The 72089-nt window shown below is 42.3% G+C and overlaps 1 long non-coding RNA gene across 1 annotated transcript; it reads right to left on the minus strand.

The window, feature by feature from the left end:
* Window positions 1–12184: 12184 nt before the first annotated feature.
* On the minus strand, window positions 12185–34669 carry Gm34628. Its single transcript, XR_390589.2, has 4 exons — window positions 34513–34669; window positions 13996–14088; window positions 12941–13040; window positions 12185–12446 (listed from the first exon to the last, which is right to left on the minus strand). It is a non-coding gene; the product is annotated as a predicted gene, 34628 (long non-coding RNA).
* Between the last annotated feature and the right edge of the window lie 37420 nt (window positions 34670–72089).

Consider the following 72089-nt stretch of genomic DNA (forward strand, 5'->3'; position numbering starts at 1 on the left):
AAATACACACTTGATGACAAGTATAGAAGCAGTTGATTACACAACCCAAAAGTAAGCACTGTTCTGATATTTTTTTTTAACAATACCAGTTTGCTTCTAGTGAATGAAATGACATAGTCTGTGGGTTTCGGTGCAAGTATGTGTTTTTCCAGTTAGCATGAAGACTGAGATACATCCATATTGTTGCCCTTGTTCCCAGTACACATTGCTTCTGTTTTGCTTCTTCATAGCAGTCCATGGTATCAACATGTCAGTTTGGACACCTGGGCTGCTCTCATTTTTTCCTATTAACAATAAAACTACTATGAATGTTCACGTGCTAGAATTTTTATGGACTGCTGATTTCATTTCTAGTGAGTCAATACCAAAATGCACGATGGTTGGGTCTCTCTGAATCTGTGTATGATGAGCACACCTCCTCTGGTGGTTGGGGGATTTATAAGATGATGCTTAGAACACGGTTGGCACAGTGGATGTGTGGGGAAATAATCTTGATGGTATTCTATCAGCAGCAGTGTTATCAAATGTTTCTCTTGCTAACATCATAATATATAATAATATATAATAATATTATTATAATATTATAATTATAATATGTCCCTACCTTGTCTTTCTTACTTCTATACTTAGTGTTTGTAGAAAATGTTTACCTGTTAGTGACCCAATCACAAAGGAACTCGCACAATATGTACTCACTGATAAGTGGATATTAGCCCAGAAACTTAGGATACCCAAGATATAAGATACAACTTGCCAAACGCATGAAATTCAAGAAGAACGAAGACCAAAGTGTGGACACTTTACCCTTTCTTAGAAATGGGAACAAAACACCCATGGAAGGAGTTACAGAGACAAAATTTGGAGCTGTGACGAAAGGATGGACCATCTAGTGATTGCCATATGCAGGGATCCATCCCATAATCAGCTTCCAAATGGTGACACCATTGCATACACTAACAAGATTTTGCTGAAAGGACCCAGATATAGCTCTCTCTTGTGAGACTATGCTGGGGCCTAGCAAACACATAAGTGGATGCTCACAGTCAGCTATTGGATGGATCACAGGGCCCACAATGGAGGAGCTAGAGAAAGTACTCAAGGAGCTAAAGGGATCTGCAACCCTATAGGTGGAATAACATTATGAACTAACCAGTACCCTGGAGCTCTTAACTCTAGCTGCATATGTATCAAAAGATGGCCTAGTCGGCCATCACTGCAAAGAGAGGCCCATTGGACTTGCAAACTTTATATGCCCCAGTACAGGGGAACACCAGGGCCAAAAAGGGGGAGTGGGTGGGTAGGGGATTCAGGGGGTGGGTATGGGGGACTTTTGGGATAGCATTGAAAATTTAAATGAGGAAAATACCTAGTAATAATAATAATAATAATAATAATAATAATAATAATAATAAAGATACAAGATAACAAATTACAAGATAAAAAATTTAATTTTTACATACTATGTGTGCAGTCCAATGCATGGGAGCCCTTGTACAATGCAATAAATAAATAAATAAATAAATAAGGATTAAAAAAGAAAGAAAGAAAGACAAGGTAGAAGGAATGTTCTACACTTCACTACAGAAGTAAGGGATACTAGGTAGAAGGCAAGTTCTCAGTTCAGACTGCCTTGAATTTCGGCCTGGTCTATTGTTCCCTTAGTCTATCACCTTGGGCAAGTTAGAGCAACCTCCTAAGTCTTCATTGTTCCATCAATCAAATAGATGTGCCCACATCTAACTCGTAGAATTCTTCAGAGGACTGGAAGTGACCAGTACAGAGCTGGGTACATGGTTGGGACTCAATCGATGGCTTCTTCCAGTGTGTAGAAAGAGAGGTGGCACAGCAGAGTCACGGTATTTACACTTGCTTCAAACTGTCCATCACACCTCTGAACTGTGAGTGACACCAGCCGAGTGGGGAAAGTGAACATGAAAGAACCAGCCATGATCTGTGAAGGATGCCACCACTTATAGCTCATTTGATGTTCCTCTTACAAAGAACCTTTCACTTTACCATTACATCTTTCCTTAGATGAAAACCAGAATGCAAAGGACAACAGGCATTTACTCAGAAACTGTTGACTGAAACCCTCCTTCTCGATACGGTTAGTTCTAGGCACAATGACAATCTAGACAACTGCAGATATCTCAGCTTTAAACCACTTTCAGGACATGAACAGACTGATACACAAACAGATGGCCTGTCACTTGAGACACAAGGTTTCTGAGACATTCTGCTCTTGAGAAAGGCCATTTAAGCTGCCGAGTGAAGCAGGAAGGCCCGTACCACCATATCAATGTGTCTGTTTTCCTAAGTCATGCCAGCAGAGCATGTGAGGGTAATGCTACAGTGTAATACATATTCTATAGACAACATTCCAAAAGAGATTGGGGATACAAAATCACCATGCGCATCAGAAGGAGCACAAACAAATCTGAATATGTAAGGAAAAACTGATGTACTAAAGAGAAGGAGGAGAGAGACAAGGAAGTGAGGAGGATGAACGGACAGACAGAGATCAGTTATAGTGGGGGATTGAGGGCAGAAACAAAGAGGCATAGCAAAAAATAGGGGAAAGAAAAAATAAACTGTTTTCTGTTTAATTTGTATTATGGGGATGGGATTTGCAATGTAAATTTTGTTTGTTTGTTTGTTTACTGAATCCTACTGAACCCATTATTGAAGTGTTATTTAGTATGTAAGCTGCACTGCTGTGCTTTAAGATAAAGATAAGAAAAGAAAATGAAAAAAATGTGTAGAGAACAGGGGAGGGGAAGGGGAAATGGGCCAAGAGGCCTGAGAAAGGTGATACCTGAGAGGTAGTGGACAGTGACAAGCAACGCTTGAGTTTGAGTGTGACAGCTGAGTGACCTTGAGGGAGGAAGACGTTTCCAAATACGGCAAACAAGTAGATAAAGCTGCGTGTCCGGGTGGAGGCATGTTTGGGGCAGTGGGAGTGTGATGTGTGATCTTAAGGATGCACGGGCAGGATGAGAAATAGATTTATGAAGAAGGACTGAAAAGCAGTACAAAATGAAAGAGTGGAAACTGTTCTTGGCCCTTTCCCTACAGGCAACAGAAAGTCACAGAAAGATATTTTAATGAAAAATGACATCGGGTAATACTGTGATTGCAGCACGCATTTGCAATGGATCTTGCCACTTGCCATCCAGATCCCAAGAACAAAGTCCTTGGGAGAGGGTGACATGGCTCAGTAACAGAGTGCTTGGGTAGCATGCGTGCGGCCCTAGGTTTAATCCCTAGTACTACAAAGAGGGCTTAGAGGGAGTTGATGTGAATGTTGTTGAACCCTTCGAGGTTTGCTTCTGCTGAAAAGATTCTCCATTAATGATGGTCGTGCCACACCCTTAGTTGGCCAACGTCTATTGCTTGATGAACGCAGGTGGGTGTGAAGTCCAAGTCCCTCCCATTGCCTTAAGTCTGAGCAACTATGCTCTTCACTTCTTCGGCAGGGTTAGCGGAGGCTTCCACCAAAAGGATATCTCATCCTAACTTCTCTAGCTCTGTCCCTTCCTCTTCCTATAGCAGATGCTACCCCAAGAGCACTCTCAAACTTCTCTACACTGAACTGAGTCTTAATCAGCTTCCCAGCAAAGCAGACCAGGGACAAGAGAGTAGACAGAAGAAGAAGAAGAAGAAGAAGAAGAAGAAGAAGAAGAAGAAGAAGAAGAAGAAGAAGGGAGTGCCTTGGAGGAGGAGGAGGAGGAGGAGGAGGAGGAGGAGGAGGAGGAGGAGGAGGAGAAAGAAGGAGAAGGAGAAGGAGGAGGAGGAGGAGGAGGAGGAGGAGGAGGAAGAGGAGAAGGAGAAGGAGAAGGAGAAGGAGAAGGAGAAGGAGAAGGAGAAGGAGAAGGAGAAGGAGAAGGAGAAGGAGAAGGAGAAGGAGAAGAAGAAGAAGAAGAAGAAGAAGAAGAAGAAGAAGAAGAAGAAGAAGAAGAAGAGGAGAAGAAGAAGAAGAAGAAGAAGAAGAAGAAGAAGAAGAAGAAGAAGAAGAAGAAGAAGAAGAAGAAGAAGAAGAAGAAGAAGAAGAAGAAGAGGAGAAGAAGAAGAAGAAGAAGAAGAAGAAGAAGAAGAAGAAGAAGAAGAAGAAGAAGAAGAAGAAGAGAAGAAGAAGAAGAAGAAGAAGAAGAAGAAGAAGAAGAAGAAGAAGAAGAAGAAGAAGAAGAAGAAGAAGAAGAAGAAGAAGAAAAGAAGAAGAAGGGAGTGCCCTGTAAGAGACTGTGATGTCAAGTCTGGTGATTTTCCTATGGGAAGTCCCTACTTCTGTGGAGCAGACCCTGCTCACAGGGGTCCTGTGCACAGGACATCCTCTGCCCTGATGTAGTGATGTAGGCTGTGCCCTGATGTAGGCTGTGCCTTGCCTCATGTCTCTACCAGGAATTTTCCTAGCTTCGGGAAGTCTCCTGGACTCATTGATGCTCCCTAGTGACTGAACTAAGCTCTCATCCTTTTCAAAACACAGAAAGAAGGGTGTTCTCCAGGCAGTTAAAACACACAAAAGGGAAACCACCAGCCAGCACAGGAGGGCAGAGAGGACACTTCCACCGTGACGGGAACTTGGGAAATGAAATAATTAAAGAGGTCAGCTGCTTATTGCTGCCCTCTTTGTGAAAACAGGCCAGTTCTGAAGGCCTTTCAAATATCTTCGTGGAGCTCCTCCCCCCTTCTCTTTGCCTCCATCCCTCCGCCCTCCTTTCTCTCCACTCTCCCCTCTCTATCTCCTCCTCCTCTTCTTTTCCTCCCCTTTCTTCTCCTCCACCTCCTTCTTCCCCATTGTACAGATTAATGGGATTGAGTATGATTTCCCATGTATGCATATAGCCAAGCTTTTAAAAGTCCATGCATAAGAACTGACGTTTAAATACTGTTTAAATGAAGCTGTGCTGCACCCTGCTTGACTTTTCTCCTTACATTGCAATCATCCCCTCAGGATTTGCAAGGATTTGGAACTAGAACTCCCTGAGAGGGGTGTAAATCAGTCAGTGCTCAAGACTCCAAAATGATGCCATACTTACAAATAATTTATGCACATCCCTCCATATACCAGAAAACCATGTCCAAGTACTTAGAATGCTTAATATGGCATAAAATATTGTTGTTATCATGGATTGTTTGAGGACACCTGTCAAGGAAAAATTCTGAGCATGCTTAGTGCAGTTGCAGCCATTGTAGGCCTGATTTCGCAGAATCTAGTCTGTGATGGGCTAAGTCCCAGGACACAGAACCTAATGCAATAGAGAGCTGACTGCATCCTTCCTGTTTCTGTCACAGGAAGAGAAATGACCTTTTAATTCAATGGGGGATCCAGGATTGGTTTATAAGGTTAGATTTTGGATATTTTATTCCACATATAAGTCAGTTAGTGACATAAAGAAAGCCAGTTCATACTGACTCACAAGAAACTGCCAACTGACCAAGCCCAGAAGATCTTCCTTCAAATATGTGAATATCTGTCATCCCACCTTCCTATCCTGAGCATCCCAACGTAGCCCTGCCAATCTGAAAGATTTGCTTTTGTTGCCTTTGCTACCTATGGTTGGCATAAATGTTATCCACAAAAATATATGTAACATAAGAAGAGAAGAGTCAGCACACAATGAATACCTCTGTTCTTATTGTCCATTGGGGTAGGGGGGACATTATCATTATGATGAGCTTCCACCCCATTCCACACCTTTCTCCCTTAAAATCTGCAGTCACACATTCAACCTTCGTGTTTGTTTCCTGGTGGTTAGTGCTGTTGCATTATCCTTATCTGGAATCGCCTAGGAGACAAGCCTCCAGACACATATGTACAAGGGAAGGAAAATTCTAGCTGACCACCAGCATCCATCACCCCTGTCTTCTGATGGTAGATACAATATGGATAGCGGCTTCAACCTCCTGCCATGATGAACTGTACCTCAAACTATGAACCAGCATAAACCTTTGCCTTTTTAAGCTGATTTCTCGTACCAACAGGATAAGCAACTACAATGCATTGCCCAACTTATAGTTTTACAAGTTTTTTGCATCCATAAACTGCACACATGTGTATTTACATATGCATATGTACTACGTACATATATCTATGAATGCAATCATCCTGTGAGAGTTTTCCATGGCTTTTTTTGTTTTTCATTCAACGGTGTGATCTTGAGATGAACTCACAGACACATAGTTAAGGTAAATTGATCTGGACACTCCTAATCCTAAATACCACAGTATCTGATATTAATAAAAGTCCCAACCAGTAGGAGTCAATAAGTTCTCTAACTCTTTCCAAGAGAAAAGAGACCTTTGCACACGCATGTCAGGTTTTCCATCCTGTAATGGGCCTGCTGGAAAACATTGTTCTTTTCCATTCTCCCCACCGCTTGCTTCCCACAGGGATTTTGAACTAACGTCACTGTGGAAAATGTGTCCAGCGAAACACCCTCTCAGCGAGCCAGGCACTTAGCACCCTCTGGACAGGGTGGGAAACAGGTTCAGCACCCCAGCTTCACCCCTCTCCCTTTCGCTTCACTCCTCTGTCATCAGATAATCCTACTCCAGAATCAGCTGCAGGCTGCCAAGCATCCATCACATCACATGCCCAGACCATCCCCTGCATCATGGCCAAAGGCTGGACTATAACCTGGCTATAGCATAGACTTCACCTTACATGTGGGAGAAATATCTTGGGAAAAAAAATATCTTCTGGTGCTCTGGGTTTATCCTTATACTTGGCAATTTTGGTCTCAGCCAAAATATTTAAGCCTAAAAGACAATTCCACATGGAAGAAAGGTCATATCAGGGGCTACTCCCCCTCACTCCAGCCAGCTAAACTGACAATCGTTCTGTTGGCATTCTACATTTAGTACCCCACTACAACAGCCACTGGAAAATCCCCTCTGAGTTTAGAATTAGACCCTCAGGCGGCCTGGTGGTTCATGGACTATGGAGTCCAAATATCAAAGTTTTCTATCTAAAAAGCACCAAAACATATCCTCACTTGTTTGGTCTACAATTACTTATCTAAGAAACCATGGGCTTCTCCTAACCATGATGCTAACACAGCTGGACTGCCACCTTTATGTCCCTCATTTGCTCTGCATGAGCTCTTCTCACAGCACTAGTGATACTTACTTATGCAACTATCTCTTCATATCTAAGTGAAGAGCAGGCATAGGCTAGGGAATTGTCTCATCCATCTCTATAACTCTAACTGATCCCAGGCTAGAGGTATAGAGGCATGCATAGAGGAAGCATGTCAGTAGTCTGTGAAGATTATCCTATGTCCCCTATTTCTGTCTCACCCCTTAAGGTGGACTGAATAGCTGAGTGATAGATAAAAAATTCACAGTTCAAAAAGGTTGATAAGAGTGAATTTCTTTATGAAGAACATGCAGAAAATGCTAGGCTAAGTCCTTGACTCAAAGGTAAAGGTTCATATGTAGGTTACCAAATAATGAACACTGAGTGTGAAGTGTTAGGGTGGATAATTCTGGCAGGTAAATTAAGAATACATCAGGCACTAATGATCAGATCAACAAGCAAGACTTATAACCATTAAACATTCATGCTACAGCAATTCTAAGTAGGTTACACCTAAGTGTGCGTGTGTGTGTGTGTGTGTGTGTGTGTGTGTGTGTGTGTGTGTGTGTGTGTGCAGCTAGAGAGGGAGACAGAGGTAGAGAGACAGACAGAGACAGAGACTAAGAGACTTGGGATGACATAGAGGTATAAAATGGACAGGATTCTCTCCCACCCTATACAAACTCATAACTTAAGGACAATTCTGCCTCAGGAACAATCTACTTTACTTTTTGAGACAGGATCTTTGACTGACCTGAAACTTGCCCAAAAAAAAAAACAGGATGTCTCTCCCAAGAACCCCAGCAGTCTGCCTGTCTCCACATCCTTAGTGCTGGCATTACAAGTAAATGCATCCATGCCTGACATCTGTCACATCAGCACTGAGAATTGAACACAGGTCTTGACCTTACAAGGCAAGAACTTTACCATCTAAGATCTCAACCGAGACTACAACTCCACTGGCTAGCTTTATGTTAACTTGATATAGCTTAGAGTCTTCTGAGAGGAGGAAACCTCGACTGAGAAATTGTTTCCATTAAATCAGGCCAAAGGTGAGTCTGTAGGACATTTTCCAAATTAGTAATTGGTATGGGAAGGCCCAGGACATTGTGGGTGCTGTCACTCCTGGACTAACAGTCCTGGATCCTCTGAGAAAGCAAGCTGAGCAAGCCAGTAAGCAGTACTCTCCTGTAACTACTCCATCATCTCCTACCTGCAGGTTCCTGCCCTGTTTGAGTTCCTGCCCTGACTGCCTTTGATGATAAACTGTGAGATGGAACTATAAGTGAAAGAGACCCTTTCCTCCTCAAGATGCTTTTGGTCATGTTGTTTCATACAGCAATAGTGACCCTAAGACAGGAACTAAGTTTTGAAAGACCTTAACTGCAAAGCTATGAAATTTGGATAATATTCATTGAGATGAGAAAAAAAAACCAATTCTATGGTTCTTGAGGTCAATTGCTTCCTACAAATGGAGCATGAGGTGAGGCATGACTGTATGAGAAGGCAAGGGTTTGTTCTATCATCAATAGAACCTGAGCTTTAATTCTGTCTCTCATGGTATTGGCACAAGGCTGAATTACCTCCTAGCCTAACCTGGTGAGGGTCAGAGGGAGAGTCATGGCACTGACCCAGCGTGATCCTCTTGCTTACTCTCTGAGCCTGGCCATCTTCCTCTGCAATGAAGATAGGGGCTTTCCCCTATAGACTTTATCAACTACAAAAAGCATGCACAGCTCCTTAGAAACAAGCAGACAACACGTGTGCAATTTTATCCGCTGACAGTTTGCTGAAGGTTTTGTGATGTCCTGAAAAGCATCCATCTTCTCTGCATGTCGAACATGACATTGAGCAGAGCAGGCACTCACTACATTTGACACATGTCTGCAGAGATCTGGAGCCAAGAGAGCTTTGCCTGGACAATCTCTGAGAAACCTGGACATCACATAAAGATTACCCTGAACTGAGATCATCCTGGCTGGATCTGCCTGCTTCCCATCCCCTTATATCTCAAAGATTCTTAAGCCAAAAATTCTGGCCATTGACCTTATTTTATGAAGTTGGTTTTGAAAACAGAAGAAAATCAAGTGGAACATTTCATTCCAATCTGATCCAATCTGATCCGTTGAAACCAAACCTGAGTATCAAGGCTCCCCATGGGTCACTCCCTCAACAGTGTCAGTCACAAATAGAAGAATAGTAAACAATAGCATGTCTATAAACCTAAGATATCATGTCATTAAAATGGATTCAAACATGATGGAATAGAAAAGTATTGTGAAATGGAGAAGAAATTTACTCCAAGAAATTACCAAGGAGTAATATATAAGTAACAAAGATAATAAACTGCTTAAATGTTTAGTACTAACTACAGAATGCTAAGGTCCTGGTTCATTCCATATATTTAGTGAAAATATGAAATGACAGATGAAGCTCTCATCTCCCCTGGACTACAAACGTCCCAAAAGCAGGAAGTTGAGATGACTGGGTTTGCGCAATGGAGGAGGGATGGAAGAAACCAGAGCAGTGGTGTGAGTGGACTCTATGGTCCCACACAGAGGTTCTGAAACTTGACAGAGAACCTGCACAAAGGCTTAGCATATATTTTTCTCCTGACCGAGCCTCCGTTTCCACCTGCTGAGTTGGGGATCCTGAGGACCCACAATTCAAAATCCTCTGGCAGAGAAAGGCCTGTGGAGATGAAGAGGGCTAGAGGTTCAGGGACATTGGAGAGCCTGAGTTTATAGACCTGCTTTTTGTAAAAATGACAAAAACATTCCACAGTGGAATAGCAGAAAATTCTATTCAGGAGGGAGGCAGAGTAAAAAGAATTTTTTACATTCTTTTTTATTAAATATTTTCTTCATTTACATTTCAAATGCTATCCCCTTTCCTAGTTTCCTCTCTGAAAATCCTCTATCCCCTCCCAACCTCCCCCTGCTCCCCAACCCACCCACTCCCACTTCCTGACCCTGGCATTTCTCTATACTGGGGCATATAATCTTCGAAAGACCAAGGGACTCTCCTCCCGTTGATGGCCAACTAGGCAATCCTCTGCTACATATGCAGCTAGAGACATGAGCTCTGGGGGTACTGGTTAGTTCATATTGTTGATCCTCCTATAGGGTTGCAGACCCCTTTAACTCCTTGGGTACTTTCTCTAGCTCCTTCATTGGAGGCCCTGTGTTCCATCTAATAGGTGACTGTGAGCATCCACTTCTGTATTTGCCAGGCACTGGCATAGCCTCACAAGAGAGAACTATGTCAAGGTCCTGTCAGCTAAATCTTTCGGGCATATGAAATAGTGTCTGGGTTTTGGAGGTTGTTTATGGGATGGATCCCCAGGTGGGGCAGTCTCTGGATGGTCATTCCTTCAGTCTCAGCTCCAAACTGTCTCTGTAACTCCTTCCATGGGTATTTTGTTCCCCCTTCTACGAAGGATTGAAGTATCCACACTTTGGCCTTCCTTCTTCTTGAATTTCATGTGTTTTGCAAATTGTATCTTGGGTATTCTAGGTTTCTGGGCTAATATCCGCTTATCAGTGAGTGCATATCATGTGAGTTCTTTTGTGATTGGGTTACCTCACTCAGGAGGATATTTTCTAGTTCCATCCATTTGCCTAAGAATTTCATAAATTCATTGTTTTTAATAGCTGATTAGTATTCCATTGTGTAAATGTACCACATTTTCTGACTAGTACATTTTTATTCTTTTTTTATTAGATATTTTCTTTATTTACATTTCAAATGCTATTCCGAAAGTTCCCTATAACCTCCCGCTGCCCTGCTCCCCTACCCACCCACTCCCACTTCTTGGCCCTGGTGATCCCCTGTACTGGGGCATATGAAGTTTGCAATACCAAGGGGCCTCTCTTCCCAATGATGGCTGACTAGACCATCTTCTGCTACATATGCAGCTAGAGACATGAGCTCTGGGGGTACTGGTTACTTCATAATGTTGTTCCACCTATAGGCTTTCAGACCCTTTCAGCTCCTTGGGTGCTTTCTCTAGCTTCTCCATTGGGGGTCCTGTGTTCCATTCTATAGATGACTGTGAGCATCCACTTCTGTATTTACCAGGCACTGGCTTAGCCTAAGAGACAGCTATAAAATCTTGCTGGCATATGCAATAGTGTTTGGGTTTAGTGACTGATTATGGGATGGATCCCCAGGTTGGGTAGTCTCTGGATAGTCCATCCTTTCGTCTTAGCTCCAAACTTTGTCTCTGTAACTCCTTTCATGGGTATTTCCTTCCCACTTCTAAGGAGGAATGAAGTATCCACACTTTGGTCTTCCTTCTTGAGTTTCATGTGTTTTGCAAATTGTATCTTGGGTATTCTAAGTTTCTGGGCTAATATCCACTTATCAGTGAGTGCATATCATGTGAGTTCTTTTGTGATTGGGTTACCTCACTCAGGATGATATTTTCTAGTTCCATCCATTTGCCAAAGAATTTCATAAATTCATTGTTTTTAATAGCTGAATAGTACTCCATTGTGTAAATGTACCACATTTTCTGTATCCATTCCTCTATTGAGGGACATCTGGGTTCTTTCCAGCTTCTGGCTATTATAAATAAGGCTGCTATGAACGTAGTGGAGCATGTGTTCTTATTATCAGTTGGAACATCTTCTTGTTATATGCCCAGGAGAGGTATTGCTGGATCTTCCAGTAGTACTATGTCCAATTTTCTGAGGAACCACCAGACTGACTTCCAGAGTGGTTGTACAAGCTTGCAATCCCACCAGCAATGGAGGAGTATTCCTCTTTCTCCACATCCTTGCCAGCATCTGCTGTCACCTGAATTTTTGATCTTAGCCATTCTGACTGGTGTGAGGTGGAATCTCAAGGTTGTTTTGATTTGCATTTCCCTGATGATTAAGGATGCTGAACATTTTTTCAGGTGCTTCTCAGCCATTCAGTATTCCTCAGTTGAGAATTCTTTGTTTAGCTCTGTACCCCATTTTAATGGGGTTATTTGAATTTCTGGAGTCCAGCTTCTTGAGCTCTTTGTATATATTGGATTTTAGCCCCCTATCTGATTTAGGATTGGTAAATATCCTTTCCCTATTTGTTGGTGGCCTTTTTGTCTTATTGACAGTGTCTTTTGCCTTACAGAAGCTTTGCAATTTTATGAGGTCCCATTTGTCAATTCTTGATCCTACCGCACAAGCCAGCAATGTCAGGCTTTGTTTTAACATATTAGAACATTGCATCTAAAGAGAAACTGTGACTCAGAATTACCAACCAACTCTGAGATGTCTTCACTCAACTTCAAAAACACCAGTTGAAATTTCTAAAGTATGCTTTATGCAAGGTAAGGTTTATGTAGCCTCTAAGGGATACTTCTATGGTTTATACTGTGAGCCTGTAAAAAGAATATCAGGAATAGGTTGTATTGATGAACCTCTGAAGGAGTGACAAAATTATCTCTCATGGCCCCACAGGAAGCACCTTTTTTTTTTAATTTTTTATAATTTTATTAGATATTTTCTTTGTTTACATTTCAAATGTTATCCCCTTTCCTGGTTTCTCCTCTGAAAAACCCCTATCTCCTCTTCTTCCCCCTGCTCACTAACCCACCCACTCCCAATTCTGCACCTTGGCATTCCCCTACACTGGGGAATTGAGCCTTCACAGGACCAAGGGTCTCTTCTCTCATTGATGACCTACAAGGCCATCCTCTGCTACATGTGCAGCTAGAGCCATGGGTCCCTCTATGTGTACTCTTTAGCTGGTGGTTTAGTCCCTGGGAGCTCTGGGGTACTGGTTAGTTCGTATTGTTGTTTCTCCTATGGGGCTGTGCCCCTTCAGTTACTTCAGTCCTTTCTCTAGCTTCTCCATTGGGGACCTTGTGCTCACCTTTCAAAGCCAGTCTTCTCATCATGTTTTTTCATTCAGACGCTCTGACCTATTTTTCTTCTGTGAGACGCCTGTGTTGGCATGGTCCCATTGGGTGACACTGTGAACCAAAGGGCAAGTTAATCACTTGACAACCTGAAGGTTCTGCAGAGTAGCATGTACAAAAGTCCTTGGCTGGAAAGATCGCCGTGGACACAGCTGTGGGTTCCTGCTTGACTAATGTGTAATTACAGTGAGTTCATAGCTATCATAATTGTCCATCACCTCATGACCGGGCCACACAGGAAAGGTGTTTCCTCTCAAACCTAGAGCATTTGGACAACTGTTTACAATAGAAATAATACTGGGGGTTGGTCTGGTATGGAATAGCAGGTCATTTTAAGTCACGTTCTACTAACAGGAAGGTGTGCAGGTTCCTGATGCCCAGGAGCTGATGTACTGTCATCACTAGCAAGGCCCCACTTGAGCTGAAAATAAAAACAATAACCACCTCCCCCAACCTATAATTTGAACTAGGGAGAAAATGTTCTCCCTAAACTAATTGGTCAAAAACACTTGAGAAGTGTTTGGGGATGATAAACGTAGCCCCAGTTCTAATCCATAATTCATTGCCTTGCCTCTTGAATTCAGGTTATATCCTAAGGTCTTTTCCCCATTAACATGGTATGTATACACGGGTATGCATAAAGTATTTTGTATCATAAGGTATAGAGAGAATCAATCATAACGCAGAGAAGTGAGCCTGACAGGCAACAGGTGAATCACATAGCCACAGTAGCAATAGAGGATACATATAAAATTTCTAGAGAAAGAACATTTTGGTAGAACATATATGCTCATTTAAGGAATTGTGCATTTTTTGGCTGCAGTTATTCTGTTTGGGTTCAAAAATAAAAAAACCAGCAACCTAAAAGGTCCCTAAACTTATCAAAGATCAAATGAGCTATAGTGATGGGCCCTATCCACAGGAGAATTTAGAATCCAGGGAGTGAACAGATACAGGAACAATGCTATAAACAAGCTTTCAGATTGTCAAAGCCAGGGAGAAAACTTACAAAGTTTCTCGTTGGGTCTCCAGCATGAGTTGATGTGTCTGGTGGCATGACATCCTTCTTGGCCATATAATTTCTCCCAGTGTGGCATACCTCCTGCTCAAAATAATCACCAGCTCCATTAAAGTTCATACACCATTAGACACACCCCACTGTGAGTACCCTCACTCACTCACTCACTGAAGATCTGAGATCTAGTGAGTCTTCACTTACTCCTCTTGTCTCCATGACATTATCATCCACGTTGGTATCATCCATGGTTCTGACCCATCACTACCACCCTTAGCTACATCTTGGGCCTTATTGATCAATGCTGTCCTACTCTGAAGCCTCTCTTATGACCTTCCTATGTTTGGGTGACCTACCAACCCACATCTTCTGCTATCCTGTATCTACAATCCTTTAGGCTAGTGGGGACCACTAGGTTACTGGTCCCACAGTTTGTTCCTTCTCAACACCTTCATCTTACACCCAAGTTCCTCTTACCCACATGAGTTTTCATAATCTATTTTAAAGTCACTCCCTCCATCAGTTTGCTCTGGAAACCTGAAAAAAAAAACCCTCTACCCTTATTCTGTAGTGCTGGGTAGGAGCCATAGTGTTAATGCTCAGAATCGGAAAGAATCTATGACTCTAAGAAATTAGAAACCTGGACAGATTCTGGGAATGCAGCAGTTCCCTCCACCCAATAAGTTGTCAGGGTTATGCATGTGCTTTCTGATATGCAGGGGAAAGAAATTAAAGCCTCATTAATATTGGATTGAAACTGAAAGGAGGTGGGACGCAAGAAGAATTTTAACTCCTTTCTGGAAATTAAACGTCTGGCTGTAAAATGAATAAAGTAATTGGAAGTGCCTGCAGTCAGAGCCTAGACCTGGACAGCAAGGCAAAGCTTTCCCCCTGCGTTCAGCATTGCCCAGTGGCTTGTAAATGAGGATGCCGAGTTCCTCAATAGTACCAGGGTCTGTGGTCAGTGTCACTTCTCATTACCCTGTCCATTCTGAAGATCTGGTTAGGACATTTCTTTGCAGAACAGGGGAATAACAAGGTAAAGTTCATGGCACCTCTCTAATCAAAACATCAATAATTGCCCATCATATATAATTGGGAAAATAGAGACAAGAAATATCTGGCACCAAGCAAGCAACCGATGATTGTTTTACTACATCATAAAATAGTGTAGATAACATAATGGTGCGTGCTATTGACACTAATTGGCTTAAATTGACCTAGTCTCCTAGTATTGACCATTTAAATTGCTTCTTTTGAAAAAAAATTCTATTATAAAACACATTTCCAGGAATAATTATTTTTAATAGAATCAATGTGTGTGTGTGTGTGTGATTCTGACTCTTTGTTTTTGTTAAATTAAATGGGAAAGAAGGGGGTAAAAGAATCAACAGCTACGATTGGTTTTCGAGGATTCAATCTGCAAGGCCAACTTGCCTTTTGGACATTTTGTACTTATTAGTTGTTTTTTTAAATACATTTTTAATTAAAATAGAATTACATCACTTTCCCTCTTCCCTTCCCTCCCTCCTGCCACTCCTAGGTATGCACTTTCCCTCCAACAAAGAACAATAACACTAAAGTTGTTTGATAAAGACTCAAGGAATCATATTAGTTTATATTTACCAAAAATTATTCACAATATATGTAAGTGTATATTAACCTCCTGTCTTTAAAATAAATAAAGAATTTGGATGTGCTAAAATGCTCTCTCAGATCCTCCACCTATTGGATAACAATGCAAAGTATTCACACATTACCCAGTGGCATGTAAATGAGGTGCTATATATAAAGGACGTTGGGCCATCGGTGCTGACAGTGCTCCCCACAAGAACTGTAGACTAGCAACACACCAATGCCAAGCAAAAGAAAGCTTCTTTAGAATGGTTGGTCAGGTTAGTCCAAGTTAGTCCCAAAATAATGCAGACTATTGGTGTAGCTCTTATTCGCTTCTCAGAATCTGGACATAAGCCACTATTCCAGAAGATATTGCACGCTCAGAAAAACAGAACTCTAGTGCTCTGAGCTGGATCTAACCTGAAAACCTCCCTCTGAGGTAAAGCTTCCATCATACCAGAGAGTACAGTTGGTGGATTTTTTTTCCTTGAAGTGGAAGAGAGCATTGAAAGAAAAACACACAGTCCTTAAAGAAAAGGAAAAGGTTTAAGCTGGCACATCACTGGCATTGGCCCCCGGGATCATGGCACAGCTCACTCTTCCTCAGCAATAATTGTAGGGATGATATAGTTCTGAAAGTCAGAACACTGGCTGCCATCAGCACAGGATTTCATGAATAAAATTAATCAAAGTACTGGCTCAATGTAGATCTTGATCCCTCGGCCCATATAGTGACCTACTGCTGCTGCTTCCCAAGCTCAAAGTACATTCAAATCCTGTACACACACACACACACACACACACACACACACACACACACACACACACACACACACACACACATACACACACACACTTACCAGAACTCACGAACACTGAAAAGCTCTGGGTTTCTATCAATCTCTCATGAAGAGTCAGGACTGTGTTTCAAAACCCTATTGGAGAGGTTCATTAAAAAAAATGCATAACGAGAAAATTGATTGCATAAATTTTTGGTTATTTTGGCTTCAAACAGAGTCTAATATTAGTTTCTTCCCAAGAATTCCTATGTGCTTTCATGCACTGGTTGTTATAACTCTGTACTCTAATAATCAAAATTAGCTGTTGTTTGGCCATTTGGGCAGAGATATATATTGATATACAGTTTAAGCTTTAAAGCCTAAAGTTTATTTAGGCTTCCTTATCTATGTTCCCATGACACTTCCTTCCTACCTCCATCCTCTGGCCCAAGATAGTAACAGATGGCATAAATCTTGCAGAAGCACCAGACATGAGCATTTCACATGGAGCTGGTCTATATCACAATAACAACAGGAAACATTTGTTGAGTATATACTGGGTGTCAGATACATACAGAGACCTTTTACAGAGATAACCTTCCAAGAAAATTGAAAATAATTGAATTTATTAGTCCTACCAGATTACTAAAGAAAAAGTGTAGTGCCCCTTGATAAATAAACAAAGTGTCACACTCACTGCTTGGGTCTATTTCTAAGACTTTGTTAAGAATTAAATGAATGTGTTTATGAGATAACTGGTAAGATGCTAATTGATCTGAAATAACCTTTACAGGCAAGGAAGTGGTTCCATACATAAAGAGCCTGCTCTGCAAGCTTGAGAACCACAGTTAAGACTCTCCATATCTGTGGAAGAAGCTGAGTGTGGTGGTACCTGCCCAGAGCCACAGAGCTGAAGAGTTAAGAGATGGGAGTATCCTGAGGGCTTGAGGGTCAGCCAGTTGACTGAATCAGGGAGTTCCAGGTTCAGGGAGAGACCTCACCAAAGATAGATAGATAGATAGATAGATAGATAGATAGATAGATAGATAGATAGATAGATAGATAATAGATGGATGGATATGAAATGTGATAAAAGACAGCTGACATAGTTCTCTGGACATCATATGCATGCACACAGGTACATACACTTGCATATATATACGTATATGTGTATATATACGTATATATATGTATATATATACATGTATATATGTATATATACGTATATATACACATGTGTGTATGTATGTATGTATGTAAACTAAAGATCATTTTAGAAGCTCTGTGGAAACAAGTTAAGTTAATGGATTTCTGTGTTAGATACAAAGACTTGCCATTGTCTAACTAGGTCATACCTTTAAGCGTGAAGCTATCTTTCCACTTCACTGAAAGAATTGATTTCTGTACCAGTACAACTCTACAGGTCATTCTCTGTCCCTGTCAAGTGGTGGTCTAGTTCAGTCAGTAGAACACCTGGCCTCCATGTACAGAATATGCAATAGTTATTTCCATATGTATTTCCAAGTGTGGAGTGCTTTTCAAAAGAAACTGAACATAGCAAAACTAGTGCAGCTGAGAGACCAGTGCCATCCTTCAGCAGGTGGGCAGGAGGTCTCCTCTTACACATGTAGCACAGCTTAATGAGACTACACTAGTGAAATGCAAAAGAGAAAGGAAAAAGGAAGAGAGAAATAAAGAAGAAGAGACAGAGGAGAGAATGGAGGACGGGAACGGAGGGAGAGAAAATATAACAGAACTGAGTTTGAAGTTGTATCCCTTATACTTCGTGCCTGGATTCCCTAAAAATGTTATTTGGTTAGAGATTTTTCTGATTCAATTGTGTTTATGGTTCTGTCAAATCAAGGGAATTAGAACTACATACTAACAATATCTGAAGAAATACAGCAATAGGCTGGAAGGCTGACATGACTGGTGACTTGCTCATGCCGTAGTGTTGATTTATCCCAATGGTAAATTCTCTGCAGTTAGAGCAAAGAGGCCACACTGCTCATTGTTACAATGCTTGTTTAAATGACATCACTTGGATTTTGATCTATATATTATTGTTTGGATTTTTTTTCCCTTCTGTGTCACATTTTTTAGGAATAAACACTTCTGCATTTCATATGCTAATGTTCAAACCCTCTGGTCTGAAAGTGATATATTTAGCCCGAAGCTGAGAAGAAAAAGAAATAACCTTATTATCTCCTTGCTAATTAAAATAAAAATAAATATAAACTCAGATGCTTATAGAATTTAATTTATTTTCCCTCTTGGAATCTTAAGCTTTTAATCTATATTGACAGAAGAAAACTCTGCTGACCCAAATCAGAATGTGTTTGGAACAACTGGAGTGAACTGGGCAGACAGTTGGATGAATCATAAAATACTGCCTTACAATCTCAGGATGGGTAATGTCTGTGAGATGCTCACTGTTTGTGTCTGTCTAACAAGAAATACCCTCCAAGAGTCTCAACAGTCATCCCAGGAGATTCCTAATTTTGGTTTTTAGTAGAAATTAGATATCTCAATGAAATAAGAAATGGAAACAAAATGGTCATATTTTCAGTTTTTCTCAGCATCAACCAATGTCTAAAAAATACAAAGTGGAATGTAAGAACTCATTCTTAAACAAAATAAACCCTCTTCTACAGAGACAAAGCATTTCTCCCTGTCCAGGTTCACCTGGCTAGTGATGATGCGAACACAGATGGGCTTCCAGGGTTCTTTCCTAAACAGCTACATGTATAAAATGTGAGTTGTCAGAAAGGAAAGATGATTAAATCATTAACTTCTAAAATCAAACTGGAAAAATACTGCAAATAAAGTGACCACTGATGAGTGCCACCAAGGCCAGACATTTTGCCAAAATTATTGCTTTAATCCTGTAGTTTCTTGGAGGGTAAATGGCATTTTCTTCCTTTCAATAGGGATGACCATCAAGGCTAGACATTTTGCCAAAATTATTGCTTTAATCCTGTAGTTTCTTGGAGGGTAAATGGCATTTTCTTCCTTTCAATAGGGATGACCATCAAAAATAGTATCTACAACTTGTGCAGCATGGCATAGGACTTCCCATTAAGAACTTTAGCATTTTAAATTTTAGCCTAAAAACCTCTAGGCCAAGAAGCAGTGGGTAAGAGGAAATCCAAACTAGTTCCTGAGAAAGCACAAATTAGAAAATGCATTTGAACTTAAGCAACGACAGGGCATACGGTGGAGTTCACATGGGAAGATGTGGTCCTTGCACACACTCACATTCTGGGCATGCCCACAGAGGTCTGTGTAGCTCCTCCAACATTGTAGCACCCCTCTTACATCACACATCGGCCTCTAAATTTGAAATGTTCCTGTTATGATAAAAGCTCAGGACAAGTGTCCACTGTTTTCCTAGGGCTGCTCCATTCTGAATGTGACTGTAATGGGATATAATCAGAAAACTCACAAAACAATTCCCTGCATGCTGAAAATTCATATTTTCAATCTTTGTAATGAATCATTTGAAGGATAATATTACCATGAGAACCTCCAAATCATAAACAATGCCCATCAAAGTCCACAGCTGTGGCAAAAAGCGAAAACCAATAATGTATTCAGCTATCCAAAAACAACAAAAAGATACAACTAACTTGGAGAAACTGACTAGCTAAATTTTCCTCAAATTTACTTTGACTGAGTGGTCTTGAGTTGTGGTTAGTTTCTTGATCTGTTCTTGCCAGCAACGAGAACTTTGTATGAATTAGTCTGAAGAGCAGTTGGTGTGTTTGCTGGGTTTTCAACAGGACTCAAATCTTTAACCAATAGATAATAAAGGTTCAACTACCCTGGAATGCAGTTTTCAGAGAGATCAATCGGTGGCCTTCACAAGGTCCATTCTATACATACCAGACATCATAGTTGGAATATCATGCTGTGTTGGATCATTACTGACTTCGGATTTTTCCCCAGACTCTTAGTCATGTGTAAATAATTTTTCTTCATATATAGTATCTATCCACTCCAAAACACCAAGAATGGCATTGAGTATGCAGAAATAACCAAAGTGTCCCATGAGGCACAAAGCCTACTGAGGAACAAAATATACCACTAATGACAGGATAGTCTGGTGACAGGAGTCCAGAGGCTCTTTGGAGTCTTAGCTCAGGACCTTCTTCAGCAAAGGTCAAGGTAATTTCTGAAGAAAATATGAAGCCTGATCAAAGTCCTAAATAACAGACAGAAGACTGCTGGATAGACACAAAGCAATGGGGGTTGCAAAGGGAGGGAGCCTGAGGTAGTCAATATGGAAGAATGAATTAATACTGAGTCTTTGAGCATCTGATTCTCTTAAAATGGGTGACTGACAGGGTCTTGCATGTGATGAAGATGATATCTCAAGCAGGCTTCCAGATTTCAGGAGACAGACTGAGAGATCCAGATGACTTGCTAAGTTAAGAGGAGCCTGAGATAAAGGAACAAGGCATGAGGGCAAAAGATCAAAGAGCCAAGAGTTTGTAGGTGCTACCATAATAGACCAGCCACAGAAAGGTTGTCTTGAAGAGTCCTCTGCCTATTTTCTGCAGAAAGATTTACCTCCACTCTAATCTAAGATACCAGATCAGGAATACCCAGAGGGATTGTAGTTTAATTTGTGTCTACATAAATAAACTTTCCCACTGAGAATATTATTTGAATCCAGTCAGAAAACACAAATCATTCTAGGTATCCACTAAAAAGGACTTTAGTACAGGACTTATTTATATGTGTGGTTGAGAAGATGGGCAGGAGACAATGAGTTAACGCAAAGAATAAAAGTGGTCAGGAACTTCTTTCACACCTAAGGTTTGTGAAATCCCAGGGTTGTTTATCATCAGGAAGATATTGGAACCACAGTAGCCCTGTCCAGTAGGATCTAAAGTCTTAGAGCCACATTGGTTGGCAATGAGGGATACTATCAAAAACAGGAGTTAGATGGAAGATGTCCTGAGTTATCTGTTGCTGCCTTATATTTATCTGCCAGCTTCATGTATTCCCAAACCAACCTAGAAGCCAGACAACATAGAAGATAAAGAATGGGGGGAATGAGGGGTCAACAGGGTCTCTGAGAACACATAGACAAATGACTAAGAGACAAATGTAAGAGAGGATGTGGGCAGAGCAAGATTGTGAGGCACCATGTGCATAACTTCTTTGGGAGTGAGCACTTCAAAGGATGTTCATTTAGATGCTTTTCTTTTTCCGTTATTAAAATAGTTTTTATCGACTCTCTAGGAATGTCAACACCATGCAACCCAACCCCATTCATTTCCCAGTCCCTCCATATCTGCTCTCCATCCCTGTAACCTCCACATAGAAAGAAAAGAAATTTTTAAATGACATTTTTAAAAAAGAAAAAAAAAAAACCTCTTGCTGACCACTATGGGCAGTGACCTGATCCTCTATCAACTACAGACTAGTCATAGATGTTTCTCCTCTGTCTTTCCTACCCCTTCATCACATATTCATCAGTCCTGTGGCATTGGGAGCTGCAGTATTCATTTTTGACCAACAGCTTTACTTGCAAATGTTCATTGCAATAAGTCATTGGTGTGGTTCAAGGCCTCTGGCATCTGCTACGCTATCAATACTGGGCCCTCATCAAAACTCCTCCTGAATTTCCTACTGTCGCCCTGAGTCTTGGAAATCCTGAGGGTTTGTTTCTGTAGGACTAGCTCCTTCAGACGATCCAGCCTCTAATACACAGAGCAGATGTTGGAGAGAGCTAACTCAAGGCCCTGGAACTGGGCCTGGGTGATAGTTGAGTTAGTCAATCCCAGTCTCCGTTGCCCCCTTCCCCCATCAGCAGGTGAGGGGCAGGGCCAGCTTCCACTTGCCCATGCCACACGGGGCAGTGTGATAGTTTGTATATGCTCGGCCCAGGGAGTGGCACTATTAGAAAGTGTGGCCCTGTTGGAGTAGGTGTGGCCTTGTTGGAATAGATTATGTCACTGTGGGTGTGAGCTTTAAAATCCTCATCCTAGCTGCTGGGAAGTCAGTATTCTGCTAGCAGCCTTCAGATGAAGATGCAGAACTCTCAGCTTCTCCTACACCATGCCTGCCTGAATGCTGCTGTGTTCCTGCCTTGATGATAATGGACCAGAACCTCTGAACCTATAAGCTAGCCCCAATTAAATGTTGTCCTTATAAGAGTTTTCCTTGAGTTCCTCAGAAAATTGGACATAGAGGATCCCGCAATACCTCTCCTGGGCTTATATCCAGAAGATGTCCCAACCGGTAAGAAAGACACATGCTCCACTATGTTCATAGCAGCCTTATTTATAATAGCCAGAAGCTGGAAAGAACCCAGATGCCCCTCAACAGCGGAATGAATACAGAAAATGTGGATGCTCACAGTCAGCTATTGGATGGATCACAGGGCCCCCAATGGATATGCTATGTTCATACCAGCCTTATTTATAATAACCAGAAGCTAGAAAGAACCCAGATGCCCCTCAACAGAGGAATGGATACAGAAAAAGTGGATGCTCACAGTCAGCTATTGGATGGATCACAGGGCCCCCAATGGAGGAGCTAGAGAAAGTACCCAAGGAGCTAAAGGGATCTGCAACCCTATAGGTGGAACAATATTATCAACTAACCAGTACCCCTGAACTCTTGACTCTAGCCGCATATGCATCAAAAGATGTCCTAGTTGGCCATCACTGGAAAGAGAGGCCCATTGGACTTGCAAACTTTATATTCCCCAGTACAGGGGAATGCCAGGGCCAAAAAGTGGTACTTTTGGGATAGCATTGGAAATGTAAATGAGGAAAATACCTAATAAAAATATTTTTTAAAAAAAATAAGAGTTTGCCTTGGAACTGAAGGAGCTGAAGGGGTTTGCAACCCCATAGGAAGAACAGCAATATCAACCAACCAGACCCCCAGAGCTCCCAGGGACTAAACCACCAACAAAAGAGTACACATGGAGGGACCCATAGCTCCAGCTGGATATGTAGCAGAGGATGGCATTGCCTGGCATCAATAGGAGGAGAGGCCCTTGGTCCTGTGAAGGCTCAATTCCCCAGGGTAAGGGAATGCCAGGGTGGTGAGATGGGAATGGGTGGGTAGGGGAGCACCCTCAGAAGCAGGGAGAGGGGGAGGGATAAGGAAGTTCCAGAGGGGAAACCAGGAAAGGGGCTAACATTTGAAATGTAAATACATAAAATATCCAATAAAAAAAGACAGAGAGAAAAACAAATTGCCTTGGTCGTGGTATCTGTTCACAGCAGTAAAACCCTAACTAGGATAGACTGGATCAGCTCTCCTGAGTGCAACTGCCTGTGAGGGGTGGGGCCAGTTCAGCAAGGCACTTGAACATCGACATCCACATGGCCTTTGGTGGCATTAACACAGACCCCAACTGCTGTATGACCACATGACATGGCCCTCAGTAGCAGGTGGGCCAGGACATCACCATAACCTGAGGTGGCGGCACAGGCCACTCAGATCAGTATGGCACCCAGTGGCAGCATAGGCTCCTGGCATCAATAATGCCTCAGGAAGCAGTGCAGACCACAAACATCTGTATGGCCCAGAGTAATGACATCAACATAGTCCTGACCCTCGATGGCAGCCTAGGCCCAAACATCACTGTGGCCTTGGGTGGCTTTGAGGCTCCTCATATCAGCCTGTTCCTCACACTGTCAAGTTTTCAGTGCCTCCTCCTTCTAGAGTGCACAAATCACTCTTTCTTTCCCTCCTCTCCATCACATATCTGTACATTATAGCGGCACCACAGCCCCAAGCCACAAGGCCAGTCTAGGCACTTGTGTGTCTTCCTGTGGCTATGGGGTAGATGCTTCTCATCTTGATGTTTATAAAGATGGTTCTGAGTGTGTATGGAAGGTGAGTTCAGAAGGGAGACTGTAAAAAGTCTAGATACTATTGATATTTCAAAACAGGTTTGTTTAAGTAGGATTGAGAGGTTCTATATCTAAGTCAGGGCTTTCTAGAGGAATAAAAGTCATAAAATGAAATATACATGAACATGGAATTTAATAAAATGGCCTATATTTTAAGGCTATTAAATATTAAGAAGATATATATTAAAAGGGAGTTTATTGGAATGGCTTACACTGGTGAGGCTGTGTAGTCTAATAATGATCATCCTACTGAAGAGGCTGAGAACACAGTGGTCTCTCAGTCTATGAGTCTGGATGGTTCAGTAGTTCCAGCTTGATGCTGGGTGTCAGAAGGATCCCCAGAGAGTCACAGATCTTTACTCCATGTTGGAAGCTCCAGAAACTAAGTTCAGATGTCAATTAAAGGTGAGCAGAGACAACAACAAGATGGATGCACATACCACCAAGAAGCAAGGCAATGTGGGCTGCCACCAGAAGGTACCAACCACACTTGAAGCTTGTGGAACCTTCTCTCTTCACTCAATCTTTCCTGGAAATTGCATCACAGCCCTGACCAGAATCATGTCTCTTAGTTGATTGTAGAACCAACCAAGTCAACAATCTAACAGCACCATGTGATTCAACATATTTCTCTTCTGTGTGAAAGATAGATAGCCATATTGATTTTGAACAATATGTTTGATGTGTGAGTGAGTGAAATGGCACAAGGGATGTTTCACATTGAAGCTCACTTGGTAGTTGTCTTAGTCAGGGTTTCTATTCCTGCACAAACATCATGACCAAGAATCAAGTTGGGGAGGAAAGGGTTTATTTGGCTTACACTTCCATACTGCTGTCCATCACCAAGGAAGTCAGCAGGTCAGGAAGCAGGAGCCGATGCAGAGGCCATGGAGGGATGTTCCTTACTGGCTTGCTTCCCCTGGCTTGCTCAGCCTGCTCTCTTATAGAACCCAAGACTACCAGCCCAGAGATGGTCCCACCCACAAGGGTCCTTTCCCCCTTGATCACTAATTGAGAAAATGCCTTACAGTTGGATCTCATGGAGGCATTTCCTCAACTGAAGCTCCTTTCTCTGTGATAACTCCAGCTGTGTCAAGTTGACACAAAACTAGCCAGTACAGTAGTATTATACTCTTTAGCCTTTTAAAGGCTAGTTATGCTGGATGATTTGTTATGAGAAGTGGTATATGTCATTTCCAGGCAAGTGCAGGTTGTTGCTAGTGTAAGACACTCAAGAGTCCCTGTTCTCCCTCTCTTCATAATAAGGAACATGTGACATGGAAGCCTGAGTCTCTTCCCTAGCTTCCTTTCCTGTTGCTTTGAGAAGAGAACATTACAAAAGGCAACTTAGGAGAGACGCTATTTTTAGTTCACAGTTCCATGTTACAGTCCATCACTGTGAGGAAGACTGCAGGAACATTACAGCCAGTCAAGATCAGAGAGAAACAAACATACATGCCAAATTCTCAGACCACCTTCTTTACTCTTAAGCACTCTAGGATCCTTGCCTAGAGAATGAAGCTTCCCACAGTGGGCTTAGTCTTTCCACATCATTTAATACAATCAAGACAATCCCCTACAGGCATGCCTACAGGGCAACTTAATATAGACAGTCCCTCATTAAAAACTCTTACCAAGTGATTCCAATTTCATCAAGTTGGCAATTAAAATTATCACAGTCATCCAATAATCAAGCCTTGTACAGAATCCTCTAGCAAACCCTTAACAATAGGAGCAAGACGAAGCAAACCTCCAATGCACAGAAGTGCTGGTGTTGCCATTTCAGCAAAACAACCACACCATCCAGCACAATCAATCCTGACAAATATAATAGCCATCTGTCCTTGAGCAAACCATTGCAAGCCTCAATCTTCTCAGCTATCAAAAGTAGGAGTGATACAAGTCTCACTAGAGTATTGTGATAAAATTAGATAGTATTTGTGAATATAATTCATCGCTGTGGGCTTTCTTATTAATAAGTCAATGTATGGCACTACCATTCCCTTTTTAAGAAGTCATATAATGAAGGAAAAGATTTCATTCAATGTTGCATTCTCTCTTCCATTTATAAGAAATCTTTTTGTTTCAACTGCTATTCTCCAGCTACTACAAGGTCCTGGGTAAAACTTTATATACTGGGCTGACATCTCAGGAAGATCAGGTATATCCCTTGTTGCCAATATGAGTAGATGCCCATTGTGTCAAGGAATGTCTTCTATAAACCTTTATACAGTGTGTCCATTTATACACCTTAACATGCTACTTTCAGCACTGAATGGACCAAAATACCTATTGTTGTTATTCATATTATTTATTGTTACTATTATTAACAGTACTATTATTTTTATTATTGGTGTGTGTACATGTGTTACAGTACAGGTGTGGAGATCATAGAACAACTTTACAGAGTCAGTTCTCTTTTTCTCCACCTTTATATGGGTCCCAGGGGTCAAACTCAGGCCAGCACTCTTCTGTGGTAAGTGCCTTTTTCCTGATGAACTATCTTTCTGGGTCTCTACAAACTCTGGATTCATTTTATTCAATTAGGAATCCCAGAAGTAGAGTACTAACATTCCATGTGCATAGAATTTTGTTCTTGTCATGGTATCCAGAGTTGCTGGAGCTCAATTTAGGATAGAGACTTGAGAGCCAAAAATGTACAGATGAAAGGAGAATGTCCAGAATTATTCTATTAGTGACAGCAATCCACATGTTTGACCACATCTACACATGGCAGAAGTATACAGTATGGCAAGTGGGGATATTCAGCCATTCCCTCAATAAACACTCAAGAAAGCCCTTCTCTATGCTTGAACTTCAAATAGCAAACAAAAGTTGACACTGTCTCTGATCTCAGTTGCTTACCATCTGAAGAAGAGGCACACATCACCAAAACTGTCTCAGACTCATACACAGGGACCTGGGACACGTGATGCAATAGCTTTCATGCCATGAGAGTGTTGAGCCTTCAAACTAGAAATTCCAAGGGTGAACTCTCATGCTATGAAATGCTAAAGCAAGCAGGTGTTTGTAGTGGAGAGAGAAGACTATTTCATGCAGAAGGAAACCACATGCAAAGGTGCCAAGTCAGATGAGGAGAAGAGAATAAAACTGGAGAGATGGCTCTGAGGTTAAGAGCATATATGTTCAGTTCCAAGTACCCATAGAAGGCAGCTCACACCTCCATAACTCCAGTTCCATGGGATCATGTGCCCTGTTCTATCCTTCTTGGACACCTGCATTCATGTGCACATACTCGTACATGACCACACAGACATACGTATGACTAAAGACAAATTAAATATGTTCTTTAAAGTCTGCTCTTTGAGTACTAGGGACTAGGTCTGGGGCTTCAACATTCTATCCAAGCTCTAAACCCACTTATTACATTATTGTGAGAAAAGGTCTCATTAAGTTTGCCAAGGCAAGTCTTGAACTTGTGATCCTCCTGCCTCAGCCTCCCAAGTAGCTGAGCTGACAGGTCTATGCCACCAGGCATGGCTGTCAATCTGATCTTGAGTGGAAAATGTCTTCTAGGAGAATAAGACCCATCCAAATGTGGCGGTGAGTTAAATGAAATATCAGGATATAAACTCTTCGGTCAAAGACGTTTTGTCACCCATTGATGTATCTAGAATAGTGTTTGGATTGTGGGATGACTCAGTAAATACTTGTTGAATGAATTTTAGGAAAAGATATGCAGAGCCAGAAGAGGAAGCATCACTTCCAGGGATGGAAGAATGTGTCACGGAGCAGCATATGAGACCATGTAAGGTCCTGCTTAATGGAAACAGAGAATCAAAGTGTCCTGAGGAGGTGCTCCAGGGAGAAAGACCTGCTCAGGCAGAAGGCAGAAAGGCCAGAATTACCTAGACAGAATGAGTTCACTGGAATGCAGGGTGCATGTAGGGAGTCATCTCAGGTGAGATCACAGAGGTAGGTTAAGGTGAACTACAAGGGGGCCATCTTGAACGCCAAAGTTTATTTTCCGAACTGGTCTGTGTCTCTTCACTTGCATTTGGGTTTCTCACTCGTGAGAACGTTGTGTGTAAGAGAAGATAGGGGCCAAGAAATCTAGCTCTCTAGAAGCAAGAACTCCACACCAATGTGATGACAGATCTCTTTCTTTGTTCTCTATTTGGGAATTCCAGAACACAAGCCAATCCCTCCTCAGTGGGGCCACCCGGAGCAAGTCTTCCTTGTATCTGACACGTGGATCTCTCAGCCCCAGCTTATGCTTGCTGTACCCTTTGGGAGGCAGAGATATGGAGCTATACAAATGCCAGCTGGAATTCCAGTCCGATCCATGGAGAAGCATGTGCTGCAGCTCCGCCCTGCGGAAGTTCTAAAGGAGTGCTGAGCCCACCGAGACTCCAGGCTCCTTCTGCTTGCCACTACTAATATACATCCAACTGCCTTGGACAAATCAGAGCTGTTGGAATAAATTACTGATCACAAGACTTCTGAGTGTTAGCTGGAGAGAGGAGTATAATTCAAGAAACGCAGATTTTTGAGATACAAGGAAGCAGTTGAGTGAGGAGAGATGGAGCAGCAGAGAGTGCATAGAAGGTGGAGTGGGTCTGGCACATCATCCAAGTTTCATTAAGTGTTTGTTCCATGCCTCAGTGGATTCTGCAATCATCTCTATAAGCAGAATAACCCTACACACCTATATCTTCTCTAGCCCACCTATGCTAAGCACTGCAGACCTAGGCAACGCCCAAGTTTCTACTCCTCTGAGTCCTAAGTGTAACATTCTTCTCCCTCCTGTCTGGAGCTCTGTTAACACTAGAAGCAGGGCTGTGATCAGTAGAGGGCTTCTTAGTTCAAGGTATATCTCCAGTTTTCTTGGCACCTTTGTATCATCCAGCCTTCCCACCTCAGCAGGGATGGAGCAATGAAGCATCCATTGTATGCCAGCTATATGCCAAGAACTCTCCTTACATTTTTTTTCAGACAATCCTTCATGCCTTATGAAACAGGTACCACAATCTCCTACTCCACAAATTCAAAAATTACAAAATCACTTGCCCAAGGACATAGAATAGGCCAATGACCCAGTGAGACTTAAAGCCTCTCTGTTGCCTGGTTTGGAACATGTAGTCATCTCTGTGCAGCATCAAGTTGCCTTTTGGTAGAATTGTTGTGAGAACAGGTCAGGAACCACACTTGCCCCAAAGGAGAATTTAGAGTCATGGGGCTTGGGACTGATGAGGAACAAACAGAGGCCCCCAACATCTAGAAGCCTCAAGCCACATGATAGCTGGACTGGACAAGTCATAAAGGTTTCTCTCCTCCCTGAGGTACTTCACTCCATGTTCCCAGAGATAAAGAATCCCTCCCAGCTTGCTTTCAGCATCAGAGATACTCTCTTCCTTTATACAAGCCAGCCCAAGAAACCCTAGAAGCACATAGGATTGGAATCAAAGCTGCAGCGAGGCCTCCCAGAGCATTCTGCCTGGGGATGCTGACAGATTGCTAAAGTTGCTGGGAGGTCTGCTAGGCTCTGTGGTGGGGCTGAGGACATCATCCATCCATCCATCCACATGAGAGTGCCTGAGGGGGAAAAGCCTCATGGCTCGCAGCCCAAGATGGCTTTCTTTCCTCCAGTCAGGCTTGAGAGTGAAAATGACCTCAACTTCCATCGGCCTTTGAGTTCTTACATAGCAGCTGCCAAGAGTCCAGGGTCTCCAGAAGCAAATGGGAAGGCTCAAAGCAGCTTCAAGGATCCTAGACATGCTCATTCTGGTCTCATCCAGAAAGTAGCACCTCATGGCACCTCTAAAGCACCTCATGGTACCTCTATAGTGGGTGCCTAGGATAAAGGCAACACAGTTCCCTAAGGGAATGAAGATAGAAACAAGTCTCTTAGATCCTCCTTCCAGACTCTTGTCTTAAAGTTCACAGAGAAGTTGCCCCACATCTGGACAAAAAGGCTTTCTTCATCTCTTGAATTCCAGGTAGAAATTCCATACTGTCTGGTCAGGTCTGTTTGTGCTGCAATCGGAATACTGAGTGTTCAGTAGCAGGTGTTAGCATGGAATAAATAGAGGAGTAACTCCCAGAGTTATGTGCTGCAGAAGTCTCTGCCATATTTACTCAAATACTTGATCTTTCTCCCCTCCCAACTGTCTGAAGGCCAAGAAGGAAATATTTGGGAACATTGTTTTCATATAGGCTCTCCTGTGCTGAGATCCCAAGGCTGTCAGCAGCCTCGGCTAAGGCAGGAGGCTTCAGCAAGGGTTCCAGCTGAGGCAGAGGGAGGGAGGCTGACCGCATCCTCACCATTAGCGTAATAATCACTTCCTCTTTAGTTTAAAGGGTAGCAATAATTTCTTTTGGTGCATTTCTGTAAAACACTCTGTGTGCCTATGAAGTCACTGAGAGAGGAAATTAAAAATTAGTCACCTTTATTACTGAGTGAATAACACAGTAACCACTCTTGACTTGGGCAAGGAAGAAACAAGAAGCAGAAACCCCACTGAAGCAACGGTAGGAGCAGTCTTTGCTGACACAGGAGTGGCTTGGACTTCAACATCTCCTGTCACCTGTCAGCAGTGTGACCTAGAGATTTTTTGTGAGCACCAATTTGGATATCGGTGCATAAAACAACCCAATCAACTGAGTCACATCGTACTAAGAAAAACTGATCGTTTATGTTTAGCAGAATTGAACTGATTGAGTTAGCAATGATTCAAAAAAAAAAGAGGTCAGCCATCAGAACCAGAAGGGTGGTATAGGGCTGGCTCTGTATCATGGGAAGACAGCACTTAGAGACAGGAAACTGAAGGCAGGTATACAGATGGCTAGGTCAGTTACAGCCTAGCACTGACATCCCATACAGTGTCTGATGGGATATCTTCCATAGAAGGCAGAAGTGAGACTACTATGATTCCTTGAGACTCTACTATTGCATTTATGACAAATATATAGTATGGTAGACATTTCAGTTAGTGTGTGAATAAAGGTAAATTGTAATTTGCTTCAAACATATACTTCAGCAAATCTTTTACTTGCTGTGTGAATGAAGGCAAATTACACTTTATTATCTAAGCACTCAAAGTTAAAGAGGCAGCCAAATTCAACTACTTTCTCCAATGTGGAGAAGGACATACAGAAAACTGCTTAGCAGCCCTTTGGCTCAGTGGTCTCTAAGTGGATCTTTATGGTATGACCGAGTCCAGATTGTAAATAATAAAATCAGTGTTAGTTTTAAGCAGAAAGGGATGGGAAGAATAGCCATGTTGAGGTGAACAGGCAACAGGGCCTGAAAACTGCAGCCGTGTTATAAGTACACTCATTCATCAGGAATCGATTCTAGAGAGGGTTAGGGAAAGGCTTTTAATGTAAGTGGTGTCCACAGGGCAGCAAAGGACCCAGAGAACAGTAAGAATGTTGGCAACAGTAGGAGCTGTTGGGGCCAGAGGATGGCAACTAAGCCAAAACTGTGCAGTCAGAGACAAACTCCCCCTCATTGCTTCAATGACAAGAGAGAGCCCTGGGAACATAAGGTGTCCCACCTAGTGAGCCTCGTAGTGTCCCAAGTTTAAGTGCCTTCCTTCCCAGGTATCCACAGACCTCAAGAGTCATGTGAGATGGCCTTATCTCTGTACCTGTCTTTCCAATACACTTATTATGTCTACCTGTGTTGATGTTTTCCTGCCCAGATGTCAGCTGCTGCACAGCGGAAGTAGTGGCTGAAGCTGCCAGCATTTGAGCCAATGATACACCCATCTTTCAGGGCCGGTGCTTGGGTGTGTCCAGGAGAAGAAAGAGTCAAGCCCAGAGAATGCCTTGACCATTGTTGGGGTGCTGCTCCTCCCTGCTGCTCCCTGTGTCATTTAGGCTAGGAGGATTAGGGTGTGCCTTGAGGTCAGTCAGGGGAATGTTCCATTTCCCCAAACGAAGCACGCAATTACAGAGGTCACAGGACCTGATCTTGTGAGCTTGTCATGCTTGTACTAGAGCCTAGGAAGCTAATGATTTACCTCACGTCCCTCTGTCCCCTTAGCGTCACGAAGCTGGAGCACCTTTCACACTGCCACTAATATACCATACATTTTCTACACCCTGCTCTCAACCTTGATGTCTGTGACCCATGAAAGCTCTCATTCATCTCTTCTAGCTCTGCTTAACAAGGACCACCATCTACAATCTCACAGGTAAAAATGACTTCACTATAGCTTCAAGCCCTCCACTGCCCCAGACTACCTGCAGAGGGAGTGGGCACAGTGAACACCGCAAAGATGTGGAAATTCTACCAAAGAAGAAAAGTCCAAGAGGTATTAGGTAGTCAATAAGTAGAAAATGCCCCAGATATATTACATTTTGGAATACCCACACCTATCACTCCTTTTCTGACCTTACTATGTGGGAACTTACTAAAGACTTCAGAATCATGTTTGGTTGAACCCAAATTTTGCCACACATGCATGGCCACAAAATGGACTCTCTTTGATCTTGTATAACACCAACTTAAAATCTTTAGAAAGCACAGTGAGAGGCTCCAGCCTTGTGTGTTTGAGGCACATAACATCTCAGTGAGATAAATCCTGAACCCTATTGCACATAGCAAGACATCCCTTGATGAACTGAATTGTAGGTTTGGCTTAAGTTAGAAACAGCAAAAGCTTAAATTCAAAACCGAAGGTATTAGTCATGTATCTCGGCCTTTTCCATTAAAACCATTGGATAGATAATCGAAATAGCCAAGACAAAAGAAAAGAAAAACAGATTGTGATAAACTTTGAAGCAGGAAGAACTATGAACGCAGGAAATGAAAGGCAAGTGGCCTCTTCAGTTGCAGATGGATCTAAGCAAGCAGATAAAGAGCACAGAGATGGCCCCGGAGCCTCATCCCACTGGGATCTAGCGCAGTAGCCATTGGTGTCAGAGACTCACGGGAAGGATTCGGCCTTTCTGGTATTACTACTTTTCAATCTTTGCTCACTACCCTGGTCCATTGATAGCTATTTCAGCTCTTGCTATTTTTATAGGAGATAGCTGAGCCTTCAGTATCCAGCAGCTTCCAGCTTCCTTAAACCCTGACCCTGAGCCACGTGAGTCTGCCAGCATCCCCTTAACACCTGCTTCTTCCCCAGGCTGTCAGACTTTGCCCATGTCTTCTCCTTGAGTAAAAGTCTTTCCCAGCTTCCCAGAACCAACCATCTATGTAGCCTACCCCAGGTCCTCCAAGGGGTAGGTGTAGAGGCCTCTGAGTCCCTTCTCACACTGCTCTGGCCTCTGCCATGGCTCTGTACCCTTTGGTTTGTGGAGTTGTAAGAGTTCTCATTCATAGCTTATTTTCCCTGGGCAGTAGATGAGGGATGATTCCAGAATAGGAAGAGAACACCATCCTTCCAAACCACTGATCTTCCAACCAGTGGGGAAAAGCAAAACACAGCGTCATTACTGGAACAATGTCAACTGATTGACAGTAGTTACTGTGAACAATGAAGGAAGGGATCTGCATACATTTATGAATCAGATGCACATCTCATATAATATTCAATTGTTTTGATTCTGTTGATAAAGTGTCATTGTCACAGCCTGATAAGTCAGAGTGACTTTGATCTCTCAACAAGGGCTAAGACCTAGAGGACATGTGTTAATTAAGAAGAAAAGACCTGAGCTCAGTGAGAGTGCTCATTTGCAAGTATGGGGACCTGAGTTCGAATCCTTAACTCTAATGTTAAATGCCAAGTGTCTCCAGGAACATACCTGTGTCCACAATGCAACAAAAGACAGAGACAAGAGCATTGCTTGTACTTGCTGGCTGTCAGCCCTGTTAGAGGTTTAGTAAGAGATCTGTCTAACAGGAATAAAATAAAGACTGATAAAGTAAAGCAACAGATAGTTTCTTCTGGCCTGAATGCATACACACACATACATGCACATATAACACACACACACAAACACACACATACACACACACACACACACACACACACACACACACACACAGATTTAAAATTTTAATGTTATTGGTACAGTGTACCAAGTGCTATGCATTTCCTATGCGTGACATCATCTAATCCCATTACCAATGTGGAAGTTTGCAATTTTTCCTCTATGTTACAATTTCAGGACTGAAGAAATTAATTTTCCATGAGATGATGCTAGTTTGTCTAGAAAACGATAGTGCTGGACTTTGAAGCTTGCCAATTTTGGTACCATGGGCTGTGCTCTTACCATATTGTAAGCGTGGTGGATTAGCAAAGGCAGGAACTTACTTCTGGGTAGTATGAAAGCAAAGGAGATGACATCAGATGCTCTCCAGAAACAGGAATTCCTTCCACCCAACGGAGTCTTCTCCTCAGAAGCTACTAGCAGGTCGCATTGTCCACTAAAGACAGAGGATCCGTGTTGGCTTCTTGGGTAGGGCTCTCTGAGTTCAAATCATTTCTTCTTTTAGGGCTTATTCTTATTTTTAATTTAAAAGTTATAATGAGTGGTATGTTTCTTCTATTGTATCCTCCATACATTGTCTAGGAGGTGTTTTTCTATCTTATAAATACAGGCATTGACACTCAGTGTTGAGCACTGGAGGAAGCAGTGATCCTCCTAAGACCTAGGGGAACAGAGACAGTGATTGTTTTTCAGCCTCAGACACTTGGATCAACTCATATGGCCTAATTATTACTACTCTCCTTACACAAGTTCCACAAAACTCAGTGGCACCTTAAGCCCTGTCACTGGCAAGCCACTCTCACACCTGAATATTATCTAAACTTTGTCTACTTCAGCTAAAGGATTTCAGAACCTTCTATGTGCTTTTATGTGAAGATCCAGATTCCTCATCCCTGGAATTGAAGCACAGAGATGAAACCAGACCTGGTCCCTACCAGGGTATTAGTAACTGGAGGCCAAAGCGTGTATCCTCTCCATGTCTACATAGCTCTAGATCCAGCCCAGAACATGTCTTACTGTGCACAAAATAGACAACAGACTTTAGCATACAGATGTAAGGGAAAATATAATGGTATAAATGACAATGTTCGAAGGAACCAGAATAGATTTTATTGTTTTCTTGGTTCTCATTATGTAAAACATCTGTTGTCCCCATTGTGTCCCATTCTCTTCTCTTCTTCACATGGCTCTCTTGACTATATTTTCACTCTCTTGTGCTGCCTTCTATGCTCAAAGGCAAAACTAGAAATATCAGCATGGCAGCTGGCTGTAATACAAGCTACTGGCAAAACCCAGGATCCTTGAAAGCATCCCTCAAGAGAGTTTAGTAAGAACCTAGACTATCCACCAAGCACTTCTGCCTCATAAATAAAGAACAGGGGTTTAAGTCATGAAAAGAATGCTAAATCCAGGTAGAGAAAGGAGAAGATACCAGATGTATTAGTCAGAATGCCAAAGAGATCATCCAAATCTCTAGGGTTTATTGCTTCAAAGACTTTCTGACTGGTTGTGGCATATGTGAGGAGAAAGCACAGCTATATTTTGTCATCCATGGACCGATTGTCATGGGGAGCTAACTATAATGGCTTGTTTCAGGGTTTGCTACTGAGGGAAGAAATGAGGGTACAGGCCCTTACTTTACATAGCTTAACCAAAAATAGCATCCACCATATACACATAGAGCCCACTTGCCAAGCCAATAAATAGACCAATTAAATGCAAGGCTATTGTAAGCAAAGAACTCTCTGTGCTCCAACAGAAGAGAAGGTTTGAAAATATACATGACTAGAGTTTCCTTCCATAAACCGTAAAGCATCCCTTAAGGAAACCAGAATGCAGTTGCCGCCATGGTAGATAATGACATAACAGAACTTAGTCCCACTCTCCCCCAAACAGATAATACCCTCCGATAGAGCAGTCATGGCTACAACTCCCTGGAATCCAGCGGACTCTATTGGTTGACTCCATGGAGACTGCTAAGTACAAGAACGGCCCAGCGCCGACCCTAAAGCCAGCCAGCTGATCGTTCCTCAGAGAGTCTAAAGCCAAATCAAAGCTGGGACCATGCCATCACCTGGCAGTGGATGGCTTTGTGTTATACTTAAAACATAATCCCAGAAATAGGTTCAATGAGAAGTTTTCTGGGTCAGAAAACTAAGAGAAAGAAGGAAGATTTATACTCCTTCTGAACGAGGCTGTGCAACTGTTCTTAGAAGGTTACCTTCTGAGCATGGATGGTTGAGACTACCAAACTATGAGCAGTGAGAAAAACACGTGGCCTACATTGTTACAAATGTTACAATGTTACAGATACATTGAAAGGTTTTATAAGGTAAAGGCCTAGAACACATTCCTCACTTTAAATACAAACAGGGTGAAAAGGATTCATTTTAATGGAAAAATCAGTCTCTGGCAACTAAAACAGAAGTTAAGACAAACACAGCTCTGAAGACTTTTCAAAGTATCTACATGAGTAAAAGACACCTCATCCAGGCCCCAGCACAGGTGACTGCAGCAGAATCAGAGGAGGCTTTGTTTTCTGTGAGTAAGGGGACACCAGCATAGATAAAGACATTGAACTTGCACGTAGCCCTGTGCAAGTACTGGCATGTGAGTTACGCACCAATGGAGACCACCTATTTAACTTAGCAAACAGTAACAACAGTGTTTATATCAGAAGATTCAAGTTTGAGACAGATCTTGTGGCGCATTCCCATAATCCAAGCTACTTGGGAGACTGAGGCGAAAGGAAAGCAAAGTCAGGGTGTTCTTGGGCCACCAGGCAAGTTCAAGACCAGTTTGGATAGCTTACAAACAGAACAGCCTGTCTCAAATTCAAAAGCAAAAGGGCTCGGAGATGACTCAGCCCATAAAGTACTTGTCTGGAAAATCACAAAGACCTGAGGCTGACACTTGAGAACATATGTAAAATGTGCCAGGTATGATTGTGTGCACTAGTAATCTTGGTACTAGAGAGACAGGGACACATGGATCTCTGAGGTTCTCCGGCCAACATGGTCTACTTGGGAACTTCCAGACTAATAAGAGACCCTTTTGTCTTAAGGACAAACTGGGCAACAGCTAAGGAGCAACATTCAAGACTATCCTCTGACCTCCACATACATGTGCACCTGAACATACGCAAAACTGTACACACACACACATACCTTCTTAAACATAAGAGCTTTTAAAAGGCTGGGACTAGAGCTCAGAGGCACAGTTCCTGTCTAGCATGCACAAGCCCCTAGATCCAATCTTTAGTATGGGGAAAGGGGTGGGTTTACCTAATAAATGTGAGCATATGGTAGCCAGCATGACCTGCCTGGTAGATAATTATTTCTGAGAGCAAATGGCTGTCAGAGCCACAGTCAAAAGACTTGAATTTCGATCAAGTAATAACAACATGAAGTGGGCCAAATCAACAAAATATGAGGCTGGTCTTCCTTCTCCAAAACAGGAAAGACAAGGGCTCCTCAGCCTTCACAGAGCTTTTGAGATGTCTGAATAAAGGACAAGGGGACATATGGACTCTTCTAGAAGAGACACCAGAGAGATGCAAGCTATCATCAGAGACAGGTCTTTGCTGAATAAGGACAGGGGTCTTTCCCCAGCAGGGAGCAGTGTCCCCTCTTGAGTACAACACTAAGACAGGCAAACAGTCCTCCTACCCTGACCTATCTGCCTCTGTCAAATGGATTCTGGCTACGATGATTCTAGTTAACCAGGTTCATTCTGCTCAAGGGCACGCACAGCACCAGGTGATGAGGAAAACACCGAGGGAGCCGCCCTCCTGCTCTCCCGGTGTGGGACTGGCAGAGCAGGTTCAGGGCGCTGTGCTGGCAGCCTCAGAGGAGGATTAAACAGAACCTCCCTGCTTCAGCTTTGCCTTATTGCGGTGTTCTTGGGATTTCCCACTTTCTGCTCTTTACCGGTGGCAGAGTCCTTCTCGTGTAGCAGCCATAGACTCATGCTAGGACCCCCTTTTGTCGGTGACTCCTATTTTGCATCTGCCCAAAAAGCATTCCAATAACTCAATAGCTACTTTTTGGATCAGCATATGAGTATTTTTTTAACAAATGAAAATTTTTGACAGTTTGATATATGTATATACATCAAACTGAGATATATAGATATAGATAGGTATATAAATATCAAAATATCAAAATTTATATAGAGATATATAGATATATATGTGGCAATATTTCCCTCCTCATTACCTTCTGTTATTCACTTCCTATCCCTTTGAAGCCCCCTTTCCTGTTGATTCCTTAAATAGATGTGCTGTCAAATAGATGTGCTTCCTTCTAAATATTTATGTTTATATCAAGAGTCTTGTGCCTCTCTCAGCCACAGGCAAAGAAGCTCTGTTTTGCAGAAAGCAGTGGTTAATACGAAGACTCATATTTGGTCAAAGTACAGAATAATTGATTGTTAACTGTACATCACTCAACCAGACACACACACACACACCAAGCCCAAAGAAAAGATGAGATTTTGCTCAAACAAACAAACAAACAAAAAATCCATCCATTTTCTCTTCTGCATTAGAAAAGAAATGTCAGAAATCCTTGCCTTTGACTGATTAAGACCCCAGTTTGGTGAAAGGAGAACTGTACTTTCATGGTTGTTTCAACTGGCAGGGAATTATCATACAGACTCAGAAAGAAAGGGGAAGCTCAGAAAAACAATCTACTTGAAAAAAGCCGGGTGGTGGTGGCGCACGCCTTTAATCCCAGCACTTGGGAGGCAGAGGCAGGTGGATTTCTGAGTTCGAGGCCAGCCTGGTCTACAAACTGAGTTCCAGGACAGCCAGAGCTACACAGAGAAACCCTGTCTCAAAAAAACAAAAAAAAAAAAATCTACTTGAAAATTCTTGTCAGTAAGACAAACTCCATTTCTCCAGCCCAGGCCCTTCTGTGAACGCAGTCAGAGCCTGGGTGGAATTCTGAACAAGGCACTGACAAGAACAGGATCCTGACTTCAAAGGCACGGCAGTCCTGACTCACACACTGTCTTTTTAGTCTTCATGTGAGATCTGAAAGGAAGTCAAAACAGTCACTGTGTTTTTCCCAAATCTTCAGATTTTATAGGCTTCAACACTTGGTCCAACTGAGACCTTTGGAGTCCCAGCTCAGCCTACCACTTGTGCTTGCCCATGCATTTCTCTTATCTCCTTCTAGCATCCTAGATACTTTCTCCATCTTTTGTTTGTATGCACATTAGAATATGAAGCTTATGAGGACAGATTTTTTTGAGTGCTCAGGCATATACTTGCCTTGCACATATCAAGTGCTGAATAAACTTTACTCGGTGGATGAATTCATTACATGGCTCTGGGGATTTTGGTTACCCTCTTTGAACCTCAATTTTCTTTCTTATAATCTAAAGGAAGCCTGCATGGTCAGATTAAAGACTAAATATGCCCAACTCAGTCTAGACCATAATAATATGTGTCTGTTTTATTTATTCGATATTGACGATTTGGGGCTATCGGAGTCCTAATGAAGGTCAACAATCTCGATGTGGGGATGTCAGGGAAACCCATCCTGTCACAACCTAAAGAATGAGTGATAGAATGTCCTAGAAGAAAAGGGGGAAGAGCACAGACACGGTGGATGGCTAGGCAAAACTTTGAGCCTACAACAACGCACTCTAATTTTTCCTATTGTCTATGCTCTAAACTCCTGGATCAGCTTTGGGGGCCCTGATTCTAACCAACCAGAGGCAGGTAAATCTCTAAAGCCGCGGCAACATGAGCTTTCTCTTGCGGACACTGTTACAGGCTGGGCTCTGTGTGCTGTGAACAAATCGGCAGAGATGGAGGGGTCTGTGCAGTGACTACACCAAGTAAAACAAGAAGGCTTTCCACTCCGTGACACACCTATGACTCAGTCTGCCCGGACAAAGCTGGAGGTTAAGTTTCCTTGCCAAAGCTGCAAGGAGAAACATGACACCCTTTGCTGGCTAGGAGTAGAACACGCTTTATTAACCCGGCCTTAATTATATTCCATTTTGAGATTCAATAGTTTCGATTGCAACACTGCATGAAACCAGGGTGAGTTGCACCCCATGGTACTCCCATTGACAAAGTGCCTGGGAAGCAGTGACCCGCTTCTGCCAGCCAGTTAGGAAGGCAGTGTGGAACCTGTGCCCAGCTCTGGGGGAGCCCCTCAGATGGCTCCATCGTGACATGGCTGAATTGGCAGCCAGTTAGGTCAGGGAAACTCACTAGAAAAGTCAGAAGTGAATGTGGCACAACTTGTACGGTGTCATAAGTGACCAGGAACTGGAAATGCCACCTTCGCCACCCAGATGAAGTTCTTTTCAACTCATCATTCGCTTCTCTCTATTCTCACTTCTACAAGAAGACAGAAAATGCCCATTAACTCTGAGGTAGGCATATCAGAGTCAACGCTATCTGAAGTAAGGGAATGAATCATTTACTCTTTATTTTGAAGTCAGTTTCTCCACACATTTTGCCTGATGTCCTGTGTTTCCAGATCAAGACACCGAGACCCCTGTTTGCCCGAACAGCCGGTATCTACAGGGTAATCTTAACATCTTCCTAGTATTGACCACGTTCTTCCTTAGGTAACACACTGAGAGGTTTGTATAAATCCTTCATTGAAATACCACGATAGCTTTATGAGGTAAGCATGCACTTCCATTTGTCAAGTTCCCTCATTGAGAAAAAGGCAGAGATGGGGTTCAACTCAAAGCCCACACAGGCATCCTAACTGTGGTGTTCTACCTCTCCAGCTGCAGCCTGGAGAATCACACTGAGTCTGCATGCCCCAGAAGTCCTAATAGATGGTGGCCTCAGTGATGTTTGTTGATTAACTAGTTAAATAGATAGTCTTAAAAGGCCTTAGACTGGGAACAAAAGGGTTAGTTGGATATCAGCCCTGACAGCAGTATTCCAAATGGATTAGAGCCGAGACATCTTCCTGGGTGTTGGCCTTCCCATCTGAAGAGAAAATTGGATGGACTAGATGACCTCTGATCTGATCCGGGGTCTTCCCCCAAGTTCACCTGCCCAACCAGCATCCAAAGATGGCATTAGGGATCCTCCTGTTTCCCTGGCTTCTTCCCTACACCTGAGTCCACAGGCACACAAACAGACACTTATTCTGACAACACCTTGGCCCAATCTCCCATGAGTCATGTGTCAAGCTAGCCAGGGAGGTAGACATGCATATGAGTTACTGATGAAAACACAGGCTGGTGACTGTCTGCCGGAGGGGAGTGTAGTCAGCGCAAGCAGGACTCCTTTCTCCTGCAGGACTCAGACACGAAGAATGGGCTTTTGTGAGTGCAAGGCAACCCTCTCTTCAATCAGGGAAGCATTCAAATGCCCCAAAGAGCCTTCCTGCACAAAGCATCATTCAGTCATCATTTAAGTCATGTCGCTCAGTCAACTAGCACAATCCCCAGACAGACAGAGATCGTGTAAAGTGTTAAGTCAATAATTCTCACCTAAAGAATCCACAATCCTGGGTGAGACCACCATGACCCAAACTGGGTATGCAGGAGTGAACAAAGAAGGTGCTGCTTCTAGAATAGGCATGGGAAAGGAGGAGGCAGGGCTGAAGATGGGGACTGGCTCCTCAACAGACGTAGTATTGGAGCTTGTTTGCTTGTTTTTACTTGTTTTTGTTTATAAATTTCCATACGATATATTTTTATCATATTTTATCACCCACAACTCCCACTAGATCCTACCTGCCTCCTTGCTCACCTAACTTCATGCTCTCTTTCTTTCTCTCTCTCCAAACACAAAACTGTCTTGAGTGTTTCTCCTCATGCAGTATACCTACCTTTATATAGTTGGGTCTCTTGCTAGCCTAGAACTCACCAAGTAGACAAGGCTAGCTGCCTAGTGCGTCCCAGGGATCCACCTAGCTCCACCTCATAAGCATTGGGATTACAAGCAAGCACTACCTGTGCCCATCATTTTTTTATAGGTTCTGGGAATCCAACACAGGGCTAATGTTCACAAGGTAAGCACTTTACCAACTGAGCCATCGCCTCATCCAAGTTTTATGACTTTAAGTAGCTGAGAAAAGTAAGACTACTAATCTGTGACATTGACATTTTTAGTGTTAACGAATGGAGTTTTATTCAAACATAGTTGTGCGTATTTATTTCCTCACTGTCTGTATATGACAATAGCAGATTGCCTAGACAGAGATCAAATGGCCTGCAAAGCCTAAATTATTTACTCCCTGGTGCTTTATAGAAAATGTACACAGCAGCTCTGGTATAATGGAAATGTCTTGCCAACCTAGGTACAATGATGTTTGGGGTTTTTTTTTGTTTGTTTTTGTTTGTTTTAGAATTTGAAATCAAAGAGACAAAACCATGTGAATGTCCATGTTTTTGGGTTTTTTTCTTCTAGGAACTAAAGGGCTAACTTAGCCTTTGAGCCACACTAGCCCTTGGCTTTTGCTCTTCAAATACCAGTGTAGTGGACTTTTAAATGACCCAGATGTAAAGCAATATGCCCTGCCACTATACATGAGGAAACTAGAAGTCATTATTAATCAGAATGTAAGCATTTAAACAACAAAATAAAAAACTCTCTGGGTATAAGAGATATTTGCTTTAGTATAGAAGTGTCCGCAAAGGAAGCATTCTTTTCTAAATATGATTACCTCTTCTCTGAGATAATGTGTGATTGTTTTTTTTTCCCCCTGAGGAGCATGGAGGGGGAGAAAGAGGCTTCTAGAATGTTGTTGTTGTTGTTGCATGAGAGACTGAGAGTAGAGACTATAGGAAAAATAGAGAAAATTCTGGCTGTGCTTCAAGCTCTGCTTAAGAACAGATCGAACATGTTTAAGCGATCTTAGACTAAACCATGGTGTCATCCAAGAACAACCTAACGTTTATGAAATGATGGTAGACTAGTTCATCCCGTTCAGAGCACAGGTTCAGGGGTAGAGATTTACCAGAAAACAGTGGATGTCTCTTATGTGCAGTGACCTCAAGATAGAGGCTAGGACAACATAAAGGGCTAAAGAAGCAACTCTGGTGGGATGAGATGGAGATGGGAATAAAATCCTTTTCTCACATTGTATCTTTATAAAATGGAGTCTACACTGGGCTAAAGAAGACAAGTTATGTCAAGAAAGCTCCTATAGAAAGGAGGTAGAGACCCCAGGCAGTGACCATAAAAAGGTCCGCGGAGGATGGTACGCTGGTATCCTAGGAACTGGCATTCATTGTGCATCATGTTGTAAATGTCCTTTGCATGTTCTTACCTCTTATAACTCCTCAAATTCAGTAAGGTTGCATTCAAAATTTGCAACCTATGTGCAAATGCAGTGTGATAAATTAAAGGAAAGCCTGCTCTAATTTGCGTTGAAATAGTAAGGGAAAAGGGTCCAGCATCATCAGCTAAGGACAACCAGATTCCATGGAAGAGTAACCATTGTGATGGAAGAGTCACAGTGGCCATGAAAGCTGCAAGAACAAAAGGGAACAAACTAGAGTATTGCCGTGTCCTATAGGTATATCTTACATCATCTTAACTACCCAGGAAGTGCTATGATTCACAAATAGAAAACTCTGTAAATGTCATCTATTAGTGTACAGCCACTAAACTGATGACTTTGAGGTTTTGTTCTGTTCCCAGACTTCAAAGTTACACCCAAATCATAATAAAAATAACTAATTCTAACTAAGTAGACATAGCATGCCTCTAGTGGGCATAGAGTCTCAGAGAGCTCAAGAGTTAAGGTAAAAGTTGTAAACAGACCACCCAGCCCGATCAGAATTCACGTGTTGCTACCCTTGTACATCCATGTCACAGATGCCCTAAGTCTTCTCTTACTGAATGTGATTAGGCTTCAGAGTTCCTTAGCCATCCAACCTCAACCAGGGGCCATGGTACCAAGTGGCTAAAACTTGCTTCTTTGAGAATGAAAAAAATAATTTAGCCATTATAATGATCTGTCATCTTCCAAAGCGTCAGAGTATATAAATGGACATACAGTGCAATATGGTGTTAAAGTTACATGAGAAAGGGATTTTTTTAAAAGAAAAATATTTTAAAAGACTCATTGTTTGAGAGGTGAGGGGAACCAAAAGTCTTTGGCAGTCACTGCCAACCTCCTGACACTGGCTCATTAAAGGAAACTTATCTGTCATTCTGTATAGTCCAAATATCTAAATTAACTTATAAATAAAATGTTGGATATTTATATGAAGATGACTAAGTCATTGTCTCAGATAGTATATGTAGGGACTGGTCAAGCAAAGTTTTAATTTTATATTTAATTATTTAATTTATTTAATGTGTTCTTAGTTGAAATAAAATTAGATCACTTTCCTTCCTCCAGTCCCATACCAGCCACCTTTCCCCATTCCCTTCCTGTTTCCCATTCTCAAATAAATAGCCTCTTTTTCTTGATTACTGTCACCCACACATATGTGAACACAAGTATAGTTAAATAAAAACTGATGATACTAGTTTGTTCTCTCTCTCCCTCTTCCTCCCCCTTTCCCTCTCTCCCCACCCCCCCAGCACATGTGCACATATATGTGTCCATTGTACAATGGGATTCATCCCTGAGAGAGACTGATTCTTCTTCTCACAGCCATCAATAGTTACCTATAAATTTTTGTCTAGGGCAAGGACCCTGTGAAATCTTCCCCTTTCCATATTAGCATTCCACTGATATTCCACTGATATCTCTTACTTAAATTCAACAAAACCATTATTTTAATCAAAATGAAACTAAAACAAAAATTATCATCTCTTCTTCTGCTTCTCTTATGCCTTGGGCCACAAATTTTAACAAAGAATCTATATAATCTATAAATCACCAGGATCTATACCATCAGATGGAGTCTACCTCTACTCTAAACCTATATTTATCATAAATGTCATAAATGTATTCTAGAAGGCTTCTGAACTCTTGGGGGAGTTTAACGTAAGATGCCCACAGAACTGAACACCCCCAAAAGCCAGTGCTAATTAAAGGTCAATTGTTAGAAATGGAGTTCTAAAGGAGTGGACAGACGTGCTCTGCTTTGTGTATGTCACTTTGTACTGGTGGCCATTCACTTTAACCAATACCCATCACAACCAAGATTGTATCAGAGATTCATCACAATTTATCTCCTTTGAGAGGCTAGAGAGGCTCCTTTTTGCTCTCTTGAAAAACCCGGGAAATAGCAAAAATGTTAACTAACCCTCCAACGTGTCTGATCAACTCCTCTGTTTTAGAATATAGCTCCAGACATACTTTGGTCTCCTCCACAATTACAAGTCATATTCACTATAACTGCCTGAGGAAGGCCTAGCACTTTCCTAGTAAGCTGAAAGTGTAGTTGAGAATTCACAGTTGCAACTTGTACAAAAATGGGATTTCCAACAGACCTACACTCTCCTCCAAAGAAAGCTTGTCTGTGTAAACTTATCTCAAAAACAAAAACTGAACCAAACTCACAAAACACTCCTAAGAAGGCTCAAGCTTCACACTGAAACCTGCAGCAGAAACCTCTAGAGAAGACTGTAGGAAAGAACTGGGTCTTTTCCTTCTTCAAACTGAGGCTCAAGCAATAACTAGCCAAGTGTGACTCAGAAGATGTATCTGAGCTTGTGAACAAGGCCCCGGGACTCTGGACTGCGTGATCATCACAGTTCTTGCCATGAGCAAGCAGAGATGCTGTGACTCGTACCTCAGATTCTTTCCTGGCAAGGATTTCTGCAGAGTCCACTCCTTACAGGTAAGACAAGAGTCTGAATAAGTCAAGAGCAGCAGCCCAGTGAATCAACAGGAGGGGCGAGTATACATGCTCACCCACAGAAACCTTGCCCCTGGATAGACTGAAGTATTATGGATAGATGAGGGAGAGATGCCCCTACTAAGGAAGAGCTCACAGCACACTGAGACAACCAGACACATAACCTCACAATGGTCACATACACTGGTGATGTTTCCATGGCTATTAGTTCCACAGAGGAAGCACAAATGAGAAAGTGGTCGATTATTCCTTGAGATCTCATGTGGAGAATGGCATGTGATCTAGATGTCCCAGGGTGACCAAGGAGGAAAAGCATGCAAGGAAGGGAAATAGTTTAGAGGCAAGAAAGTTGCTTCAGCTATTTAGGGTAATGAAGGTCTTCAAGGTCACTGATGGCATGTTTTTAAATGAATCTTCTGTAGATATATTTCAGCAAACTCTCCGAATAGACAGACCTACAGTGTCCCACTGGAGGGATAACAGAGAAAACTGATTGGCCAAAAGTGGGCATGGTTATGGCTCAAGGAAACACTTTGCCTGTGTCTTTCCAACTGTACAAAGGGTGATGATAAGGAAGAAGAAATAGTTCTTTTGATTCGAGGGTCTTTGCTTTAAAAGTTTATTGGCTGAGCAGAGACTTCTACTCTAAATATAGAGCGGTAAAAATGCTGGCGCTAAAGGAACACTCTTGGGCACACTCTGCAAGAGCAAACAAGTGAAGCAGTTATGTAGAAGCATGGCTTTCTCAGCTCAGCTCTCTTCAGAGCAATGAGAAAGAGAGAGAGAAGCTTATATATGATATTATATACACAGTGACTATATATAACACATGTGCGTATATATTATAATGTATATACACATGATATATCTGTGTGTGTGTGTGTGTGTGTGTGTGTGTGTATATATGTATATATATATATATATATATATATTGTGTGTATGTGTGTGCATGATGCACATTCACAAGTGATCATTTGCACCAAAATCCAGTTTCATTGGTTCTCCCTTGGCCATGATTTAATGGAGATGTTTGACAAGATAAAGTGGCTCATTCTTTTAGCCATAGGCTGGCTGGCTTCTGTCCAAGATAAACCTCAGGAGGCCAACTCTCCCCTCCCAGCCTCCAAGGAGACTGTAGGTTATCTGATGAATGGAGCGACCAGCACTGTCTCACTGTTCCTCCGCATGAATTTTAGGAAGAAGATCACCCTGTGGCTCATCAGATGAGCTGCCACTGTGACAGCAAAGGAGAACAAATGAATAGGATGGCGGCAGGTCCATCGGTGTGGGCGACATTGCTCTCTTGATAAATGTTTCTCTCTCTCTCTCTCTCTCTCTCTCTCTCTCTCTCTCTCTCTCTCTCTCTCTCTCTCTCTCTCTCTCTGTCTCTCTCTGTCTCCCTTCCTTCAGAGGAAGGATTTGGGAGTAATGAAAACTGTGGTAGGTAAATCAGAAGGAAAACCACAAGGAGGCACTACCTTAGAGCCACTGGATCTGTGCGTGATCTTACAACAGTCGCTCTGTCCAGCTGCATCCATTTCCCAGTATGATTTTCCACTGACCTCTGTTTGTTTTAAAAGAATGTGAGTCTGAGGCTGATTGATATTTAAAAAAAAAAATGAAGTTCAAACTTAAGATTCAGATAAAAATGCCGTTAATTTGTTCACTATTAAATAACTATTTTGACCTTCTGTTATATACCAGGAATTGTCCCAGATATTGCCTCAGATTTAATGAGTGAGTTGTTCCTTGTTCTAAAAGAATTTGAGGCAGGTTTAATAATTCAGTACCATGAATATCAGCCTTAAGAAAAACAAGGTGACACCAGGTAGGCACACACTCGCACACAAGCACGTGCACACACACACACACACACACACACACACACACAGGTACACACATGCACACATAGAGAAAGAGGGAGGAAGGGAGACAGGGAAGGAGGGAGGGAGAGGGAGAGAAGGAGAGGGAGAGGGAGGGGGAGAGGGAGGGGGAGAGGGAGGGGGAAAGGGAGAGGGAGAGGGGGAGAGGGAGAGAGAGAGAGAGAGAGAGAGAGAGAGAGAGAGAGAGAGAGAGGAAATCAAGTCTATATTTTAGTTATTTGCTAGAGATGGCCCACTAATTTACCTTTGAGCTTCATAGCAGGCAATTCAAAGAAAAAACCATGATCTATTTCAAAATTTTCTGTCTGTAAGACGCAAATAGCATCAAAGCTAATTCTTTAAACTACAGAAACTTAATTCAACAAACATTTGCTCACACCTACTCTGAACCAGGCCCTAAGCCAGGTATTAAAATGAGCAAGATGAGTAAGAGCCGGCGTGTGCCCCTTAACTCTTCCCTCGGCACACACACTGCATGTCAGGGATCGCAGGCTGCCAGTGAGGATCCCTCCTACTCCTGAGCATGCCCTGTGGCCCTGCAGAAACAGAGGATGGAACAACCTTCTAGAGGTCCTCTACGCTTCTGAGAAATTCTAGTGGTGGATTAAAGTGGTGATCTAGAGATGAGAGGATGAGGACAAAACATGGGGCTTTCTCTGAAGCTCGCCGATACCCTCCAGCTGTCTCTGAGCATCTGGAACAAAGTCCATAGCCTTGTAACTAGTTTCATAGGATTCGTTATCAAAAAACTAGTTTGTTGGCTTTTGATGATACCCTTGACTAGTGAAAACCATTCGACCTCCCAGCAAAAGCAGCCCCACCCCACCCCCGTCCAACACGAAATGATAGATTCCAGGCCAAGTGAGACTAACCTCATCTAGCAGATAGGAAAACAGAACCTGACTGAGAAAGGATGCTGTCCACAGAAGTGTAACTGTGCAGCTCCTTGGAGGGACTGTTTCCATGGTCCTCACTTTCCAAGTGAAAAATCTCATCAAAGCCCATTAATGAATGAGTCATGGAGTAAGTGACTAGCTCCATGCTCGAGGCTACGCAGGACAGAGCAGGGACTGAGCTGCAGCAACACTTCTGACGTCTCTGAGCCTTATTTAGGATTTCAAATACTGCCTCCCCTTGGATCTGGGGCTTCCCAATCGCGGTTTGTTCGCATGTGCATCCTCAGCACCTGCCTCATGTCATCAGCAGCAATCACAGTGCACTACTTCACACCAGGGTCCGGCAACCCAGGGCGGACACCCTCACTGGACAAAGACTCTGAGGAATCTCAGGACACTGGGGCACACAGGGATTGTTGATAAAGCAGGGATGTTTGCGCCCGACTCTGAACCTTGTGAGTCTGAACGGCAGGTGGTTCTCATCGTCAGTGACGGAGAGCTATGGTCTCACTTATTACATAACCAGACTCTGGCCCTGCTCCAAGCTGAAGCCTCAAGTCACAACAGAGACCTGAATCCATTGTTCTAGAACCTGAGCTCCAAGGGGATGCCCTTGTCAAGCCTTTTGCTATGGCTGTCCCAGGCTATTCTTCAAAACAGCAGCCCAAGCCCTTTTCCTGTTGACGTTAAAACACTGCCATCTAGCGTGACTCTAAGAGAATTATCCAAGTCAGCTGCCCCGGCTTACTGAGAGACACTGGATTGGGTGCAAGACTTTCAATCCTTTGCACTGCTTGGATGGCCACTACTTGCAAAGTATCCAGTGATTCTTCTCCTGCCGTGTTTACAATTCCATGATTGTATTTGCCCAGAGCTCAAGTTAGGAATGAACCCAGACACATAGGATTAGAAAGATAGCTTTGCAGGCTACAAAATCCACATGTGACACCCCTGGCTCAGCCACGGGTCAGACACCCCACTTTGGACATGTCATTTCATTTCCCAAGGTAGCAGTTATTCATCAGAAGATAAAGGGAATTCTTTGGCCTTTGACATCACCAGGAAATCTTTAAATTAGTGAAACCACTAGTGTGTCAATTTGCTGTAAACAAAGTTGTAGAAATAAATGTGTGTGTGTGTGTGTGTGTGTGTGTGTGTGTGTGTGTGTGTGTGTTAAATACATGTGTGAAGATAGCAAAATGCCCTTGGAAACGGGTAGCTCTTTGATGCAATAAAATTCATATCCCACTGAGAAGAGGACACTGGACTGACTGAAAGCAGAAGCCTGAGAGGAGATTATTTGAGTCTCTTCAGGGGAATTTAGCCAATATCATTTGGAGAATTCTGTGGGAAGATATGTTCTACCCACCAAGATCCAAAGTGTAGCCTCTATCCCAGAAGCCCAGGGAAAAGGCAAGCCAGGAATCTGCAAAGGAAGGGGCCTCATGAGAGTGCCCAGTGCAGGCTCCACTTGGGGCTGGACATTCAAAGAGTCATGCAACTAGAAACCCACAGATACCTACCTGCTCATTCTACGATTTATTTTAAAAACCTAAGTTAATGTTATAAGGAAGGCCAGGCAAGCTGCTGGCAAGCATGGTTTTCTAACTTTCATTGATTATACTGGTTTTAAACAGCTAAGAATCTGGTGAAGGAGACTCGAATGGAGTCTCGGAAGTCCATTGAGCTTCCTTCAGAACACCAGTGGGTCTTGGTCAACTGTAGCGTGTGGAGATTCACCTTAAAAGCCACTTCTGAAATGAGCCCCAGAGAAAAGATCCTGAGTCCTGATCACAGGACGGCTGCCAGGAATTCCTGCTTTTATCTTCTGCTTCCAGGTGATTCTACCTCAGGGGGATCCAGATAGCACATCGAGAATCTCGGTCAAGAAATCAGTCTCCTGGACTTTAGTGGTCCAGCCACCTATTCTTATCTAAAGGGATAAGGGGGGCAGAGAGCTGACGTTTGCTTCCCACTCAGCAAAATAGCCACAAGTCTTGGAATCAGGCAGTAGGTACAAGTCAGAACGCAATGACTTTACCCAGCAGGTGAAAGGATAGTCAAGATGTAAACACCAAGCACTGCATATTTATAGTTAATTTTCTCTGATACTCCCTAAGGGAGGAGAGGCATCCATTGTCCCCGTCTCATCCTACGGAAGAAAGAGTTCAACTTTCACTCCTCATTACTTCTGCCACACTGTCACTCAGGGAACGTGCCAGCAGTTTCTGGGTTCTCTCGACATCAGAGTTATTAACTCATGCCGCATCCTTAATAGATTTCCCCCAACTCCCCGCTCCATCTTCTGTTCCTTTGGGACTTCATAAGTAATACTCAAATCAAATATGTCTTTTCTTGTAAGACCTCAAATCATGACTATTGTTGGTATTTGTAAGCATTGTTAAACAATACCTCATCACCAGTCAAAGGCTAAGCGTGTTGCAAAACTAACTCATGAAATACAACTAGGAATAATAAACTGTAAGAGGGGTTCATTCACTGGGTTAACCAGACCTGGTCATCTGTTCTTGCCAATAAAATTTTATTGCCATATAGGCAAGTACATACATTTATGTCTGTTATAGTAGCAACATTGAGAAATTCATGGCTTGGTATACTGAATATTTACTAGTTGACACTTTCTTAAAGTTTTTTTTATAAATTTATTTATTAAATTACTTTATTTATTTACATTCCAAATGTTACCCACTCTTCCCAGTCCTCCCTCTCCAAGTTTGTCACCCCATCCCCTCTGCTTCTGAGAGGGTACCTAGCTGACTCTTAACAGGGTAAGTTTGCTGACTCTGGTCTAGGAAGATGAGTAACCTGCCTAAGGTGGTATTTTATCATAATTTTATCTTAATTTAAAACCAATATCTCTAGATGCTGTATTAATGAACAATCATGACTCAATTCCTTCCTCCCTTTGCATCTTTTCAGCATATTATTTAAAGCTTTATCATTATACTTATATAGAAGCTTATGACTTATTTAACCAACTTTTATGGAGCTTATACCAGTAAGATAGAGTTCATGCCTTCATAGGTAACAGCTAGAACAACGATCTTGATACTGTTCAGTTTAGTAGCCATCAGTAAAACAGCTTTGGAGCCCAAAACCACTGTATAGATATGTGTTAACTATTCATGAGATATATGTCATTGTCCCAATGTACAAAGCACACTAGAGAGTGTATAAAAATACAGATGGATGTTCTATTCATCTAGTGTCCAACTTTGAAAATTACAGAGCCAGAAGATGTATGGAATGTATGTATGGGATGTACTTAGAAGAAGGGTAAATGTGCTACCACTGGAGCTTAGAGAGCTAGTTGATCATGTAAGAAGAAAATTGAGCCAAATTTAAGACAGGATCTCAAAGGCAGAGTATCAAAGGATGGATGGGCAGTTGACTTGAGTCTTGGAAGATGAGGAAAAGATCATCAGGCAATGTAGAAAAGAACTTACTATTCAGAGGGGAGGATCTGTCAAGAGGTGAGTGTGCTGGGTTCAGATAGCAAATGTTTAGTGCCTGTAAAAAGGTGACAGAGGGAGAAAAAGCAAGTCAGCATGTTAAAGCTTGACCAGGAAGGCAAAGAAGGGATGTTAAGAAGATTGGCATTTTAGGTTTGTGTAATAGAATGGCCATTCATTGACTGGAATCTTTTCTGTTTCGGTTATCCGATCAGATTTATCCCTTATCTGAGAATTCCGTGGTTGCATTCACTATTGAACTGGCAACCAGAAGTCAATGCCTATTTGTTGGGGAACTCTGAGTTGGCATGTTCTTCCCTTCGGAAGGCTATTTCCTGGGATTAAATCTCTGCCGCTTCTGGAAAATCAGCATGGCCTCAGATCTCTGGCTAGATAAAGAGATGTGAGGAGGCATGATTCTTCGCCAGAGGAACACAGGTGCATGGGAGACCAGCCCCTGGGCTGACGTGGCACTTGGAGAAACTGCTGAGGACACATGTCAGACGAGTCTGGCTGAGTCTATGTCTTTAGGCTGTGCCCTGCTGAATCAATGGGTGCCAGGCATGCCCTAAGCAGTGTTGAGAGGCTAATGACTGCTCTGTGGTAAGCAAGTGACCTGGAACAGGTCCAAAAACTGACATTGAAGACTTTCTACTGAGAGGTCAGAAGGAAGCCCCTAGCAGCTCTGGGTTCTCAAAAGTACAAGTTTAGGAACTTGTTGCCCTTCTCCCTCTGCATCGTTCTGGTTGAATATTGAAGGGTGAGGATCTATAAAGAGCTAAAGAAAGTGACTTTTTCCAAGAGAGGAAATTCTTGCCCATGTGGCTCATGCTTTATTAGGTAAAACTTAGTAAAGACAATGGATAAGACACAAATCATAGATCTTGGGACTGGGAAAGAGGTGGTAAGCTTATGAGCACTTGCAAAGGAAGATCGAGGGAGGGGTGTCACAATTCAACATAACAGATAGACACTCAGATGGCTCAATCCATGCCTGAGACCTCAAAGAAACATAACTGGTAATGTAGGAAGAAGACAAATTTTATGGAAAAAAAATCTCATATAAAAGAGATCAACAAGATGACTTCAAATTAGTATAACGTTACTGTTGGTGATATGAATAAATCAAAATAATCATGTGCTTATCCATAAGAATTCTTGGGAGGAGCTTAAAGAGTCATTCTTAAGTTTTCAAAACCTGTTTCAAAACAGGAATGATGACTTACTCAGCACTGAAGAACCTATATCCCAACTAAAAGTGTGGCATCTGCTTCCTAGGAAAAAAATAAAGGGGCATTGCCATTGATGGCAGAAAGGGCCTGAGAAAGCTGCTGGATCCCATGAGTCTTTACACTCTGAAGCTAATAACTAAGACAGTTGTTCAGATATAAAGACAATAGATCTAAAACCTGGAGCAGAGGCAAGTATCATGGGTACTGGCCAATGAAATTAATTTAGATGATCCAAGATAGACAGTGGGTATTACCTCAGAATTTACATCTCTTGAGTGTTTGAAGATGGTGCCAAAGGGATGAAAATATTCCAGAATACTCTAGAAAACATCACTCACATTCTCTGTCGACTTCAAATATGCACTGCTATAAATAATGGGGGAGCAGAAACCTCAGTCTAAACCTCAGACTGCCTGATGGTTCATGTATAACACCAAAGGAACACCGAAGGACAGCTGTGAAGAAGAGGAGGAGGAAGGAGGAGGAGGAGGAGGAAGGAGGAGGAGGAGGAGAGGGAGAAAGAGAGGGAGAGGGAGAAAGAGAGGGAGAGGGAGAAAGAGAGGGAGAGGGAGAAAGAGAGGGAGAGGGAGAGGGAGAGGGAGAGGGAGAGGGAGAGGGAGAGGGAGAGGGAGAGGGAGAGGGAGAGGGAGAGGGAGAGGGAGAGGGAGAGGGAGAAGATTCATTAGGGAGGTTGGGCCCCAAGTTACTATAGAAAAAATAATAGTTTTTCCATATCCAAACAATAGTCAATTAGAAGACATGATGAAAGGGAAAATCTATCTACAATTGGAAAACAAAACAAACAACAACCGACAAACCAGGTTACAGAGCACACTCCTATAATACCAGCATGCAGAGTAAGCAGAGGGATCATAAATTCTAGGCTAGCCTGGGTTACAATGGTAAGAACACGTCTCAAACTTTTATCTTTAAAAGTTCTTTTTTAAAGAATATGTATCAAAAGATGGCCTAGTCGGCCATCACTGCAAAGAGAGGCCCATTGGACTTGCAAACTTTATATGCCCCAGTACAGGGGAACCCCAGGGCCAAAAGGAGGAGTGGGTGGGTAGGGGATTGGGGGGAGGGGGTGGGTATGGGGGACTTTTGGGATAGCATTGAAAATGTAAACAAGGAAAATACCTAATAAAAAATAAATTTAAAAAAAAAAAAAGAATTGGGAGATGTCTCAGTCAGAAAAGTGCTTGCCTTGGAAGCCTGAATGTGAGCCCCAGAGCCACATTTGATTTTATTTACTTTTATCTGTATAGGTGTTTACCACATGTGTGTATGTGGACTGCATGTATGCCCGATGTTCTTGGAGGCCGGAAGATAATTCTACATCCCCTGGAACTGGAATTTCTGAGAACTGTGAGTCACCACATATGAGCCAGAAATCAAGCCTGGGTCCTCTGGAAGAGCAGTCAGTGTTCTTAATCTTTACTGAACCATCAGCCCAAGAAGAAACCCGAATTTAAGAAGCCAGGCATGGCAGAGTATGCTTGGAATCTCAGATCTGGTGATGGGGGAGACAGGCAGATCCCTGAAACTAGCTTCTCAAGACAAAATGAGGGAAGGATGAGGAGGGAGGGGGTAGGAGGAGGAGGAGAGGAAAGAGGAAGAAGAGGAAGAGGAGGAGGAAGAAGGAGGAGGATGGAGGAGGAGAAGAAGAAGTTGGTGCTTATAGATAAGCACTGGAGGTTGACCTATGGCTACCATCTGCATCTTCATTTGTGCACTTACCCACTCACACACTCCACACACAAGCAAACATACAAACACACACAAACACAAATACGCACACTCACACTGGCAGACTCAAAGGAAAAAAGTCAAAAGATCTGAGAATAACCAAGATCAAGATGAGGAAGAGAAGATCTATACAATCTACATATAGAAAACTTTAAGATGCTATTCTTAAGAGCCAAAAGAAAAACAAACCAGTAGAAAATGCACAATGTTCTTTGTTAAGAACACTCAGTATCATAAAAACATCTGCTGCCTTAAATCTATCTAAAATCTAAAGCGCCATCGGGAAAAAAAAATGGCATTCAGATGTTTTTTAACCACACAAGCATAGACATGCACCATTCAAACTTGAAACAGGTAAGAGTAATCCCCCACAAAAAGAAAAGACAAGGAGTAGGGAGACAGGAGTAATGAATGGGGACCAACTCACTCAGTATTTAATGCCAGGCGTGGTGGCGCACACCTTTAAGCCCAACACTCGGGAGGCAGAGGCAGGCAGATTTCTGAGTTCGAGGCCAGCCTGGTCTACAAAGTGTGTTCCAGGACAGCCAGGGCTACACAGAGAAACCCTGTCTCAAAAAAACAATAAATAAAAAATAAAAAATAAATAAATAAATAAAATGTTTTGAAAGATATTAAAAGTTACGATCATGCAACAAGGCTCACAAGTGGGTAAATCAATGGAATGGAGTAGAAAGTTAAGACATAAACATGGGACATGTGTGTTCACAAAAAACAGTGTTCAACTGTGACTAGGAGAAAAATTGTTTACTATGTGATCTTTTGTGACCTCCTGGAAAAAAAATAGGTCCACACCTAGCCTGTTGAGGTAAGTTCTAGTTACATCGCAGATTTAAATAAGAGAGAGTAAAATGGAAAAACACCAGAATAAACCAAGGAGAATCATTTGGTGTTTTCTAACTGGGAGAGCCAGAGACCGTATGGCAAACACACATACACAAATACACACGACTGAAAAATCTGACCCATGAGACTATGCAAAGGTTATGACACCTGACTAAGCCCAAATAAAGTTATCTGCAGGAAATGTTTGCAACTCACATGACAAATGATGAATTTCCTTATTTGTAAGGAGTGCGTGCCAATCACCAGGAAAGGTTAGCAGCTGGAACCTCCTGGAAATGAAATGGGAATGGCTGAGGGACAATGGGTTAACTGTCTCAATGTCACTCCTACTATGGGAAATGCAAATTAAACCGCAATGAGACATCAGCACCTACCACACTGGCAGACATCAAAGCATTTGCAAATCTGGTGTGGGCCAGGGTGTGGGGAAAGAACACCCCGTGCATGTTTAGTGGAACTGCAGACTGCCAAAGCAGCCATGTAAAGCAAGGTGGTACCACCCATCAAAATGTTAGACACCCATGTCCTTTGATCCAGCAATTCTGCTCCTGGGAATAGATTCTATTTGTCTGACATAAGATGTGTCCAAATGTCTTCATGGTAACATTGTGCAAGCAAAACTGTGCAAGGAATATTTATCAATAGAGAACTGTTTAGTTTATATGTTAATACGAAGTTATCTTAGTTGTTGCAACAACTCCATATGTACTAATATATGATGGTTCTATGATACATCTCAGAGGGAAAAGTAAGATAGAAGAACTAGAGAAGAACAGTATATGCGTGCACATACCCAGATTGCCCCTGGGGGAAAAAATAAACCCCACCCCCACCACCAAAGCCTAATAATCATAAATAAAGCCTAAGGAAAGGACCCGGGTGACTAGAGAAGGGAGAAGGAGGGCTTTGTTCTTTTACTGAGTACTCTTTTCGTGTCTCTTAAATTTTGTAGTACCAGCATTACCTGTAAAATACCAATAAGTTTCTTTAAACACATTCCACTGCCACCTGTCTATGACCATTGAATGGTGAATGATTTTTGCAGACAGATTCCAAAGGTCTGGAGGCTGGAATAGATATTCATTTAGTCTAGCCTCAACTTGATTGCCTGATCCCCCATAAGTATCTCTGAAAAATGTGGTTCACAGCCATGGCAGCACTGTGTGTGCATTAGAAATGCAGAGTAATCTCTGGGATTGAGGCCAACCTGGTCTACAGAGTTCCAGAATAGCCGGGATGCACAGAGAAACCCTGACTGAAGAGAGAGAGAAAGAGAGAGAGAGAGAGAGAGAGAGAGAGGAAGGAAGGATGGATGGATGGATGGATGAAAGGAAGGAAGGAAGGATGAAAGGAAAGAAGGAAGGAAGAAAGAAAGGATGAAAGGAAGGAAGGAGAGAGAGGGGGAGGGATGGAAAAAAGAAAGGGAGGGAGGGAGGAAAGAAGGAAGGGAGGAAGGGAAGGAAGGGGAGGAAAGGAAGAAGGGAGGGAGAGAAAAGGAAGGAGGGAGGGAGGGAGGGAGGGAGGGAGGAAAGAGAAAGGAAAGAAGAAAGAAAGAAAGAAAGAAAGAAAGAAAGAAAGAAAGAAAGAAAGAAAGGAAAGAAGGAGAGAAAGAGAAAGAAAGAAAGAAAGAAAGAAGGGAGGGAGGGAGGGAGGGAGGGAGGAAGGAAAGAGAGAGAGAGAGAACTGCAGAGTCTTAGGGCCTCATTGCTGATCCTCTGAATCAAGGAACTGCAGTCACTGAACCCCAAGATTAACATTCAGGCTACAGAAGGTCTTCTCTAAGCTGCTTCTGGGTGGTCACCCTTCGTTCTCTTCATGAGAAGCCACAGAGGAGACACCACTTCCTCCTGGATTCATCATCCCACCTTTAATAATTAGCCTACACTAAGCACCCGGAACATTCCAGAAGGTCACAAACGTAGTTAATCTTCATTAATCCCTCTGAGGCACAGAGCTTCCTGAGCTGAGGTACAGCAATGTGAGCAGTGATCTTAGGTGGAACCCTTAAATTATAAAACATATTTTTACAGAGTGCGACTAGTATTCTTTTCAAATATTTTCAATGCTTTCAATTATTCATGGAGAATTCACATTCTGGTGCTGATGCATTGTTCTGGACCTTTTTCGTCATTGATAATCATCAAGCCTCACTCTTTGGCCTTTCAAAGTTTGGGATCTCTTGTTGAATTGGTTATTACAATGCATCAAAGTTCTCCTTCTGTAGCTTCTACTAGCTGGTTATAATATTACTTGTTGAGTGACATACAGAAAAGAACTAAGACTTAAAATTTGGTCAATGAGATGTTGAGACTTTCTCCACTGGTAAGGAAGTGGGAGGGGCTGGTGAAGAAATAAGTGGGACGGTCAGGAGGGAGTGATAGCCAACTCCAAGTCAAAGTCATGTTTATTTTACAGCAAGTAGCCTTCTAAATTTGCAGAGGGAAAAGTTATAAATGGTACTGTGTAACTGACTCACCCCCTAGAGAAAGGCACACAAGCAAACACTGGCAAGAAATAGAAGCATGATAAAAACTTGTCTTCATGTGTACATGATCTTAGAGAGATAAGACCACTGCTGCATAGAGCTCCCAAACCCCACCCATGAGTGCTGTGCTGTGTGCCTGGAGTGGACCAAGCTGCTACGGGAGGCTGAGGTAGAACAACTGCTTCTGCTCAGGAGTTTCCAGCCTGGGACATGAAGAAAGTTAAAAAGAAAAGAGAGAGGGGAGAAGGGAGGTAAGGCAGGAAGGAGGGATTGGGGAAGGGGAGACATGTAGCCATGATAATCATGCGCTGTAATATACATAAATCTCTTCAAATAATAGTCCCAACCCTCAAAAAGAACATTTAAACAATGGCTAATTACAGAGCTAGGACTGTGGGTCACAAGAATAGCCAGGGGGTGGTTTTACTTCACATGTTTCTGTGGCCTGTGACTTTTTCCCATGAGTAAATTATAGCTATGTGCATATGCAGGCTCAGTTGTTCATAGGGAAAAACTGAAATGTAAGAATAAAAAGAATACACACATCATGACTCTCAATGGCTATACAAGGTGGAGGCTAATTTTTGATCTGTTTGTTTTCATTTGGTCATATTCTTCATATTCTTTCTATAGCATATATATTATATTTAATCATTTCAAAAGTAATGGAGGATATGAAGAAAATATGTTATGGTCCATTTTAAAGAAAGACTATAAGTACTGGCATTTAAGATACACTTATAAATGTATTTAAAATGTCCTGGAGGAATATAAATAATGAAACTATGGGTTTAATTGGCCATTCTTATTTTTCTTCTTCACACTTTCTTGTTTATCATTATTTTCTCTATTTTCACTGATTAACAGTCACATAAAAATGCTTTCAAATAAATAAAAACAAAGAAAAGAGCCACCTCTGTAATGGAAGTAGAGTAGAGAGAGCAAAGGAAAGATGAAGGGATGTGAGCACACTTAACAAAAACAAGTACTGGCGCCTCATGGGATGCAGGTGATGCTGGTAACAGAAGTAGGAGGTGACAAGACTGAGTCCTGGAGCCTCATTGGGTGCAGGTGATGTTAGTGTCATAAGAGGGAGGTATAGAGGCTAAGCTCCCTTGACATGTGCTCTAAAAGCTAGAGATTCTTAAGTTTGAAGGAGACTGCACACTTAAGTCCTCTAGCTGGACTCAGATCTCCAAGAAGCCTCCTGCCCTCTAGCAATATGGAGGATCCAGCCTAAAATCTGGAGACAGGAAGTGAAAGTACACATCTGTATGCTGAGGCCAGCCTGTTGCCTGTGGTGGCCTAGTTTCCTGAACATACTTTCTAATCATTCAGTCATTTCACAAATTAGCACCTTGCTAGCACAAACAAGGTTTTCAGCATGCAAATGGTTCAGCTCTTTTCTTGTTCTCCCAAATTCTACATGCCCAGCCTTCCCTCTGTATGGCATGTCTATGCCTAGGACGTGGCATATGGTACGAATTTTCTTCAGTAAAGCCTTCTACAACCTACGACTTATTTGTATTCTACAGAGAGCCACAGCACCCCTGGGAAAGAAATCACATTTGCAACATCCTGGCTCTGGATCATCTAAAAGGACAGAGCCTTTCCCATGAGTTCCAGCTCAGTTGAGATTGGAGAGGAACACTCCCCTGCAGCCAATTGTACATGTTACTCACTGTCTGGCCAAGTGGGTGGCAGGGAGTCTGCCACCATGGTGTTCCCATGGTTTTGGTGTAGGAGAATATTCCAGTAAACTCATAAAGCAAAGCACTCCTTTAAGACATGAGGCAACTAATGTTAAGGGAATCTATTTGTGGGTGGGTATGATGTAGTTAAACTGCAGAATCCCTAAAGGGTACCAAGTAGGTAACTGCCATGCCTTGCCGCCCAGCAAGACTTTTTCAAGTGGGAGACAGGAAGCCACCATCAAGGTAAGAACCCTGAGTCAGGAAGGAAACACCCCATGAAGCACTCAAGTCTGGCAGTCCTTACACCCCAGCCAAGTCACAAGTGTTCATACTATCCCTCCACCCAGCAATTCAAGCAAACTGAAAAGGAAAACTGTGTACACAAGGATGGGTAAAGGGGCCGTGGCCCACCTTCTAGATAAGAGCACATATCAGTGTGTGTAATGGCAATTAGAAATTGTTCATAAGGACTCTCCATGCTTAGTATACACCTGAATCACCTGGAACGTGCCTAAGAATACAAGATAACTCAAATCTCAGACAGTCTCTGACACTGTGAGGGTTGACCTGGGCATTTGGTATTTTAAAACTATCCCTCAACTGATTCTTGCACACCACTGAGCTAGAGAAATAGATGTCTAATAAAGGATACCTACATCTATTGATGAGTCTTTGGGGAGGGGCTGAAACCTAAGTTTAGCCCTTCTCATTTATTCTCCACTCAGTTGTCAGGAAGATTTTCTGAAAATAGATCCCTCATCAACTCTCCCTACTGCCTATGATCACTGACAAGTTTTCAGGGCTTGAAGTTTCCAGTAACTGAGACACTTGTTACTCTAAACCTGATTTTTAGTCTTGTTTGGGACCAGCCTGACCTCTGAGGCTTCTCACGTTCCAGCTCCTCCCTTCCTTTCCCTGTTCTTGGTTTCTGCTCCCATAGGCCAGCCTATTTCCAAGGTGTTGTATTGTCATGCTTTCAGGTCTGGATTTCTTCTGACATTTTCCTACCCTCCCATACCAGATTGTTAAGGTTTTTCTAACCTGCTTGCCATCACTCCCTTAAAATGAACATCTCTCCTTTATGCCAAGTACAGAACGCTCTTTCCATAGACTGTTGCGATTTCCAGCATGCTGGCATTACTCTGAGCACCCATTGCTGCAATGATCTTCTATGTTCCCAATAAACAGAATTCCTTAAGGCTAATGTTCTTACCCATAAGAACCTGAAAGAGTATATTTCCTGAAGAAACCATAGTCAATCATAAGACCACGCTGTCCCAGTACAAGATTATAAGCAGAGATCAAAATAGGAAATGTTTCAACTGTTGAAAAGACATATGAGTCAAGCAAGCCTCCTATTAAATGAAACCCTCTTTTCTAAAAGAAAGAAAAAGTGTGTGAGAGAGGGGGGGAGGGGGAGAGGGAGAGAGAGATTTTCAACAATTTGGTAGACTATCCTCAAGTTTAAAATCTAGGAATAAAGCTCAAGGCTTAAGGCAACCCCAAAATAGTGATACAGAGACAAAGTTTGGAGCAGAAACTGAAGGAAAGGCCAGTGACTGGCCCACCTGGGGATCCATACAGTTACCAAACCCAGACATTATTGTTGATGCCAACAAGTGTTTGCTGGCAGGGGCCTGATATAGCTGTCTCCTGAGAGGCTATGCCAGTGCCTGACAAATACAGAGGTGGATGCTCACAGCCATTCATTGGACTGAGCACAGGGTCACCAATGGAGGAAATAGAAAAAGGACCCAAGGAGCTGAAGGGATTTGCAGCCCCATAGGAGGAACCAATCAGTACCCTCAGAGCTCCCAGGGACTAAACCATCAACCAAAGAGTACACATAGAGGGACCCATGGCTCCAGCTGCATATGTAGCAGAGGATGGCCTTGTCTGTCATCAATGGGAGGAGAGATCCTTGGTCCTGTGAAGGCTCAATGCCCCCGTGTAGGGGAATGCCAGGGCCAGGAAGCACGAGTGGGTGGGTTGGTGAGCATGGGAAGTGAGGATGGGATAGGGTTTTTTTCAGAAGGGAAACAAGGAAAGGAGATAACATTTGAAATGTAAATAAAGAAAATATTTAATAATAAAAAAGAAAGAAACATCTCCACGAAGTTTTTCTAGTCACCCAAGCTGGGAGCTATTCCTCTGTCCTCCAAAAGCAACCTGTAGGTATTTCAAAGTCTGTACTTAGCACAGAGTACTGCAGTAGTCTACTCCTAGCTCTCTCAATGACAGTTTCCTGAGAACACAGACAGCCTTGTGCATTTCTCTGGTTCACTAGGCACTTACACAGAGCCAAAGGTCAGGCCTTTGCCCACAGCCAAGAATGAATTCATAAAGCAGGTAATCATGGAATAAGATACTAGGCAGACCAGACATTGACCCCTTTTCCCTCTACAGGCGAAGAGTTTAATCAGTGACCTTTAGAAGACAGGGTAACAATTAATAGTGGTAATTGAGATAAGCTCTATTCACACTTATATATTGGGTGATTCATTACAAATACATGCTACATGGAGAGATTAAAGTGCTTGTTTTATCCTGGAATTCCAGTTTTCTTAAGAGCCTTCTGTTGTCCTAACAAAGTCACTCTATCCTCTAAATAGATGACCTTCCAAGGTACCATTGAGAAGGAGCCAGCTTTGAACATGTAAGATGACCTCATCATAGCAGTGGATTGGGCTACTTCTCAATAAGTATAAAGAGACTCTCCTACTCATCTTCCTGGTTCCATAAGACAGTAAAGATTCTATGGGTGGAAATACCTTGGACAAGGGCTTCCATTGGAGAGTGAATGCCTATAGGAGGTCTCTGGGTGATGACAGAAGCATTTTGTAGATGAGATTTTTAAAAGCTCTGCTGCAGTGGGCTCTCTTCTGCTTCCTGTAACAGTGGCCCATTCGTATTCTGGTTAGCTTGTTTATCTGTTTGTTTTTCTTCTCATCCTCTGTCAATTCACCCAGAGATGTCCTGGAATTGTGCAATTGGCAGATTGTAATACCCTGCACCCAGGGAGGGGCAGAGGAGAGAACCAAGTGAGTCACAGACCACAACAAAGCCCTTCCTGGCATGTGGGGCTCCCTTGGCAACCCCAGAGGGTGTAAAATTGACAGCAAGACAAGGATCATCTTTGTTTTCTGTCAACAAAATGCAATGGCCATTGCAGAGTCTTGGCAGCTTGACATGGAGAAGCCTCTGGCCATTAAAGGGGGAGCAGATTAACACATCAATGGAAAAGCCCATCCCTCACATGGCCAAATCCCACACAGGTGGGTCCACGTAAGTGTATTTTCTGATCCCACTGAACTAATCTCATGAACAGGTAAATAGAAGGGTGCTCCTTGAGTGACCATGGGACTATGATAGAGATACCAATACTGACCTACCTTTAAATAGGATGACTTAACACTGGATTCTATTAGCTTCCAGCTGGGTGACTTTAGGCAAGTCATGTGATGTCTAAGCATTGGTTCTGTGTGTCTATAAAATATTAGTGGTGCCTGCCCTGCCCAACCTGAATTTGTAAATATAAACCAAGACCATGGAAATAGAAATTGGTTACATGAACCAATTGGTTAAGTATAAATAGCAATGTTTTTCATCACTGTTACTTGTAGAATAATAGTATGTATCAAAGATCAAATTGCTGATCATATAGAAGCCAATTTGAATGCATTGGGTTCATAGACAAAATAAATTGTGAATTGATAAGCTTATGTTGACATTTCCTAATGCTTGTTGGTTGGCTATCTGTTCTATTAAAAAAATGAATCAAAGAAAACCATCATCTCCAGCCTTCTACAGAGAGGCTCCATCCTAGCCTACTTGCACAGACCATAATTAAGCCTTAAGTTCAAACTTCCTCTCAGTTGGTATTCTAGAGACAGCTATGACAGGATAAAGCCTATAATGGTCATTGGGAAAACAAACACAGTCAAGCCAGCTGTGTTTCCCACTCCTAGTGGAATGAGGCAATGAGACAAGGAAAGCATTCAGAACACTCAATATAACAGGTGCATGTGCATAAAAGATACGGAGAGGAACAAACGACAGGACCAGTCATTTCCTCTTGTGAAATCAAGGACGCTTCCGGGAGTAGGTGACTCTTAAACCAAGTCATAAAAGACAAGTTTCCATGTAGATGACAACCAGGAGAAATTCCCATGAGTGAAACTGCAAATGCCTGATATGGTCCTTATATTCAGGGAGCTCAGAACCAACCTGACCATGGGAGAAGTGAGGGATGGGGCACGACTGAGGAAAAACAGAGAGTAGATAGTAGATGCCAGTAGTGCTGGTGCTGAAGCCAGCCTGTGTCCTGTGGGCAGTGAGGACTCTGGGAGATGTTTTAAACTTCACTATGACATGATTAGGTTTTTTCTCTTGAGTTTGCTTAGATTGGGGACTTGGAAATACAAGGCTGAGAAGTCAGAGGAAATTGATTTTTCTAGACTTATTTTTTCCATCAGAATACTCTTTTAGGCCAAATCATGAGACCTCACATTATGAATCAGATAAAAAGCAGAGTTGTTTTGGTTGAAAAAGAGTCAGGGACCAGAAATAAGGCCTCAAATGCCTGAGGTCTTTTCAAAATTTCAGGGCCTTCAGGAAAATGGCATGTGCCACTATGCTTAAGGAAACAAAAGAAGAGCACAGGAGAAAGATGAAGATGAGCAAAACAAACAAAACCAAACCCACAGCTCACAGTGATGGATGGAGACAAGGAGAAGGAAGGAGTGTAGCACTACTACAGGGTCCAGCCAGGCTGGCTGATGGCTTGTGGGGGGCAAGCAACTGACAGAGCTCTAGGAGAATATGCTGGCTCCTTTGGCACTCTTGATGGAAGACAACTAGTAGGTGACTCATCTGCAGAGAAAATATGTGACCGTCAGGAACAGGTCTGAGAAAATCGATGCGATCCCTGTGGGATGAACTCTGGCAGGTAGAACCAGAACCCAAAAGGCTGTGAGGCCAACCAATGCCACCATGGCTGGCCGTGAAGTCTTCAGTTGAAACAGAGATGCATTTGCTTTGGTTCTTAGCAATTCAATTCTTCTCATATCTAGAGTTAAGGAAACATTACTCAATATCGCACTTGGCATATCCTTGAAAAAAGCTCAGAGTCCAGTGCTACAATCACCCAGCTAGGGATTGAGTAGCCCCTCCAAAATGCAGGTTAAACTATAATTACTATCATAACATGAGGCTATGCCACCATGAAGAAATCAATGCCTTTGTTGGGGGAGTGGGTTAACAAACCTCAAGAATGGTTTTGTTGCATGTACATTCCTCTCATTGCCATTCTCTAGTCCCATGTGCTCATGCACCCTTCCCCTGTGATGTTCTGAAGGAAGGACCTTGACAGCTATATACCCCGTGATATTGGGTGGCCTCCAGAGCTGTGAGCCAAATAAATAATCACTGTGCTGGCTCACTCAGCCTGTGATACTCTGAGAGCAGCAATAAATTCACTGACACAAACTCCAAGAAGGGAGTCCTGAGACTCTGAAGTCTCTGATATGTTACCTGGTTCCCATTACACTGTGTTACGTGGTCATTGTGTTCACTGTTAAGTAGTTTATCACAATGTTTCATGTGTCCAGCCTCAGGAATGACTCATCACAGACTCCTTCCCAGTGGTAAAGTGGTAGCTAAGCTGATGAAGGACTCCCAGCCTCAGAAGGCCATCCATGTTCAAAACATTTCTGTTGGAGCTGGAGAGATGGCTCAGCAGTGAAGAGCACTGATTGCTCTTCCAAAGGTCCTGAGTTCAAATCCTAGCAATCACATGGTGGCTCACAACCATCTGTGACGAGATCTGATGCCCTGTTAATCTCTCTGATGAGACTCCTAGAAAAGGTAAGATTGCTTACCTGGCTTGCATTTTCCCTATATCTCTACAAAGAGTGAAAGTGTCACCTCTTTGGTTAAGAGGACAACACTCCTCCCAAGTAGCCTTTGACTTAGCAGGGGATTAGATTGGATCAGGATTTGAAAAGCAGCAGAATCTAAGCTTTATCTTTCTGTAGTTTATTGCTGTCTCGTGTTTTGTTTTTGACACTTCTCAGTACCGCGAGTAATCAGTGTATTTTTATAAATAAATGAGGTAAGCACATATCTCTAAATCTGTAAGTACATGCATCTTTTCATCTAATGTATTATACTGTGTCATAATATTTCACATAATATATCACACCTGAATAAAACCATGTGTGCTCACATAATAAATCTTCCTTAGCAGAGACAGCTACCAGTTTCAGAGTTAAGAATTCTACAAGTGACATTTTTCCGTTTTGCTGGGACAACTACTTTTCTGTATATCACAAACAAAAGAGCACAGAATTATTTTAAATACAGAATCTCTAAACAGATATAGAAATTGATTGATAGAAATCAAAATCATCTTAAAATGCCATTTAGTTTACTATTTTCTGATATTAACAAAATGATTAAAAAAATTATAACATATCACAGTGTATTTAACATACGTGAGTTGTATCAGCAAAATTCACTATCAATATGTCTCTGTGAGAAATCATTTGTGAGAAACAACTTCACGGAAGAAGAGTTTATTTTATTTTGGCTCATGGTGTCAGAGACAACAGTCCATCAAGGTAGAAATGACACAGCAGCATGAGAGTGAACACATACTCTTCACTTCTCAGGAGGTCAGGAACCAAAGAGCAAGCAGCATGCAGGGCCAGGCTGTAACCCTCAAGGTCTGTCCCTAGTATCATATGTCCAGTAGTTATACTGCACACTCTAAAGATTCCACAGCCTCCCCAGCCGGAGTCCCAGATAGTGCTGAAACATATGCGCCCATGGGGGACATTTCAAATTCAAGCATAGGTCATGTGGATTTGTTTAACCCTAACCCCATACCCATCTATTAAGATGGCAGCACCTGCAATTCTATGCCTCTCTCCCAGAGGAAAAATTTGAGCCTCTGAGAAATAAATAGAACCCTAGGCTTCGGAATGAAGCCCTAGTGATCTTCTACCCTGTTGCACATTGGATTTTGGAAGGTTATTTCAGACATGCTGGTTTAAATAAATGAATAAATACCATTTTCTGACAATTCTATTTTCCCTTTTGAATATTAAGTGTAAGGTTACCTTCTTCTCAGCACCTCACGGGACCTTCTCCAAAATTGACCATATAATTGGTCACAAAACAGGCCTCAATAGATACAAAAATATTGAAATTGTCCCATGTATCCTATCAGACCACCATGGCCTAAGACTGATCTTCAATAACAACATAAATAATGGAAAGCCAACATTCACGTGGAAACTGAATAACACTCTTCTCAATGATACCTTGGTCAAGGAAGGAATAAAGAAAGAAATTAAAGACTTTTTAGAGTTTAATGAAAATGAAGCCACAACGTACCCAAACCTATGGGACACAATGAAAGCATTTCTAAGAGGGAAACTCATAGCTCTGAGTGCCTCCAAGAAGAAACGGGAGACAGCACATACTAGCAGCTTGACAACACATCTAAAAGCCCTAGAAAAAAAGGAAGCAAATTCACCCAAGAGGAGTAGACGGCAGGAAATAATCAAACTCAGGGGTGAAATCAACCAAGTGGAAACAAGAAGAACTATTCAAAGAATTAACCAAACGAGGAGTTGGCTCTTTGAGAAAATCAACAAGATAGATAAACCCTTAGCTAGACTCACTAAAGGGCACAGGGACAAAATCCTAATGAACAAAATCAGAAATGAAAAGGGAGACATAACAACAGATCCTGAAGAAATCCAAAACACCATCAGATCCTTCTACAAAAGGCTATACTCAACAAAACTGGAAAACCTGGACGAAATGGACAAATTTCTGGACAGATACCAGGTACCAAAGTTGAATCAGGATCAAGTTGACCATCTAAACAGTCCCATATCACCTAAAGAAATAGAAGCAGTTATTAATAGTCTCCCAACCAAAAAAAGCCCAGGACCAGATGGGTTTAGTGCAGAGTTCTATCAGACCTTCAAAGAAGATCTAATTCCAATTCTGCACAAACTATTTCACAAAATAGAAGTAGAAGGTACTCTACCCAACTCATTTTATGAAGCCACTATTACTCTGATACCTAAACCACAGAAAGATCCAACAAAGATAGAGAACTTCAGTTCCTTGCTATATACATAGCAAATCAGGAGTCTTAAGAAAGCATCTGCTACAGTGTTGGGCATATGATAGTTCTTCTGTATGTAAGTCTCCATTTCTTCACCCTCACATACCAAGAAAGTCTTTTCACTGGAGACGGCCACAAAGTGGTCATTCATCCCTCCTCTTGGCTGCTGGATTAAAGATATTTCCTGTCCTTTTGCTGAGCTATGTTGATGCCTTGTGATATTATCAATACTATCCTCACACTGCTTTAAAGCTCTGTGCTTCACAACCTCACAATTCAGGGAAAGGAAAAGAACATTAGCTTCATGGCTAACATATTTACTACACAATGGCCAAAAATAAATCTGCCGGGTTGGGGAAATGGCTCAACCAAGAAAGTGTTTATTTACCACACAATCTGAGGATCTCGGTTCAGATTTCCAACACTCGTGGGAAGAAATTGGCCGGTGCCAAGGGAGAAAAGAAACCAGTCCTAGCCAGCTGTGAAGCCTACAAGCCATGGAGACTAGCAGGGAAAGATGTCCCCAATCATGCAATAGTGGTACTTATATTTTGGGAGTAACCAGTAGCCATCGAATTAGACTTTAGACCTACTCAATAGAAGAGAATTCATGCCTGAAACTGTTACCTGTTGCTGGGGAGGTAATGGCCCCTAGAGAGAATCTACTGTTGCCATTTTCCTAAGCCTGTGTCATTTCTGTTATTCTAAATGCCCATCTCTATACCCACAGGTGTGTGTAGCTTTCACCATTCATCAAAGAAACTTCTTTGCATCACAAAGAGTCCATTACAGAAATATCCAACTGGTAAAAAACAGTGAACAGCTGACCTTGTGGTTCCCAGTCTTAACTGATACAGCATAGCCCTTACAGCAAACCTGTAACCTTACAGGCTTAGGGAACACTGAGGAAGAGCTGGCAGAGAAATTCTAAGAGACAGAGCATCAACATGTCTGCTGAACACCAGTGTTTCCTATTTATGACAGGAAAGCTGTACCTGTAAAATATCACATAGACTAGTCATGACACAGACATATCTTACTAAAATCAGTGGGCCACAAAAGAAGACATGGATGTGGGGAAGAGATTGTAGTGAGGAGGGGGACGAAGGGATAAGAAGGAAGAAAAAGGGGTGGAGGGCGAGAATGAACCACATATTATAAACATGTATGAAATTGTCAAACAACCAATCCAATCAATAAAAATTTTTTAAAAAATACAAGAGGACTAAGGAATATCCAAAATCAATCTGATCTCTACTCACATGTACCTATGTGCACATGTACACGTGAGTACAAACATGCAACACACGGAGAAGGAAAAGAAACCTATTCACAGAACTTGATAAGCCACCAAATAGCTTCTCTCTAAAATCCACAGGTCCTGGTCACTACCCAAAGCAGCAAGAAGAAGATCCAGCAAATCCCAAGCAAGGAAATGGCCTGTGGCTTACGCTCTAACACTTCCTACAGGTAAAAGGCATTGGTGTTAAAGAAATACAGAGTCATCCATTATGATCCCCACATACTATGCTAATTATCATACTAATACTGTTGTATAATAACAATATCATTATAATTACCTTATAGGCTTCAAAGTGTTTAGCCTCCATAAACTTACTTAATCCCCAATTTTCAAAACTGCATACCAGGACTCAGAACAGTCAATGTGCCAAAGACTAAGGAACTATAAACCTGTACAGCACCACAGAAGCCTCTCTCTATTCATACCCATCAGGGTTTCCCGATGCCTAGCTTTAATATAAGAAATACATTTTTGCTTCCACAACAGAAGTGTCAAGAGACAGTGTTACTCACGTAAGATTGCTGAATGGCCAAAGCATGACCAAGAATCAAGTGTTGCTGAACTCTTCTCTGCCTCCACCACAATTCTCAGTAGTAAAGTGAGTATAGTTTTGCTCCAGCATTTCTGAAAAAAAAAAAATTATGTGCCTAAAATGCATGCAGTTTAAAATCCAAGGAAATCAGGAGTCCTTGACAGAGAAGGCTCAGATAAAAGATGCTAGAGAGGTGAACCTGTGAATACCTTCTTCACCAACCTAAGCTTTTCCCAGTAGGGCATAATGGCAAAGATTTGAATTTAAAATGTACAACTCCTCTGTGTGTGTGTGTGTGTGTGTGTGTGTGTGTTATATATCACATGTATGGGGTGGACATACCTTGCCATTACACGCTTGGACAGATATCAGCATTGGCTGACTGTTCTATTGCTCTCCACCTTATTTTTGAAACAAGCTATTTCACTGAACATAGAGATCACTATATGAGTTAGACTAGCTAGCCTGACAGCCCCAACAGTGCTTCTGTCTCTATTCCTATCCAGTGGCCACCCCTATAAGTGCTGGGGTTACAGGCACAGACAGCCACACCTGAGTTTTACATAAGCACTGGGCATCTGAAGTTGGGTCTTAATATAATTTTAAAAGAAAAATTAAGGAATGGTATGTAGAGATGTTCTGACATATTTTTGGGAAGGTACTGGACAATCTACATAAATGTGGGGATTTTCCTCCAAGGAGGTGTGATAAGCTGAACAGGTTAAAGGTACTTAAAAGATTTGTTTCCTAAAGCACTGAGTTATCCTGAGTCCCTGAAGGGAAGAGAAAGGAGACATGTGCCAGCATTAAAATCCATGCAACAATTGCACAAGAGCCAAGGCTTTCTCCTGATCCTTGTGTACAGCCAGACCTGGGTCGTGGTAGTAGTAATTTGGCCACAGACCACACTGCTAATGCACTGTTACCTAGTACAAGGATGAAATGTCTATGCTCATTTCACAAGACACCCTGTGGAATAGGAATAGATTGCCACCCCAATTTCACATCTAAGGAACTCTGGGTGAGGGAAATCAGATGATTTACTCAGGCTCACTCAAGATAGCAATTTAGAGCTAGTTCGGAGTCTGAGTTCTTAAATTGTGGTTTAGTGGGGAGATGGGGAATGTCTGTTTTCCCTTCTGTCTGGCTGTCTCGGACACTTGTATTATACAGACAGGTTCTCAAGATCAAGAACTTTCTTTGTCACAATGCACCTCTTCCAGGAAACCCAAAGAGCCCATAGAGTTGATCTTCAGAAACCTCTACCATTCTGATTTTCTTCTCAAGCAAGAGAGGACAAGGATCCCAAAACCTGTCTTCACATCCTGCCTCTGCTAGTTACTGCTGTAATGGCCTTCAATGATCCAATGTACCCTATGATTCCTGCCTTCATTATCTGTAAAACATCAATACAGTTTGCTGCCAGGATCATCTCAGTGTAAATAAGGCTGTGGTGGTTTAGTGTGAAATGTGGCCCCATCCCAGGACTTGGTCCCCAGTTGACCAGGCTGTTTAGTGGAACCTTCAGGAGGTGTAGTTTTATAGAGGAAGCACATCACTGACTGAGGTTAGCCTTGAGTTTAGAGCCTCATAGTAATTTCAGTTCCACTTCTAATTCAGTCTCTCAGCTTTGTGCCTGTCTTTGTCAGTGCTCTATTGCTCTAAAGAGACACCACAACCACAACAACCCTTACAAAGGAAGTGTTTAATGGGTGCTGGCTTACAGTTTCAGAGGTTTGAGACATTGCCATCATGGCGGGAAAGAATGTCAGCACACAGGTAAATACCGGTACTGGAGAAGTAGCTGAGAGGTCTAGATCTGGAACCGAAATCAGTAGAAAGAGAGAGAGAGACACTGGGCAGAGCTTGAGTTTTTGAAAACCTTGAAGCCCACC

Source organism: Mus musculus, chromosome 4, assembly GCF_000001635.26.
Source record: "Mus musculus strain C57BL/6J chromosome 4, GRCm38.p6 C57BL/6J".
Taxonomy (NCBI): Eukaryota; Metazoa; Chordata; class Mammalia; order Rodentia; family Muridae; genus Mus; species Mus musculus.